The sequence below is a fragment of the Nothobranchius furzeri genome, chromosome 9 (genome assembly GCF_043380555.1).
Source record: "Nothobranchius furzeri strain GRZ-AD chromosome 9, NfurGRZ-RIMD1, whole genome shotgun sequence".
In the NCBI taxonomy this organism is placed as follows: Eukaryota; Metazoa; Chordata; class Actinopteri; order Cyprinodontiformes; family Nothobranchiidae; genus Nothobranchius; species Nothobranchius furzeri.
In genome coordinates this window covers 54,393,157-54,464,709 of record NC_091749.1, presented here as the reverse complement: position 1 = coordinate 54,464,709, position 71,553 = coordinate 54,393,157, and the positions used below count along the sequence as shown (strand labels likewise).

The 71,553-nt window shown below is 42.0% G+C and overlaps 3 protein-coding genes and 1 long non-coding RNA gene across 4 annotated transcripts; 1 reads left to right on the top strand and 3 right to left on the bottom strand.

Moving 5' to 3' along the window:
- The first annotated feature begins 24,062 nt into the window (after positions 1-24,062).
- On the top strand, positions 24,063-31,807 carry styx (serine/threonine/tyrosine interacting protein). Its single transcript, XM_015953832.3, has 11 exons — positions 24,063-24,348; positions 24,656-24,688; positions 24,771-24,824; positions 24,922-25,019; positions 25,111-25,171; positions 25,239-25,275; positions 25,354-25,393; positions 28,446-28,496; positions 28,591-28,663; positions 30,846-30,939; positions 31,211-31,807. The coding sequence occupies exons 1-11, from the start codon at positions 24,289-24,291 to the stop codon at positions 31,282-31,284; spliced, it is 675 nt and encodes a 224-aa protein (XP_015809318.1). The 5' UTR covers positions 24,063-24,288; the 3' UTR covers positions 31,285-31,807.
- Positions 31,808-32,069: 262 nt separating this feature from the next.
- Positions 32,070-42,803, bottom strand: gnpnat1 (glucosamine-phosphate N-acetyltransferase 1). The gene is made up of 6 exons (XM_015953833.3): positions 42,673-42,803; positions 36,884-37,070; positions 36,714-36,776; positions 35,706-35,833; positions 35,428-35,489; positions 32,070-32,944 (listed from the first exon to the last, which is right to left on the bottom strand). Exons 2-6 carry the CDS (start codon positions 37,035-37,037, stop codon positions 32,797-32,799), a joined length of 555 nt encoding a protein of 184 aa, XP_015809319.1. The 5' UTR covers positions 37,038-37,070; positions 42,673-42,803; the 3' UTR covers positions 32,070-32,796.
- A 2,243-nt stretch (positions 42,804-45,046) lies between these two features.
- Positions 45,047-70,170, bottom strand: amfra (autocrine motility factor receptor a). The gene is made up of 14 exons (XM_015953831.3): positions 70,031-70,170; positions 69,251-69,565; positions 69,066-69,158; positions 68,783-68,947; positions 64,204-64,356; positions 51,421-51,461; positions 48,411-48,543; positions 47,962-48,095; positions 47,749-47,859; positions 47,464-47,660; positions 47,288-47,391; positions 45,744-45,878; positions 45,471-45,661; positions 45,047-45,330 (listed from the first exon to the last, which is right to left on the bottom strand). Exons 2-14 carry the CDS (start codon positions 69,506-69,508, stop codon positions 45,174-45,176), a joined length of 1,872 nt encoding a protein of 623 aa, XP_015809317.3. The 5' UTR covers positions 69,509-69,565; positions 70,031-70,170; the 3' UTR covers positions 45,047-45,173.
- LOC139071682 (uncharacterized) lies at positions 59,831-60,891 on the bottom strand. The gene is made up of 3 exons (XR_011521522.1): positions 60,711-60,891; positions 60,124-60,213; positions 59,831-60,038 (listed from the first exon to the last, which is right to left on the bottom strand). It is a non-coding gene; the product is annotated as an uncharacterized lncRNA (long non-coding RNA).
- Positions 70,171-71,553: the final 1,383 nt, after the last annotated feature.

Here is a 71,553-nt window from a genome sequence, read left to right as displayed (position 1 = left end):
ACGTCACAGCAGCAATAACATTCATTACAGGAGCAACAAAGAAGAGTAAAAAATAAAGAATAAACAAGAAAGGAATAAAATATTTTTAAATGGAGACATAAGTAACGAATATCACTGATGTGTGCTTTATTTAAAATCGACTTGCTCGTGCGTAATTTGGTCATTCCACATTCAGGTGTTACTGCAAAAATAAGTTTGTTTCCAAATGAAAAGGTTCAACCGTTCATATCTGTAGATAAAGGAAAATGTGCCTATTTACCATCAGTTTTTAAAAATATTGAGTTTGGCCCGCGACTTCGTCCCAGTTTTTCATTTTTGGCCCATTGTGAATTTGAGTTAGACACCCCTTGATTAACGAGTGAAAAAGACAAAAGCCCATTTTGCTTTTGGTTGTAAAACGGACAGTGGGGGTGCTAAAAGCAAGCCAAAACTGCCATCTTCCTTTAAATATATTATATTTAAAAATTGTGTGTGTGTGTGTGTGTGTGTGTGTGTGTGTGTGTGTGTGTGTGTGTGTGTGTGTGTGTGTGTGTGTGTGTGTGTGTGTGTGTGTGTGTGTGTGAGTGTGTGTGTGTGTGTGAGTGTGTGTGTGTGTGTGTGTGTGTGTGTGTGTGTGTGTGTGTGTGTGTGTGTGTGGGTTTGTGCGTGTGTGCGTGTGTGCGTGCGTGCATGTGTGTGTGTAAAGTTTAAACGTTTTCTTGCATATTAAGAGGATTTTCTTTTGTTGTTTCCTCAAATCTAAAGTATCGAGCCCATGCTGCCATGACGGAAATATTACCTATATTTTGCAAAGACTTACGATATTTTATACTACCTGTCCAAAACATCATAATAAAAACGTCACCACCTGCATTTAAGGTGTATCATACGATGACATCATCAGGCTAGAGTCCAGACCTCAACAACATTGAGAATATTTAGGATGTGCTCCAATCAGCTTGATGAGAGCTTGGTTAAAAAATATTCAACTATGGAAGGAAATAAATGATGTGACAAGAATGAAACGTATCAAAACAATGACAAGGAGCCCGAGTTTAATCAACAGGCAGTGTTTTAGTCTCAAATATCATGATGCCACGTTAGTAATCCTATAACTAAGAAAACTTTTGCTCTAATAAATTCCTCAATGCAGTTTTACAATTTTCAGCTGAAACTAAGTCTCTGTCCACACGTAGCCGGGGATCTGCCAAAACGTAGAAATTTTTCTACGTTTTGGCCTGTCATCACACAAAAACTGAGTTTTTTCACACGAAAACGGATCTTTTTAAAAACTCCGGCCAAAGTGAAGATCTGGGTTTTCTCCGTTTTGGGTGTCTGCGTGTGGACAGACAAAACCGGAGTTTTCAGGTCGGCAACGTCACTTTCCGCGACAAAAAATGCTGACATCACGTGTGCGACCTGTGTTTACACTAGCCGTGCTCGCTTTATCAATTGTCCAAGCGCTTTTTGCTTGTTTGTTTTTGCAAGCGGAATTACTGCTCCTTGCAGAAGACCACAGACAAAGGACGAGGTTAAGAACGGGGGAAGTACTGCCGCCTACAGGTCTGGCATGTCCTTAACAACGTATTTATCCGGGTACGTGTGGAGGTGGTGTGGATGCAAGTTTTTGGAGGGGCGGATATTCGTTTCTTTAAAAAAACAGCTACGTGTGGACTAGGCCTAAGAAAGCTGCTCAGATGAGAAATGAAACATCTTCAGGGAAACTAAGAAGACCAGTGTCCATGTTTCTATAGGATTACCATGGATGGCTGAGAAGTTTCAACCTGATTAAGATTCAAATTATTAGGATACAAGTAGACGAATATTCTCACTCACTTATCTTCTAAACCATTTATTCCTCTGTGGGGTCAAAAGAAGCTGGTGTCTTTCTCCAGCAGTCATCAGGTGAGGAGTGGAGGAGAACCTGGACAGGTTACTATAGTCCATCACTGCGAATCGCAGAGACAAATCACTGGTGACACCCACACTCACACCTAGGAGCAGTTTAGAGTCTCCAGTTAAACTAACATGCAAGTTTTTGGTGAATAGGAGGAGACCCATGTGCAGCTGGGATTCAAACCTGCTACCAACTGCATCACCATCTTTTCTTTAATCAGAGTGGAAATTGTAAATTATAAGAAATCATCCGACCTCTCCTAAGAAACGAGTTCTGTGGTTCGGTCAAACGTCTGATAAAAACGCTCCGAGGTCGTGCTGTTGGAGGAACAGGAGAACGACTGATTGTCAATCACCGCCTTCAAAACACCGTGGGACATTCATTAATGCACACACACACACACACATGCAGGCACACCAGTAAGCATGAGAAAATAAAACACACTCGGGGATGTAAAGTAAATCATGACACAGAGCATCATCTCAGCGATCAGTGGTCAGGAAGGGAGGCTAAAGTAAAAATCCCATCCTCAGGCTCTGGAAATGTGTTGTTACTGAAATTAGTGTCTTTGATGAAGTGTGAGCTAATCCTAATCCGTACCCTAACCTGTGACCAAACCAGTTACACTCTGACCAGTTCTAATCTCTGATGACACAGAAACTCTCTGAGGTGTGTGTGTGTGTGTGTGTGTGTGTGTGTGTGTGTGTGTGTGTGTGTGTGTGTGTGTGTGTGTGTGTGTGTGTGTGTGTGTGTGTGTGTGTGTGTGTGTGTGTGTGTGTGTGTGTGTGTGTCCTTCATCCATGTAACTATAGGTTTCTAAGATGTGCAGGGTGAAGCGGATGCTCCTGTGACATGTGGGCACATCGCATGACTGACCTGACCAACGCTGTGAGGTAACAGTGGAACCGAAGCCCGTCTTCCATTTCTCATTTTCTCCTCCAGTCTAACTGCAATCAAGTAAATCTGGGGTGGCAGTGGACTGGTGGGCGCTTGTATATGTGGCACCTCTTCTAATTAAGTCTTCAGGTTCTCTGGCTTTATTGTGCTGTGCACGCAGTCTGTGCAGAGCCAGAAGTAATAATTAAAGCCAAGCCTTGGTCTGTGGAAGTGTTTTATTCCCTGATTTAATTACCTTTATTAATCAGGGGAAAAAACACACAGAAAAAGTCCTGATCTCCCGTGCAGGTTACTTAATCGTTTTTAAGTTCACAGCTGCAGCAATCCGTCATTGTGCCTTTACAGCATGTAAACAGGTGCAATGATAAAGAATAATGAGGGAATTATAAAAGATAACATTTTATCACAGCACTCAGTTAAGAACTTCCTTTTTGGTGACAAGAGATGGAGAAAAGACTATTTACTAAAGCTTGTTGGTGTTTGATAGGCGCTGGAGGAGCAGGGTTTCTCAGGGGCTTTTTACTGTCAATTACTTGTATTTCCTTCATGAAAAAAACCCAGCACATCAAGGAGAAGAAACAAGTCAACCGTACCTGCAGAAGTACAGATAAGCCATGATGGTGGACTGCGTTTGAACTGGGTGAATAAAATGACTGGAGAGGCTGAGTCCCAGGGAGTGTGTGTTTGAAGGAGTCTTGCAGCAAATTTCTTGTTTGCTTCTCTGCTCATGAGACAAACAAAGCCACACGGCTCCCGAGCAGCCACCAGGCAGTTTTAGGCTTTAGACCTTTGTGTGTCATATTTCAGTGCTGTTCCAACTTCCAGGCAATTTCAGGGAACAAGAACAATGAAGCCATGGAGACAAGAACGAGCGAAAAGACAACGCAGGTTTGACCCTAGTTCCTCACTTGTCAGTCAAACATCTGGAGTAAACCTCTGGAGAAAGCAGCCTGCTATATCTTGTTAATTATTCCCCACAGTTCTCCTTCTCTTTCTGACAGCCTGACAATTATCCAAAAAATGAATAAATAAATAAATAAAAAGAAAAAAATTAGAGAGAGAGAGAGAGAGAGAGAGAGAGAGATGATAGATAGATAGATGAGAGAGAGAGAGAGAGATGATAGATAGATAGATGAGAGAGAGAGAGAGAGATGATAGATAGATAGATAGATAGATAGATGATAGATAGATGATAGATAGATAGATAGATAGATAGATAGATATATAGATAGATAGATAGATAGATAGATAGATAGATAGATAGATAGATAGATAGATAGATAGATAGATAGATAGATAGATAGATAGATAGATAGATAGATTTAATTTAATTACATTATAATTATATTATTAGTGCTTAGAAAAGCATTGATTTAGTTGCTTATAATCAGCTTAAAACATCAGATGGTTTGCTGAAAAGACCAGTGCGAGGCTGAGACTATACTTGCTTTTTAACCTTACGTTGACGCAGGCAGAAGGCTGCATCTTGCTCGCATGCTTGCTGCCCCACTGCACATAGTACTGGAGGATTCCGCTAGGCAGCACGGTAAAGAACCCGGACCGGATAGAGTGCTGCATTTGCTGCGTACAAAACAAACATGGAGACAAGAGAAGAGATCAGCAGCCGGTTAATTTACAGCAGTTGTATCGTAGATGGTACGTAAGACCTCTAAACCAGTCGGTGGTGAGTATGTCTCACTCGTTTTGTCAGAGAGACAGTCCCCCTACTGGTTGCTCGCATATTATAGCTTGTGAATGTGTCAGTAATTTCAGAGGTTTTGAACGTGATCTGAATTATATCAAATATGTAAATATTATATGCTTATAAATTGTTGAAAACATGTAGTGGGATGAATCTATCCACATTTTCCTGTTCAAACACTTTGATTTGTCTTCTTGTTTTTTATTTGACTATTTTTCTGTCCTGTCCGTCTCTTATCTTCCTGCATCTCCTCTCAAAATCTGCTGCCTGGCTTCCTATATTTTCACCTCACGAGTTACATTTAAACTAAGCAGTTCACAGGGATCTACCAACTGCAAAAATAGCAGAGTGCACGCTGCCTGCCGGCTGTACCAGTGAGGTGAAGTCACTAGAGCACAAGACAGGTGATGCGCTCCGCTCACCAGCAGCGAAGCGCATCAGGCACAAATAAAAGGGAAGCACCAGAGGATTTGAGCCAGCATAAATGATCGATTATTATTTATCGATTAGAATGTTACTGTGACCGTGGGCAGGACGTATAGCTGCCTGGATCACATCAACAATCAGCACTCTGCGTCCTCTCCACTCAAAAGAATCCCTGAACATAAATAATGTAACATAAGTAGAATAGGATCTTTTTGGGGGCTTCCCTGGGTGTGTGAGCTGTCTTCCAGGGGAATTTGGCTCACTCAAAACTCTACCAACCATCAACCAAGCAATTGTGGAATTGTGTCTTATTTTACAATGTGCTTTAATTCATCCCGAAGTTAAAAAAAGACATGTAAAAGCAGTGGTGTCACAGACAATTAGCAACGAGCAGATAGACAGCAACATTTTCTGCATGAGGGAAGAGGGATGCTCTAAATGCTTCTTCATTCTGCAACAACCAGGCAACACAAACAACGTGGAGAAAGCATGTGTACACACTGCCCTAAACACAGAGAAGCTAATTAGTAGATGAGGAGCAGCTGTGCAGTCAAACGGCAGATAACAAGGGTAAAGAATGGAGTGAGCTCTCACTCCCATCGCTGTCGTTGACAAATGCGAGCATGCAGTGCTGAAACACAATCGGCAAAGTGTCTTATTTTGAAACTTTTGATAGACCTTTGATCTTTTCCTCTCTGGAGGTGCCAGTTCCGGGTCATGTTGTGTAACCACTATCGTTCTTTAGGAGGTTCACAAGGGCAACATAGTTAGACTACAGAGGCAAAGTTACAATTCTGGTGTAAATTTGCATAAAAAGGCTCCTGGGATGTCTGGAGGAAAAGGTGGAATGGTAACTAGGAATGTTTAAGTTCATGCCACTGCCTTCAGCATTGTTAAAAGGTTTATTTCTATAATTTTCCTCTTATAACTTTCACACCAACAAAAAAAGCATTCTTTATTTTACTTTATTTTACTTATTGACTTAAAAATATATATACACACACACACACACACACACACACACATATATATATATATATATATATATATATATATAATGTACAATAAAATTGTTACAAAATAAAAGATGAAGATTAATTTAAAAGAAAAAAGTTCAAATCCAGCTTCCATTAAATAAACACTAAAATACATCATTTTATACATATTTTATTTATCATGAAATAAAAATCCCAGGTACAAAGAGATAGTTTATGTCACAGGGGATCCGCACTCTCACCTGGAGTTGTTGTGGTTGTGGTCTTTCAGGTTGGAGCTGAGCCTGGACCACCAGGAGCTCACAGACAAGCTTCTCTCCAAGGGGCTTGCTCCACGGGCTTGCTTTGTGGGCACATCCCACAGGAAGGAGACCCCAGGGTAGACCAAGGACTTGCTGAAAGGTAATACAATTCCTCTCTGGCCTGAAGATGCCTTGAGATCCCTCAGGAGGAGCTGGAATAGTCTGAGAAATGGATGTTTGGACCAGTTACCTCTAACAACCATGAATAGTCACTGGTAAATAGATGGATGGACTGACACAAAAAATTAAATACCACTTATAGATTTATGTAATCTGTATTGCAGTAGCAGGACAACGTTTAATCACTTCCACCCACAGAATAAGTAACCTTCATTTGAACCCTAACAGCAAAGTGCTTGTTTCATCATTGTGTGACCTACAAATATGTAAAGTCAAAACCCCTAGAGAAGAAAATAAGGGCCTGAAAGAATGGAGCAGAAGTTGGAGAAATGTAGATGTGTAAGCCAGTGGTTTTCTGTCACAACTTCGCCTACAGGGACGTGAGGGACGTGTGACAGAGACTGAGAGGATAGTCGAATCCCCTACAGAGCTGAAAGACAGACTCAGCATGAAATACATCATGTAAGATCATTTGTGGAGACATGTCAGACACACGAGTCTCTTGTTTCTGTGTGCACACTCGATAATAAAGTCACCAAATGTCCACATATAAGTGTACTTGAACATGCTGTATTAAGGTGCGTTTAAAGACAAAAGAAAAAGAAAAAAACATGTAAAATCTGTTTCGAGACCTGAATCCTGCAAATGCAGGATGAGCCGATGGCTTATTAATGCACCGGGACCCAGATCCCAACATACTCAGATTGTGCGTTTAGCTTTTTGCCCCATTAGGAGCAATATTAAGCCTGAGGGTTCAGGGCCCATTTCCAAAGAGCCGTCCAGTAATGAGAGATCAGAGGCAAGGTTTATCATGGACAATAAAACATGAGAAATGCGTTTCTGCTAATAAGACCCCAAGAGGACTGGAGTGTTTCAGAAAAAGCATGGGATCCTTGGATCAAAGGAGAAGCCGAGAGATGGAGATAAAATCAGAAAGGAGAGAAATGGCAAAAACAGGACAGAAATAGTGGACAAAGCTGTGGAATGAAATTATACTAAAAGGGATAATTACAGGGGGAAAGTCTCAAAAAGCATTCTTAAGTTACAATTTTATTACATTATTTTTGTTTTTCCCTGAAGGCTGCATTGGTTTGTTTTTAATTAAAGGAGTAATATCTAGTACTTTCAACTTTAATACCGCAGAAAACAACTATTTATTACATGAAAGAGAGAAATGGCAGAGTAATGAAATGCTTGCCTTAGTGTGCAGCCTGTCTTGTGTTCTTCTTGTATTATGAAGCTGAGATGGCTGCTATACATGTTTGTGCATGCAGATTTCAGTCAGAACGAACAACGTTCCAGCTTTCCATTTGCTATTTCAATCTTTTACCCCAATTAGAAAAGCTTTAAATGCGGCTGCATTTAATCTGCTATATAAATACATATACAACGGTTTATTTTCAGTTTCGAATGTGTTTTAGTTTGAGTTGCTGTTTCTTAAAAGTGCATTATGTAAGAATGAATGACATCCTGTGGTCAAATGTGGGTACTGCAGCCCATTTTCTAAACACACTAACCCCGGGTTTCCACGGGAGCCGTCAGCAGCACGTTACTGCAGCAGCACGTCTTGCTCACGTAAGCTGCTGCTTGGCCCTTCCCACGAGACGCGAAGCAGCAGGGAAGCAGCTGTCACCGACCGAGCACGAAGTCACTGTGACTTCGTCAGTAAACACAACAACAAGCAGGAGAAAACTACAACATGGTTTGTGTTTTATGTTCTGTCCGTGTTATAATCGCCAATACGGACCTGAAAAACAAAGGAGACCGCTAGCTAGGTGATAACTTCTCATGGGGCCGCACAGTTAGTAACCTTTTTTAAAAGTAAAGCAACCGGAAGGCAGTATGTTCTTTATTCTGAAAATCTCAGGAGCTTCTCTCCATTTCCGCGTCCGATTTCCTGTCTTTCCTTCCCCAAAAATGTCGAACTTGACCCGTTTCAGAGGCGTCGCTCGTAGAAAATAGAACCGGCGCGTAAGGGCCGCGACATGCTGCTCCTGAGACGCGGCCGACTCGCGCTGCTGACGGCTGCTGACGGCTCCAGTGGAAAAGGTTCTGTTGACCACAGCGGTTCCTATCAGCAGCTATGATGTGCTGCTGCAGTAACGTGCTGCTGACGGCTCCTGTGGAAAGCCGGGGTAAGTTTCTACTTTCTCACTACCATTCCATGAGTTTCGTTGCCAGCTATGGCTCAGCAAGGCAAGGCAGCTTTATTAATATAGCACATTTCACACAGAGAGGCAATTCAATGTGCTTTCCATTAGCAAGAACATTAAAATCAATGTGACAGAAAATACTATTTAAAATTTCAAAAGAAACAAAGTACAAGTTGAAGGGTGAGCAAATACAGTGCAGAAGGTGCAGCTCAGGAACATGTATTCTAGGGCTGAAACGATTCCTCGAGTACCTCGAATAATTTGAGTACAAAAAAGCCTCGAGTCTAATTCTCTGCCTCAAGGCTTCGTTTAATTCATGTTTAATTAATTCATGGCTTTGCAATCGCCTGGGGTCATGTTTCACCCAGACCGAAATAAGTGACGCACATACACTCTGCACTGAATGCACACGCGAGTAGCGAATGTAACTTAACTTTCTCTTAAGCCATGGCGGACAACGTGGACCCCGGTGGAGTGCGAAAAAGACAGAAAATGTCAAAGGTGTGGGACCGTTTTTCACGTCGTAAGGCGTAAAACATAGTCCAGTGTAAATACTGTAAAATAGATTTAGCCTACCCAACATCCATATGTAAATGTCACTTCTGCAAGCGGACTTGGAGCCTCTACAACACGGGTCCTCAATTATAATGGTCCGAGGGCCACTCACAAAAAAGACCCAGAAGCAAGTGGGCCCGACTGGGGGGGGGGGGGGGGGGTTGCTGCTGCAGCTGCTGCTGCTGTTTGGATCGCTGGCTGTAATGCACATAACACACAAGCTTGCAATATAAAGACGAACAACACCTGTACCCCCCCAGCTCGGCTGTGTGACTGCACTGACCTGTCCTGTGGGACCCTCACCATGTAACCCTTGTGTCCATGATGCCTCTGGAGGAGAAGATAGGAAACAAGATCTCCTGTAACTTCAAATGAACCAAAGCTTCCTCCCAGTTTCTCTTTAGCTGAATTTAACATCAGTTTATCATCATGAAGCAAAAGAATAAAGTGGAACAAGAACTTCTATCTTCTATTTCTCTCTCCTTTTAACTTCTCCATGTCCCTAAATAAGAGACAGTTTACGCTGCAGCCACCGTCACTGACCCCGCTCCCTCCCCTAGACCGGATCTCCCGACATCTCAGCACTCGGTCTGACTGAGCGCTTCCAGGAGAAACAATAATGAACTTATGAAAATAATAACGTGTTTGGAGCAGCGTCCTCCGATCCTCTCTCTTGTGTGAGCACACAATCTCCCTCTCTCTCTCTCTCTCTCTCTCGGTCGCAGATCGATTGAGCGGAGCGCGCCGCACGGCAACCCGCTCAATTAACATAATTCACGGCCCAAATCCAACAGAACCGATCGGGCTGATTCGGTTCGGGTTCGGTCTCAGGTTACAACTCCAGCGCTCAGCCCTGCAGTACCACATAAAGGCAGACCAAAGTTTCGGTAAATGTGGAGAACATCGCTCTGACAGATTTGGATGCTGCGCTGGTGCTGCCGTTAAAATAACAAAACTACATTCCACCATAATTGATCATGGTACTCTTCTATGATGCAAAATCGTTTATGCCCGCATCTCATGCATTGATTATTTGATTATTTTCCTCAGCTCTATCTATCCTACATCTCCCGGTCGGCCGTCGGCGGTGGGGCTGGGGAGTGCGCGAGGGGTTTGGGGGCCACAAAGAGAGGGCTTGCGGGCCGGACGTGGCCCGCGGGCCATCATTTGCGGACCACTGTTCTACAAGATAATGCATTTTAGCCTGCATTTCTATATATTCTGTGGACACTGTGCAACTTTTCATTTGTAGCACTCAGTTTCAGCTCACACTGTGATTCTGGTAGCAACACTTCGACTTAAAATGTGCTAAAAATAGCAGTTTTTACACAACCCGTCAGACTTTTTATTGTGTTGTTATTGATGTCTGTTGTCCCTCGGGATTGCTGCAGGAGGATGCATGTATTTATGAGTGGCGGAGGAAAATGAAAGAAAGTAAATAAATGTTTTGTGATCAATATAATTTGACATAACCACGGCAAACATGCTTTCTAGACAAACCTTGTTATTGTGTGAGGAAAAAAAAGTGTAGAAATGAAAATGTACGTGTGTTAATAGGGAAACAGCTGGCAAGCCATGTTTGCGCATGCGCCGTGAGCGGTTCTGGTGCTGTTTGGGCCACAGCCGCTCGCATTTGTTTACTGTGAAGTAAAGTTGAAGTGCTGAAGTTTTGAAAACTAATTTTGAATAAAACTTGAAGAATAACTGGCAATTGCTCATTTTAAGAGGTCTTTCATATTTTGTAACATGCTATTTGATATAAAGGTTCACAAACACAAAAGAGTAATTTATTAGCGTACTCGATGAATCGATAAAAGATTCGATAGAGTACTCGATTACAAAAATATTCGATAGCTTCAGCCCTAATGTATTCAAAGGCTGATGAAAACATGAAGGTTTTCCATTTTGATTTTAAAGTTTCTAGAGTTGGGGCACGTTTGAGGTCATGAGGAAGCTGATTCCATATGTGTGCAGCATAGTAGCTAAAAACAGCTTCACCCTGTTTGGTTCTGACCCAAGGTTCTACCAGCTGACCGCTTCCTGAGGATCTCAGAGCCCTGTTGGGCATACATACCTGAAGGAGATCTGACATGTATTCTGGCCCCATGCCATTGAGTGATTTATAAACTCGTAGAAGTACTTTGAAATTGAGTCTGTAGTTTACTAGTAACCAGAGTAGAGATTTAAGGAGATGAGTGATGTGTTCGGTTCTCTCGGTTCTTGTTAGGACTCTAGCAGCAGCATTCTGAATAAGCTGCAGTTGCTTCACAGCTAGAAGATTCTAGATGACGGGCGAAGACAAGTCTTGCACAGCTTGTTGGTAAGTAGAAAATAAAATTCCCTGCAATATCGACTTGTTGGTAAATAAAAAGTAGCTTGAGATATTTTTAGAGCCAACTATTTGCTTCTAATTCATTGTTAGCATTGTTAGCTCAGCGTTAGCCTCTAACCTTCTTTACCCGATATTAGAGTAAAACAAATAGACGCCGTGGCTTCTTAGGGTTACAAGAAAAACCTTCTTAATTATAAATGCTGGCGCTGAAGCGTTAGCTGGGGCAGACTCTGCAACTCCATGGGCTCACAGATTTCAAACAAAGACTATGTCCCTCTTTGATCATTTTGAGAGGTGAAAAACAAAAACTATAAGGAGAAAAACTGACCCCGACCCCCCCCCCCCCCAAGCCCACTGAGTAGGTGTTTCAGTTTCAGTGTAACCTTCAGTTTTGCATGTGTTTTAGTTTGAGTTGCTCATCATAATGAGACAATAGACTGATTTGTGATTATTTCACTGTAGAAGTCTTAGCTATTGCACCATCAAACAGCACAAACATTTGCTTCCTGTGGTTATATAGTAAAAAGCCGTTTTTTGCTATCCTTTAGAACATAACGTTTTTATGATATTCAATGGTTAAATTCAACTTTACATATTTCGTTGTAACCATAAAACACAGGGTTATCTGATCGTTTGTGTTCTCAGACGGGTACTTTTGTCATTTTTCATCTGCATGAAAATAATCACATGCTGGACTTGGTCAATTTTAGGAAAAACACATCATGATGTGCCTTAAATACACACCGCAGAGTGGCAGATCTCAATATGTCTGCAAATGATACAAAATGTTCCATCACTTTGAAAGTTGCGAAGGATGAGAAAATCAGAAGTCACATCCATCTGCATGAAGCCCCCCTCCTTCTTCCACCCTTAACATCACACGGTGGGAGCAGAAAATGAATGAGTGAGTGCAAGGTCAGAAATGAAAACATGACTGTGGAGCAGCTGTACTTGATATAACAGCAGCCTTTCCAATTTACTCTGATTGGCCGTGCTTGATGCAAGGGCTCGGGTAAAATTCCCAGAGGTAAGCATGCATTCTCTTTAAGACTGGCAAATCCAAAAATGTCAGGCTCTCAAGCAGAAACTAGGAAACAACCAGATATCAGAATAGACATGTGCATTAGTTTGAGTCTGTCGAATATTCTCAAAGACTGACAGGGATGTGCTTTTGTTTGAGAAACTGATGATAAACACTTACCTTGTAATAGTCACCATGCATTCAATGTCACAAAGAAACATCCATGATAATCACCAACATGTTTCTTGTATGACCCCAAGCAGGTAGAACTTGGGTGTTCTTCGCACCATCATGGTGAGATCTTCAGGTGTGTGAGCTGCCCACAGTTAGAGATGGTGCATGATAGATCCATAACAATTTTGATCATGAGGAAACCTCTGTAACGAGGTCATGGTGGTTTATCGCAGGTCTGATCCATGATGGTTTTGTGGTAGTTTGGCATCAATCAGACATTGCATGTGCTTTCTAGAGCCAAAGAGCTGAAAGGGGGTGGAGCTAAAGGGATTTGAACCAACAACCACATCAATGTGTTTGGTGCAGTCATGTGATGACACAAGCCAAGTATAATGCCATTCTGACCTTGTCTTTAGAAGTTGATACAGTTTGAACCCATCTAGGGGGCACTGTGAACATTTACAACTAAATAACATAGAGGTCATCTTTGGTCATCAAAGATGGTTTTCTGTTAATTTGGCATCAATCAAATGTTGCATGGGTCATCTAGAGCCAAAAGGCTGTCAGTGGGCGGAGTTAAAGTGATTTGAACAAGTGAGCACACACATATTCATTGCAGTTGTGTGATGACTCCCACCATGTTTGATATAGTTTGGAGCTTTTTTGCAGACGTTACAAAGGTTTTATTGTATCTAGGGGGCACTAACACAAATTTAGGAAATATTCCATGAAGAAGTTTGTAGGTTGACAAAAATCATTTGTGTGCAGTTTGGTGTGAATTGTGTCATGCATGTGTTATTCAGGGTCTAATATCTGCCAGGGGGCAGAGCAAAAGCGATATAAACCAATGACCACAGGATTGTGTTGGGTGCCTTTGTATGATGACATATAGCAAGTTTGGTGCAGTTGTGACCTCGTCTGTACGATTTATTTCAGTTTTAAAGGTATGTAGGGGGCGCTGTGGTGATATTATACAACGTTCACCGACCGTTTGGGCCTCATTGGCTAAAGGGCATGATTGTTGATTGCCATGTTCAGTCTCGTGCAGATCGGAGGCTGTTTGCGGAAGTTACAGTCAAACGTAAGGTCACGGCGTCACGCCAGAATTCGCCATGGCATCAAAGCCCCTCCCTTTCTGGAAAGCTATCAGAACTGAATGGTCATTACAGCATCATGAAGTCAGTGCAAGACCTTGGTGTCATGTTGACTAAATTAGAGGGGACAAATATGGGCATTTCACCATAAAACAATCGACTTCCTGTTGTCAGGGGGCGGGACTTAGGTGATGTCAGCTGTCCACATTGTCACTGTCTTGAGATGTGGTCAGTGATCACACAAACAAAGTTTGATATGGATCTAATCATGCACATGGGAGTTATTACGTCAAGTAATGTAATGGCTAAAGGTCAAAGTTTGAGGCTTAGCCACACCCACGCCTTTCAACTTTTGAAAAATCCGACAGTTGAATGTTTTCCCCTATGTCTTAAGAGTATAAAGTAGAAGTGTGAAGGTGATTGGTGAAAAGAGCGATGGGGCATCACTTTCCAAACTACATGTGCGAAACCACTAAATTGAGTACTTGGACCAAAATGGCCGACCTCCTGTGCGACTTTGCGCTTGGCTCCAAGAGACTTTTTTGTAGGTCGTGAGACAATACATTAGTGTACCAAATTTTGTAATCCTCAGTCAAAGCATGGCTTGGGGCTGACAATTTTAATGGTGCTAGGGGGCGCTATTTAAGAAAATAGGCCACGCCCACCGGATTTTCACATCAGATTTTTTGGGGGGCGGACTAGAATCACTCACCAGAAGTTTCGTGGTGATATCTTTAGAAATGACGAAATCGGAGGCAAACGTATGGCCATGGCAGTACGCCTGACTTCGCCGTACCGCCACAGCCCCGCCCTCTTTTGAAAATTCCCATAAAGTGACACCAAGAAACAACCACTTGTTTTGAGTTACCAGTTACAAATTTGTGGTGATTAAGTGAAATGGGGCGATTTGGGACCTATCACAGTAAAACTTGACCTTTTTGGTCCTGAGGGGGCGGGGCTGGTGTGATGTCATCATCCGATCATTCAATTTAGTTTGTGGCTGGATGTCAAATGACCATAGAAATTTTTGTAACTCTATTCGAGTATGAAGTTATAGCCATTTATATTTTTTTGGCGAGGAGTCAAACTTCAAGGCCTGGCCACGTCCCCTCAGCATATACGAAAAGTCAGTTTTATTTTTCTATTTGATCGCCCATCCCTTCTGAGCAATTTCCCACAACTTTCGAGATGATCGTGCAAAAAATGATCGAGTAAATCAATCAGAAGCGGAGCCTGGAAACGGCTAAAACGGGGTCAGAATCACCACTTCAAACCAAAATGGCCGACTTCTTGTTTGATGTTGACCATGGTTGCAAGAGGCTTTTCTGTGCGGACTGTTGAGTACTACAAGTGTACAAAATTTCATAAGTGTACGACAAACTAAGGTTTATGGAGGGGGGTATTTTCCACATTCTAGGGGGCGCTGTGGAGCTAGTTTTATTGCGATTTTTTTTGGGACCTTTAAAATACAAAATTTCACACGACGCCTGACATGTGTGCAAAAATTACTGAGTTTTCAGGTATGTTAAGGCCTCCAAAAAGCCAATTTACTTGGCAGAAGAAAAATAAACAGAGCAGATACAATAGGCCTTCGCAGCGCTTTTGCTGCGAAGGCCTAATAATGAATGAAAGGGGAAAGCGAACATAGAGTGTGCAGTAGAGTGGGGGATGGGTGCAGGGAGGGTGCTGGATTAGAAGGTGCTCCCTGAAGAGCTAGGTCTTCAGGAGTTTCTTTAAAATTGACAAGGAAGCCCCTGTTCTAGTGGTTGGTAGGTCATTCCACATCTGTGGAATGACACATGAAAAGAGTCTGGATTGTCCTGAGTGTGGTGTAGGCACTGCTAGCCGATGATCCTTTGATGACCGGAGCAGCCGGGCCTTGACGTAAGCCTTTGCAAAAGGATTCAGGTAGATGGGAGCCATTCCAACCAGGACTTTATATGCTACTGTTAGCGTGCAGCTAGCGGTAGCCAGTGGAGCTCAATGAACAGAGTGGTGACATGCTCTTTTAGACTGATTGAAGGCCAGATGCGCCACTGCATTCTGGACCATTTGAAGAGGTCTCACAGTACAGGCTGGAAGACCAGTTAGAAAGGTTCCTGTAGGGATTACAGATGAGGTAAAGAACTGGTTCATAAGAAAGATGTTTAATGTGGAAACATGCCTGGCTGATTTATAAGCATCCCTGGCCATACTGGTCTTAGACTACAATCCCTTCATGCCATCAGTTTTGTCTCTATACTACGCTGCATTCCAACAAGAATTAAATATTTGCCAGGGTGGGGCCTACAGACGTGGTCTGATCATTGGGAATTTGTGGAAGGATTGTCAAGGGAATGTGCTTTTGATATAAAGAACACAGAGCATAATTGGTAAGTGGAAAATACAAGGGTACAAATTGCTTGGGAGAATAACAGAATCGTGATTCCCTTCCTGGCCCTAATTTAGCAGGTTGTAGATAGCGTAGCTGGGTGTTGCAGAGTCTTAATCCAGCAGGGAGGTGGTGTCAGGTAATGCCTTTTTCCAGCAGTTAAACAATGTTCATATAAAAAATAGTTGATAAAGTGCACTGAGAGGAGAAAGGTCTCTGGAAAGTCTTCGTCCAAGTCTTCAAACTATGTGGTTTGTTGAGTAGCGTGTTTTAGTACGATCCCCATCAGCAGCTCCAACGCACCCCTGCTGTTCTTATAAACCACCGCTGCTGGTGCGAGGAATCCACATATATAAGCACCCACCATCTGATTACAGTGAGCTTTACATTGATGTAGAGGAGTCATAAACTGACAGAATGATGGTTGCCCGGGCAACCAAATCATCTTTAAGTCGACAACATTGCCATGTAACTTAGGATTTCTCACCAGCGTCTTTGATTAAATATGAGACCGCAGATGCAGATGAGCAACTGATGTTGAATATTAAAAGAACATACAGCACTGAGCTGTCCGTTTCACAGAGAAAGTGTTGAATTTTTTAAAGGAGGTTTGCTGTGTATGAGAACAAATATGTGGGAAGAAAGCAACCAGAAAGGTCCAGGGTGGCTCAGTGATTAAAGGAAACAGAAGATGGCATGAGTCTGTCATTACCAAGGCCTGAACTTTTCTCTGTACCGAGGCTCAGAGGGCAAGAAATGTTCTTTCCACGACACGCAGATGGAAATAAGACACTCTTCCACCCACAGGAACCATGAATGCTTCATGCACATATAGTAAGGAACAATCGGGCGTAGCTGCATACAGTCAATCATAAAATATTTTTGGCACTCTATCATAAATACAAAACCAGATTCTTGGTGGTGAACTCAGGTATATTTTCACCATTTTAAAGTGTGTTTCTGTGCGAAAGGTATAAATAATTACCATCTTTTCTGACGTAGAAACCTTCCTGAGAAGCCTCTGTTCAGAGATGACCCAACACCAAAGTGTGTTGGTCTCCAGTCTCCCAAATAGCACAGTGGTTCAAATATAAATATTGTAAACCTTTACACCACCGTCAGTTATGCAGTTTCTTGTCATTTCTGCAGACATGTAAAAAAAACACGTGCTTGGACACTTTAAGGCGCCAGGAACCAGAAAATTCCACAATGTTAAACTTACACTAATGACATTATTTCTAGAAAGGTATTGCATAATGAAGATTGAGGCTGTTTAAAAAGTACTCTGAATGTGCTCAGACTAGCCATTAGCTCACCAGCCCTGCCCTGGTCCGTGTGCTGGTTCTCAGAACAGAGGCTGTTTGAAAAGCTCTCAGCAACAAGAAAAAAAGCAATTGTAGAAACCTTTTTCTAAATGACTGAAATCTCTTTAACTGAGTGCAGATACACAGCGCTAATGAGTCAGAGAGAATGAAATGAGCGGTTGATGAGACAGATGTCTAATAGACAGAAAAACATGTGAAAATACTGGATTGACTTTGATTTTCCCTCTGGTGGAAGATTAGAGATGCTGTAGACTGAACAAAAGAAAATCCCATCACATATAAGACTTTAATGCGTTGTGTTGTACAAATATACACAAAACAAAATGAAAATTGGCTGTTTAACTCAAATATCTCTCTGATTTCCTCATTTTACCCTAATTTTACTTCAAAAATCCTCAAATTTCAAGGGAAGTTCAGATCTTTTTTATACTTCCTTTCCTACATGGATTTTCTGTCAGCGGAAATTTAAAATTCATAAACACGGCTGACTCCTCTGCCCACGTCAGTCTGGAAGTCAATCTTTGCGCTGCTCTCACTTCCCATCCTGTGCGTCCCTAATGAAGCAGGATTGATGGCACGCCAGCGGAAACACAGCTCACCTCATCAGCGACCAGCCAGGGGAGGGACACCCTCCAATAAAAAGCCCCGTAAACACACAATTAAGGGCCCACATATCACTGCTCCGTTATTACATCCTACCAATTAAGCATCAGGGGCAACCTCCTCATTTGTATCGCTTTACGCCTGTAATCAGTAATTTAGTAATGATCTGCTGAGTCTCGGCTGCCGATTCAATAAAGCAGTGGAAGGGTGGAGAGGGGAGTCTGTCTTTGGCTTTTTTATATCATAAATAACATGTTTCTGGGTGTTTTGTAAGAGTCTGAACAGAATAAATGAAGGATATTTACTGTAACACTGAGAAGATTCCTACTCTAGAAATGCTTCATTAAATTACTTAATGGCTTAAAGGGAAAAGCCAAACTGAACATGCAAAACACAAAATCCACTCCTTCCAAGTTTCAGCTCATCTGTGCTCCGTGAGTGCTGGATTTTAATATTTGACTGCCATCTAGTGTAGCAGTTTGGGAAGTGGATGGCTGTTAACGGGTTGGCTTTCATGCAGGATTTATGGTTTCTGAAGTCAGAAAATCTCTCAATCAGGAATATCCCGTCGCCCCAAAAGGCTAAATGTGTGTGAACTTATCAGCAGGGTTTCAAACCCAGGACATTGGAGCTGTGAGCACTAATCACTGATTCAACAGGAGTCCCCATATGTGCTCCAATAACAAAAATAAAATGAGATTACAAAAATCAGTTTTGCTTTATAAAATCCTCTTCTTCCTCCCTTGTGCTCATTTTCTTTACACAAGTTTAAGCATTTAGTAACAGGTTTGCATATTTTCTCACTCTCCTGTGGTTAAGTTAGTAGCTCTTCTTTTATTTTTAGCTTTCCCTGCTGTCTGAATGCCCAACAGGTAAAATGTCACTTTGTCCTCTCGTTTTCCTCCTTCTGGCACTGCACTTGTCCTTCTTTCTTTCAGTAGCCTGGAGCTGTCACAGAGCTGCAGATAAAACCGACTCAGGGCAGGCCTTTTTCACCCTCCTGATACGGTTTCTTGAATACCTTGGAGTAAAACAGGATACTTGCTGCTAAATGGATCCTACACATGGACACCTTCAGCTCCTGCACAGAAGAATGCATGATGAGCTTTAACACGGAGACGCCACAGCTTCCCTAGAGACGGAAGTTTCACTTTACCGATGCTGACGGCATTTAATAATCAAAGGAGTAAAAGTTTTTCTGAGGAGGCCAGAGGATTTTTTTAAACTATTCTCGAGGGATTCGAGTTTGTCTTGCCTGAGCGAATTACAGATGAGTTATGAAGAAAACGGGCCCCTCTGGGCACACTCTCCAAACTTAAGACGGATATTTAGGTTACGCTCTACATTTGCTCCCTCTATCTGTTGCTGTGTTCTCAAGTAGTTACCGCAGATTTGCTGTCAAAAATTTGGGTTCTTGTAAAAGCAATAGTTATCATTATTACCTTTTGTGGCTTGTAGGTTTATTTTTTCCAATACCGGGAACATTTTTTCTTCCAAAGTTCTGTTTTTCACCAAGAACATTCCCTAAAAAGACGTGAAAAAATTTGGATCCTGCAGATGGGATTTTGGGGGATTGGAAGAGAATCAGGTGGTGTCCAAGTTCATGCATGCTGGAAGAACGCTGACTTCTAAATGCCTTCATTTAAATATTCCAAATGTTTAGTTTTAATATATTCTATTAATTTCAATACATAACTTTATTCCCCGCTCTGTTTTCTACAGACGCCCTGAAAAGCAAGCTGGAAAGGTTTTGGCTGTTTCATGAAAATGAGCAGATTTTTCCTTTTGTTTCTTTTTTCTTTCGCATATTACAGAGGAGACACAACAGTTGTTGAGTTTTGAAATCCAAAGGCAAGTTTTATTTTTCACTGTAGTCAGAAGCATGGATGTAGTTTTGACTTTAGAAGTGGGGAGTACCAACTAGCATGAGGACCGGGGTGGGATATTTACAGTAAATACAAAAATATGTATAAAACTACAGCCTAGAGGCTCTTTTATGCAATGTCAGGAATGCAGAACTGTCAAGTGCACAGGTGACAAGAACGGCCAATCACACGTTAGCAAGTATCAGCAGAGCCAACAGATGAGCTTGTGGATGGTTCTATGGGAAACAGGCTTCTGCTTGGTCATGTAGTGTTCAACCAGTGTCTATTTTATATAGTGTGATTTTGTTTTTGGACGGTAAAAAGTGCAGGGGACAAAAATTTACTTTTTGATTTCATGCAAAATATGATGGCTAGAAGTCCTTCACTGAGAAACCATTTTAACTTCTTGTTCTTGAAAATGATCAGCCACTATGAATTTATCATGCAGGCTGAATGTAAAAATTCTGTCTTCCACTTATCTCCTGCATTAGCTTCTGATAATAAATGGTAATATTCTGGGATTTGAAAATCCTGACAGCACTGTCACTTAACATTCATGGACTCACGCATCTTGGCTCACGACGGGGAAGGCTGTTGTTGGTTTTGCACATCGACATATATACTGGACAATTCATTTCCATAGGCTCCAATAACACGTTTCTGAGGCCAAATGGGAGGTGGCCACCACCGCCATTTTGACCGTGTCACAGGTTCCGTCAAGCCCAGACAATTCCATAAAAAGGAAGAGAGGTGGAGCTGAGGGTGGGGCTGTAAGGCTGGGATCAACTGACGACACCCGGTCGAACTAGCTACAAGCTAACCTAAAGCTAACCCAAAGCTAATGCGGAGAAGGGAGCTAAGCTAATGGAGGTAGCAACCTAGCTACAACCGGAGTTAATTGTGCACAACACCAGAGCTTCTGAGTCAGAGATACGCCAGGCTGACGGCTGGGTAAAACCAGGTGGAACACAGAGGTCTCCGAGACCTCCACAAGCCGGCAGCCGCACAGCAGACAAGCGCCGCTGCGATCTGAGATGCGCAGAGATGCCGCTGGGGAGAACCGGGTGGAAAGGTTTCCATCCCAGAGCTCCACAAGCCGACAGCCCGCACATCAAACAGAAGCCACGATCAGACAGAGTTGCGCCGAGCTGCGGGGAGAAACATGTGGAAAACAGAGGTCTCCAGAGAGCTCCACAAGCCGATAGTCGGAACCCAGCTCCACCAACATGTAATATTTTAGCCCATTTTCTAAAGTGCAGCATTATGTTAAATGCACTGGGATTTACCCTATTACATTTAAATTTCATGGTTAAACAGTACATGTTAAAATCTAAGCTCAGCTCGGCAGTGACCTAAAATACATAAATATAATTTTACTTACCGAAAATAATGAAGTGGAGACTCGTTGGACGCTCTATTAGTGCAATTAATGCCACAGCAAGTCATTTTGTCCAACAGTTGCACAAATAATATCCAAAAAAAGAATACACAAACCCAAAGCTAATGCGGAGAAGGGAGCTAAGCTAATGGAGGTAGCAACCTAGCTACAACCGGAGTTAACTGTGCACAACACCAGAGCTTCAAAATCCCTGAGCAGTTTCCAAGCCAGGCCGAGGCTCGACTGAGGCCTTTCCACGGAGCTAGCTCTGTGGTCACGTGGGTCTGATGCTCATTAATTATACAGAAATTTAGGCTTTTAATATACTTAAACAGAAGAGTGAGAAAAAATTCATTTTTCCTTCTTCTTGCCTTTCATGGCCTTTGTTTTAGGCTTTTGTTGTTTATTTTTTCTGCAGTGCCTTCAGTAAAATGTTTACTGTATTACTGCACAGAAAAGTGACATTTAATTAAATAAAAATGGATTTAACTAACTAACTAACGCTGCCATCATTCATTCATGCTGCAGCACACGGCCCCCGAGGGAATACAAACATTGACAGCGACTGTCATTTGGTCCATGCTTGAACAGTCTGAGAAGAATGAAAAAAACAGTAAAGTAAATGACAGCAACAGTAAATAATTAGCTGAGCAAATGGAAACTTCAGTAATGCTTGCATTTATGAATAATAAATCAGAGCCATCTTTTGATTCATTAAATGTTTATACTTATCAATATCCTCTGGTGGTGGTGTAATTGGACAGTGAGATAAAGACTGAATGTTCACAAGCCCGTTTCGGATCATTTTTATAAGAAAACTGGTGATTTTATTCATTCATATCCCTAATTTGTTGACATTAATTTTGTCTAAAGAACACTCTTATTGATTAATATTAAGATCAAGTTTTTAATGAAAGTGTATTTCTTTCCTTTATGCAAAAATGAATGTGGTAAATGGATGATTAAAAACTGCTTTCTTTTGGATGTTTGTGCCACAGGGAAGCGAGTTCACTGTGTTTTCTAAGCACTCTGATAAGGATTAAGGATAAAGGGTTGAATATGTTTCCTGTTACTGATATCCTTCAAAGAAACTTTATTTTTTCTGGTTAGTGTGACTGTGGAAAGGTGACAGCATTCTATGTCTCTGCATCTGATAAGAAGTAACTTTTTGTCACTTCTCTCTGCTGACCAGCACCGCTGCGGAGTTTTTAACTCACAAACACCTGCTCATCTCAACAAAGATGTATTTGTCAGATGAGGAGATCCATGATATGTAAAGAAGGAGCCTTTGCCCTCCACGATGACTCAGGCACAACACTGTGTTCAAATTATTGTTTGAAGATAAGAAGGAAAAAAAATGTGATAAGAGGAAAACAGAGAAGGTAACTTTTTTTAATAAAAAAACATATTTCAGTGACAAGAACTTGTAAATGAATTAGAAAATCTTTATATGATTTTAAATAAAAATGTATTTAACATAAACTTTAAAATACAATAGAAAATAACAGAAATAATCATAGGAATATAATGACAACTCAGTGCAAGAAAACAATGCAAAAGCAATAAAACGTGTTTTTTTATTTTTTTTTACTTACTGACAAGACAATAGTTCCAATAAATAGTTGAAAAGAAACATTTTAAAGGTTTGTACCCAGCTGTAATTAAAAATATAGGATCTGTTTCTTCCAGGTGGATCATCTGAACCATTGGTCCGCATAACTGTCAAACATTCTGGTGAGCCAGTCACATCAAGGCCGTCGTTGCACATGCTTGTTGCTGGGCAGTTTTCACTTCCTGCGCATCCGCAAAGCGAAGGTTGGGCTCCCCACAGACGCCTCGCTCACCTGCTCGACAGGTAAGCTAAAGTTCGGCATGCTATTTGGAGAAATTCATTTCATATAACTGCTAAAAGAAGTTAGCTGCAAGTCCAGCAGCTACTCGTGAACAAAGCGTGCACTGGGATAACTGGGCGTTCTCTCTCATGCGCATTTTTTCAAATTATGGAGAGGGCGGTTCTTTCCTGACATTCAGAAACATCCTCCACCATACATTTAAGATTATCATTTGCAGCAAACTCATACAGTGAGAGTTGTTTATCTGCAGAATATTTCTTCCTAACGGTATACTAAGCAATTTTACTTGCTTTCACCACCCCCTAGTGTCCGTTATTAACTATTAGTGGTCAAAGCAAAAGAGAGACTTATCTCCTTGCTGTGCATTTGTCCTAACGCACAACGTTAACCTACAGCTGCAATGTCTCCCCAGCCTGAACCTTTAAGGACCTGTGTATAAACTTTAAAATACAATATAAAATAACACACACACACACACACACACACACACATATATATATATATCACAACCGATTTTAACCGGTGGTGACACTGGTGTCACCACCGGTTTTAAACATCTGCAAAATTTCTTCTTGGGTCAAATATTCAAGTTTGAAAACCCAGAGTGAAAATCTATCCATACATATATTGGAAATTATTCAACTTCTTTATTTTATAACATTTTTTTCCTACATCTTGATGTATTTGTCCAATCTGTTTTGTAATTCAAAACGGTTTGGGTTAATTGGTTTCTAAAGGAGCGATTCATTACTAAATCTAACAAATTAGCTGTGTTCATTTTCTAAATGCAGGAAATGTGCTGGAAACAGAATGCAGTGCTAGGTATGTCAAATGCATTTTTTCTAAGTCTAACTGATGGTGGCCTGGCACTTTGAAGTTGCAAATTCTTGCCGCAGAGGGTGGTGGGGTCTGAGAGGCATTTCATTAAGCCTGTGAAAGGTCAGTTAGCACAAACTCAAGAATGTGATTTAAATACATGAAAGATTGTGCAGTATCTCTTTAACAGGTATGGGACGTTTGTCCTTCCGTACTTTTGGCCTTCCAACTTAAAGGATATATTGGCTTACCATAAATTCTGGCATGCTGTCTGCTCAGGAGTCACGTGACACATGTGTCTGGGAACAGTATGGCGGACATGCATGTGGAGCCTCCAAACAAGTTACACCGATTATCCAGCTAACCCCGTCGCTAGAACCATCTTTGCCGCGCGTGAAACCGGGCCAGCAGAGCCCGAACTCACAGCAGAATGGACGAGGAAATCAAACTCCAGTTCCCGGATCTTCCTTCCTCCAAGGAGGAGCTGCTGGTGAGGAGAAAACATGAAACTGGAGCCGACACGCTAATTTTAGCTAACATACTCTCCGGCATTATTGTGAAACGTTTAGATTACAAGGCATTCAGTGTGAGGATATATGAACTTAACACAAACTAGTCATGTGTAAAACTCATCTTCTCTTTATTTAATAAATATTAAAATATTTAATCATGTAGCTAAAACCAAGAAGATGCCTAGCGTTAGCCACGTATGTACACAAGTAAACTTACCTTAACATTTCCTTAAACTTTTGATTTGGTTTTTTGTTTTGTTTTGTTTTTTTTTTGTTTTTTCACAGGACTGGGCTTATCCAATGAGGCGAGAAATGCAGGTATGTTATTGTTGTCTAGTAGCATCCATTCCTCCTGTTGTTGTTGATGTTGTGCTATTTGTTTTTTTTTTAATCCATTTAGGAGATTTTACCAGGATTGTACTTAGGCCCCTATTCTGCTGCAATGAAAAGCAAGGTAACAACTAAAAATCGAATGTTTGCTTGAGCTGTGTTGAATATGAAACGGTCACAATTTACATGAATTAATTACTTTAAAATTCATCTGTTTCCAGCTGCCAATTCTTGAAAGACACGGCATAACACATGTTGTGTGTATCCGCCAAGACATTGAAGCCAATTTTATCAAACCTAATTTTCCTCATAGATTTAGGTAAGGTGTTATTTTTGTCCCTTGAACATTTACGTACTCAGAACGCTTATACTAAATGTGAAGTCTTGAGTTATGAAGCTTTTTCTTGCAGATACCTTGTTTTAGATATTGCAGACAATCCAGTGGAGAATATAATTCGGTTTTTTCCTACGGTGAGTTAAAGTTTTAGCTTTTAATTCTCCGTTCTAGTATGTTTTTTCTTACATTTCCTTCTTGCAGACTAAAGAATTTATTGGTAGCTGTTTAGCCACAGAGGGTAAGGACACATACAGTTCCTATTTGTCATCATTTCAATGTGAAATATTTGATCAGCAGTCTTGTTTTGCTCCTCCAGGAAAGGTATTGGTTCACGGTAATGCAGGGATATCGAGAAGGTGAGGAGTTTTCTGTTTTTGACATGTTTCCTTATATAAATTTCAGGAGACAAAAATCTCTAATATAGACTCCTATAGCAGTTGCGCCACAAGTTCACCATCGGAGCGGGTTTTCAGCCCTGCAGGGAAAGTTGTCAGTCCATAGCATGCAATGTTGAAGCTGGAAAAGTAAAAATTTAATTTTTTTCTGGTGGAAACCCTTTTTAATAAGCTGCGTTTTTTTTTAAATAAAAGGTGTTAATATTATGCACATTGTTTTTTTTTTTTGTTGTTGTTTTTTTTCTGTAATAGTGTTTCAGTTTCTGAACAGTGGAAGTAATGTCACTTGAGGCTTACGTCATATTTTTTTATTTGTAATCGTAATATCAATCAGTCAATCACTTCATTAAAGACACAAGAAGGTCCATAACAGATCGTAATACCGTAGGCCAGGGCTTTTCAAGTTAGGGCCTCGAGGGTCGGTATCCAGCACTTTTTAAGAATAAGAATACCTTTTTTTTTAGTCCCTCAGGGGGAATTGCAGTATTGCAACAGCACAAGTACAGTAAAGTTAAAATAGTAGTACAGAAAAGCTATCACACAAAAGGAATTCAGTAAGTAACGTGGAATAGAAAAAGTGTTGAATTGAGAGTTTGATAGTTGTTGAACATAATGATTGTTGCTGTAAACATTGCACATGTATTGAATGGTGATGACAGTTGTGGCATTGCTACAGATACATAAGTTGTCACAGATTTATGAGTTACATATTAGGAGTGTTCCTTATAGAGTCTAATCGCAGCAGGAATGAAAGACATGTGGTATCTCTCCTTCACACTCCTTTGTCATGAAGTGACGGTGGCACAGGAAGTGCTCGCCCCGTAATCGGAAGGTTGCAGGTTCGAGCCCCACTCAGTCTGTCGCTGTCGTTGTGTCCTTGGGCAACACACTTAACCCACATTGCCTGCTGGTGGTGGTTGGAGGAACTGGTGGCGCCGGTGCTCAGCAGCCTCGCCTCTGTCAGTGCGCCCCAGGCCAGCTGTGGCTACATCGTAGCTCATCCCCACCAGTGTGTGAATGTGTGTGTGAATGATTGTGTTGTAAAGTGCCTTGAGGGGTTCCATGACTCTAGAAGGCGCTATATCAAATACAGGCCATTTACCATTCACACAACGAAGGTGGATCTGTCCGTCACTGAAGCGGCTCTCCAGAGCAGAGTTCTGCAGGGGGTGAGACTCATGGCCCAGCATGGATCTCAGTTTTGCCAGGATCCTCCTGCACTGAGTCCAGATGACAGCCCAGGACAAAGCTGGACTTCCTGATCACCCTGTCCAGCTTCTTCCTCTCTCTCTCTCTGTGATGCTGCTACTCCCAACAGATCACACCATACAGGAAAGCTGGTGCCACCACAGAGTCATAAAAGGTCTTCACGAGTGTCCACTCCAAAAGACTGCAGCCTCCTCAGGAGGTCGAGCCTGCTCTGACCCTTCCTGAACAGTGCATCTGTGTTGTGAGACCAGTCCAGTTTATTGTTCAGGTGAACACCCAGGTATTCATAAGAGCCAATTCTCTCAATGTCCATTCCCTGGATGTTCACCTGTGAAGGAGTGGCAGGCTGGCGTCTTTGAAAATCCCCCACCATCTCCTTTGTTTTCCCCGCGTTGATCAGGAGGTGGTTTTGCTGACAACAGTTTTGTGTCAGTCCTCTGTACTCCACATCACCGTCCTCGGTGATCTGGCAGACAATCACAGGGTCATCGGAGAACTTCTGCAGAACACATCTGTCTGTGTTGTGTCTGAAGTCAGCAGTGTACAGGGTGAAAAGAAAGGGTGCCAAAACAGTCCCCTTAGTGGCGCCCACACTGTAGGTCACACACACAGTCCCATGGTTTTAGTGGTTTCTCTGGTCCAACTCACTAGATTCAGTGGTTGAGTCACCTGTGCAGCAGCTCATCGGGTTCTGCAGAAGCCTGTTAATCACCTGCTGATTAAAATCAGGTGTGTTGAAGCACAGTTAAAACTAAAACATGCTGGATACCGGCCCTCAAGGCCCAGAATTGAATAGCCCTGCTGTAGGCCGTGGTAAAATGTGTAGAAAGTTAAACAATATCAAAATTTGGATACAAACCTAATAAGGTGCCTAAGTCACGTCCATCTACTTCCAAACCATGGGTCCCCTGAAGAACGAAAAATCGAATGCATGTCAATGGGGCTTTAAACTGCTATTTTCTAATTCCGTTATGAGCCATGGATTTCATATATGATGTCCGTGAATGTCAAAGACACATTCTGATGCATAGAAAGTGTTTATTTAAATCGGGCAAAAGTTATTTTAGGTTTTGTGTGAAAATACAACCAGGACTACAAATGTGCATCACCAAAGTGATGTCACCGAACCAGACATGGAGAAAAGCAGAAGAAAAATGGCTGTAAGTTTTGCGAACTTCAAACCACCATAAATCTGGCCATGTGGTAAGTAGCAGCTATGCTAGGGGAGAGGAGATTCTGTTGTGACGTCATATATGCGACGTGCCGACATCTGATTTGTAGTCATGCTAATTACGAACTTTTACAAGCTGATAATCTCAAAGTATGTGACAGGCGTGGTCGAAACACATCATTACTTTTCGTTTAAATTGAAGTACAGCACGAGTGTGAATCAGGACGTAAGGCAAAGCGGATTCGAAAATAGCTCCATTGACTTGCATTCATTTATTTGTTCCTGCGGGGACCCATGAGCCGACCGGAAAGGAAGGAGACTTGGGCTCCCTTTTTACACGTCTGATAAAAAATAAACGAGGGTTGTTTTCTCAATAAATACCTATGGTAGCTGGTTTTATCATAAAGTGATGCCATAAAAATGCCAGGGCTGCACTTAATATATTTTCTACTTTTTTTGTAGTTATCTATTATAGATTTAGGTCAATAAGAGCATTTTTTCTTGATATGCTTTTTTATATATCGTCCAGCCATACTCAGATGTATAATATCAGTAGTTTTTGTTTTGATGCTAATACAAGACCAAATCCATCTAAATGTCATCGTAACCACCGGGGTATATCTGTACTTTCAGTGCTGCTTTGGTGATCGCCTACCTGATGGAAACATTTGGGATGAAATACAGGTGACTTTTTTTTTTTTTTTTTTTTTTGCTGTAGACAAAGATTAATTGGAGAAGTGTGTTCTGCTTCAGTTTCTCCCCACTTTAAACTCTGCAGGGATGCATTCAGTTATGTCCAGGAGAGGAGATTTTGCATCAACCCCAATGTGGGCTTTGTGCATCAACTACAGGTAAGACTGGGGCTGAGTCCCAATTCTGCTTGGATTTTAATCATTTGGTCCTTATTTCAAATTAACAAGGGGGAGTGGCTCAAGGGTATTAGTTTTTTTTTTTAACTTTTGCTGTTGTCATTAGTTACACATCCCAGAATTGTTGAGGGCAAATGGGATGAAGGTAAGATGCAAGCAGGTGGTGACATGAGGCTCGACAGCTACTTTATATGGAGTTAGAAACCAACATACAGGCCAGCAGGAAATCCAGTATGAACACCTGATCTAATATGTTTAGGTATACAAGTGCCTCTTGTTGGTCAATATTAGTGAACTGGCTGGTAAAACGGAGAAATACTTGGGGTAATCTTGCAGACATTAATATTTCTGCACAATCTGAAACACTACGCAGGTATACATTTTTCATAGTTACCATAGCACCGTTTCACGCCACCGTTGCCAGTGTGGATTGGGGATTAGTTAAGTAGGGCTGAACGATATTTGGAAAACCTGCGCTGACGATATGATTTAATAAATAAATAAACAAATACTTAAGAAAAAAAATAAATCAAAAACAAAAATTTAAAAATGACTAAAAAGTGGGAAGAGCAAAAAATGTGATCAGATAATGTGAGGAAAGGGAAAAAGGAAATGAACCAGAAAAGGCAATCAGTGGATCCTGGAAAAAGCTGAATCGGCAGAAAGAGCAGGATGAAGCTAACTCGGTTGTTTGCTAGCCATCTAAATTACGTGCCTAGGGGGCAGGAATCTAACCTATAAGAACCCACCCAATTGGCCAAATCGGTGAAGGGCTCTACTTGATTTGTCAAAAATGTCATGCTTCTCTTTGACAAATTTCATTATGTGTAGAAAACATTTGAGCTGACCATTTGTTGTGGTTTTATCTGCTCTTTGCGATATGTGTGTTGCACATGCTGATATCACAATGGCGATGCATTTGTAATGTATTGTGCAGCCCTACTGTTAAGCCAAAATAGTTTTTTCTTTCTACTTGTTTGGCATATTTTTGAGTTACTTTTAACTAGGGCTGGGCGATGCGGCTTAAAAATAAAATCTTCGATTTTATTTTTTATTCGATTTACGATTTTTTTCCGATTCTCTCTCCTCCTCAATTAAGATTAGCAATGAGTTAAGGCACCTTAAAGCCAGTTTAGTTTTTTTATTTAAACACAAGCAAGACAAATGTAATCCTAATTTCTGAGATGAATAATGAATAAATGAACACCCTCTTAGAAACTTTTTTTTTAAATCGCCCGCAACAAAAAATTTGAATTAATTCATTAAATCGATTATCGCCCAGGCCTACTTTGAACTAGGGCTGTCCTGTTCCAATAGATATTGGAAATAGGTCCGAAATTGGCCCACAAAACTGTATCAGATTCTATCAGACTGCATCAAACTCTCAGATATAAGCAGTCGGTCCCGCTTTACCTTCCATTCCAGCAATTCTATCCAGCAGCGCCTACGTCCACCATGCAAAGCCCATGTGATCAGATTAGTGCGTGTTAGCGAAGAAGCAAGTAACGAGCGATATTTTTAGTTTTCCTGTTGGAACAGAATTGGGGAAATGTAATATGTCCAACTTCATTGCGCATTTGATGCAGCATCACAAAACACTGCAGGAGGATTTTCAGTTTGTGAAATTGAAACTTTGGGAACTCAACTTTTCTTTTATGTCCCTGCCCTCAGCTGTTCCTACCATTTGCTGACAGTGAAACATAACTGAAGTGACCTTGAATTAGTATTTTGCACTTAAAAAATAAATCTTTTTGTTAGGGATGCACAATATATCGGCATTGGCCGATGTTGGTCTTTTTTTTTTTATTTATCGATATCAGTCCTATAAATAAAACTGGGCCAATATTAACAACCAATATTTTTCCCATCCTCCAACCAGTTTCGCTTTAAACAAGTTAATTCACTCCACCTTTATATTTTATTCATCCAGACAGTAATGTGACTTATCTTTTTTATCCATGACAAATTAAATTGACTTACTTGATACTTCTGAGATAAAATGATGGCTTATTGTTGAGGTCAGTGACTGGTGTGGAGAAGCTTTGAAGCCTAATGTATCTTACTTCCCAGGCAGGTGACCCAGAAAATCAGAGCGGTGTGGATGGTTTTCATGGTTAATTTATAACAAGTTTTATTGCAGTGGATGTTATCTTTGTTTGTTCAGGAGTATGAAGCAATCTACCTTGCCAAGCTGACCATTGAAATGATGTCACCAATGCAGCTGGGCCGCTCGTTCTCCCTCCAAGCTGGGATGCCAGGTTGGTTTTAGATGAATTTTCACTTTTTCACACAAAGATTTTATTTATTTTAAGAGATGGTGCAGAATGACCTTGGTTCATTTATATAGCATTTGGTAAAGTGTACGTGTTTGGGCGTTTCTGTTGAAAATGTCATAAATCCAAACATTAATCTTATGCCTTATCATCTAATTTCCTAATTGTAGTTAGCAGCTAATGATAAAACGTTATCTTTCTCAGCTGTTTAATAAACATGGAAGTTAAAACAAATCTTGTAATGCGTTTCTGATAGGAAGTCGCAAACGCAGCCTGGAGGAAGATGAGGATTTCGGGCCCACGCAGGTCACAGCAACACAGAACGGATGAACTTTGCCGATATTTAAGCTGCATGGCACCGTGCACTCTTTTTTTTTTTTTTTTTTACATTTTTAATGGGATTAAAAATGTAAATATTTGAACTTTTTCTAAGGGGATGGGATGAGGGTGGGAGGGCAGCGACTCATGTCTGAGACAAGGAGTGCTGGTTGGACTTTGGACAAATTAAATAATTCTGTTTTTTTCTGAGCTGTATGCACTGATGGGAGACTTTTGCAGTTTTATAGTATTTAAAGCATTTTGCATTTGCAGCGGGACAGTATTGCAATAATGCACTTTCAATACTTGAATTAGTTTAGTTGACCAGGTTGGGGGAGGGGAGTGTTGACTTAAGGAGACTTGGCCTGGACGTGTCCCAGTGGCGGACACGAGTCATGGTGATGTCTTTTAGTCATGAACCAACATCGAGGTGCGTGTGGGAAAGGCAGGAACAAAAAAATTGAACTCACTGCTTAAAAGAAGAAACATTTTGAGTGCTGTACTAAGGTGTCTATCATAAATGCATTTAACACGTGCTTGTTTTCTGATATTTATGCATTTTGTCAGAGTTGTTTCCCCATTTTAAACAGCTGTTCACGTTTTGTCTAAATATTTTACTGGTGTGTTCACGGGAAATCTGATAAACTAGTGTACTTGACTCGTAATTCAGTTTTGTCCTCTAAAGCTAAGTCAGGGCACTATTTACCACAACGCTACATTTCTGAGTTTTGGGAAGAAAATGCACTAATTACACTTTAAAGCAGAGGTGAGGTACATGTTTCAGAGAAAAACACTGATCATCATTAAACAGTTTATTAGATTGACATTTGGAAATAAGTTATATTAAATATGTTCCCTGTTCAGAATAAAACTATTACAAAAGCTTAAATAAAAGCTGATCTTTAAAAAATCAGCTTTGACTATTTCCCATTAGAAAATGCTTCAAACCTGATGCTGTTGACCAAATACAAAACTTAAAAACTGTTGCCTCTTTTTTGTTCACTGGAAATATTCTAACAGTCTTCATTATAATGCTTCCTGTTGTAGCGTTCAGGCCTTCATTTTCCAGCAACATGGCTGAGGCTTGATGAGAAAAATTAAACAAAATCTAAGTTAATCATAGTGCTCATCGTCTTTGGGGGCAGAATTTAAATATGTGAATAACTAAATTCTTGTTGCCTTGAGTTCATTTTGTGATTAAATTTGGTTTTGATCATAGTCACATCCCTTCTTTTTTTTCTCATACTTATTAAGACATTCAATTTACAGTAACCCATGTTGGTTTTCTTAAACAGATAGATGACTGCACACCTCCATCCAGATGAGGTAGCCATGGTTACCAAACATATGGACATTGGTGCACAGAGATGTATAGTTAACTGTTATGAAATCAGCTGTTTAAACTTGACAACTGCAAACAATAGGCCCCCTCCCCGGCCGACCCCCAAGGCTTAAAACCCGTCAAGAGCAAGTGCCGATGTCAGAGCTGGTCTGTGCCCCAAAAGGCTGAAGCTGCAGCCGTCCTCAGTCGCAGAATCTGCGCTGCATGTAGGTCTCGTCCGAGGCGCTGTAGCCAAATTTTTGGTAGAAAGCCACATTTTTGGGAGCGCATTCCAGAGTGATTTTATAGCAGTTCAGTTTTTTGCTAAGAAGAGTAAGTGTTGACACCAATCTGTGGAGAGAGGAGAAACGAGGGGGTTAAACAACTGGAAACAGATGTTTGAGCCTTTATAAAGCACTTAAAAATTTAGGGGGCTCAACATTAGAGGTCGACTGCCAAAGCCGATATGGGTCAGTCAATGTTTTCCACCTTATGTGCACACTAAAATGTCACCAGTAACAATTGATGCACGTTTCTGAAGCTGAATTTAACCAAATGTTGCATCTTAATTTTGTGCACTGCTCAATCTTAAAATCAGATCTCTAAAGTTAATCAAACATCAGACCTCTAAAGTTAATCAAACATGTAAATAATCAATACTTGTTCAGTTATTTGATATCTAGTATATAAAGATATTTTATATGAAAAATATTAGGGCCGGGATTTTAACGCGTTAATTATGTTTAATTAATTAGAAAAAAAGACACGTTCAAAAAAAATAACGCATTTAATCACAGCTTGAGCTAGGCGGAACCTTTGTTATTGCACGATTTTCTCGTAGACCGAATATCACTGAAGCACACAATACACAGTGCTAATGGCTACTAAAATGGAATAAAAACAGAAAGAAGTTGCCTTGCTTGGACTGATGCAGAATTTAGGAAACTCATCCGCCTCTTTTCTTAACTTGGGGAAAAAAAACTTCCAGACAACAACGGAGTCCGTGTCGCAGACATTGTTCAGAGATAGTCTCTGCTGCAGCTGCCCGGTGGCACCGGAAACTTTACAAAAGTTGCGGTAAGCTATTTTTAACATTTACGTAACATATGTGCAGCGCTAAAAACACCAGACAGAATAATTCTTTGCCCTAACAGTAGTTTATGAAAGTAGTCAGACAAACAAGAGGCACCTGGCTGCCGCTGGGAGAACGCTTCGTGTTCTCACTACTCCGTAAACAATCACAAGCAACGTGTCAAAGTTGAAAACAGAAGTTTAAGTTAAAACAGAAACACTCTAAAAATGTGATTAATTTAGATTAATTACAAAGCCTCTAATTAATTAGATTCAATTTTTTTAATCGAATCACGGCCCTAAATAATATTTTGAGAGATAATTATACAGCTGTTATTCAGGAACATTAATATACATTTAAACCAAATCCTGCAGCTGGTTTGCCACGCCCACTCAGGCAGGACATAAATATTAAATTAACTGTGTGCTGATTGGCTGGTTTACTTTGATGGCTTTATGATGCGTAAAGCTAGAAACTGTACTTGTGTTTAGTATCCAGATAACTCAGTAGCCAAATTTTATGGATCTAGGCTAGCGATCTGGCATTAATTCAAAGTCTGGACATTCAATACACCCTGGAATGTTACACGCATGCTCCGCCAATCAGAAAAATTACGAATTCATAGAGAAGGGAAATTGTGGCACCAACAAGTCATCTCCATGTCATGTTTTTGTTCAGTTCAGCAACTGAACCAGGTGATTTCAATCAGCACGTTGAATGAACCTGGTTCAGTTGCAGAGCAGAACAAAAACATGGAGATGACTCGTTGATGCCACAATTCCCATCTCTGCTGATTACAGCTGTGACCCTGAGTAGGATGAAAAATAAAACAATATATTTTTTAAGTCTGATGCTTTTGTTCTAAAAATGGTTTTGTGGTAGAACAAAGAAAATATAGAAATGAAATTTAGCTAATTTGTGTTAAAGTGTAAACGCTGATGTGATAGAATGCTTTTACAAAAATGAAATAAAAGGCAGAGATGGGAACTGTGGCATCAACATGTCATCTCCATGTGGTGTTTTTGTTCTGCTCATTCACTGTGCTGATTGAAATCGCCTGGTTTAGTTGCTGAGCTGAAGAAAAACACGATATGGAGATGACTTGTTGATGCCACAATTTCCCATCTCTGCTAATTTACATAGGAAAGCAGGTCAGAAACGACGGACGTTTTGTTGCATTACAATCAGACATCCCAAGCTTCCTTCAACAAGCTAAATGTAGTTTTTAAATCTAGGACTGTTTTAATAAGCAGAAACATTATTTCTATTTCAAAGCTCTGAGTCTTTTGGGGAATTAAAAGGAGACTAGGCAGTTTTGGCTTGCTTTAACACCCCCTAGTGACAGTTTAATAGAACCAAAAGCAAAACCTATCCTTGCTGTGCGTTAGTCTTTTTAACACCTTAATCTATCCACTGAAATGTCTCACCAGCCTCTTTAGAGTCTGCAGGAGTGATTCATCATTAAATTAAACAAATCAGCTGTGTTCATGATCTTTAAAACATGCAGGAAACAAGTTGGAAGCAGACTGCAGCGCCAGGTATGTCAGCTCCATTTTTTCTAAGTTCAACAGTCCAGACTGGCACTCTGAAGTTGCAAATGCACTATTCTGGCCACAGGGGGTGATGAAGGTCTGGGTGACCTTTCATTAATCCTTTAGAGAGTCATTTTAGCATATACTGGCTCAAGAAAATGATGTTAAAATATAAAAAGTTGTGAAGTATCCCTTTAAATACTTTGTCAGGTTGACACGGGTCTACTCACAGTTTCCCCAGCTGCTTCCCTCTGCACACGTCACTGACGACAACCTCCTCCACACGACCCCTCTGCAAACAAAAACTGATTTTTATCATGTTCAAGATCAATTAATCTTTGAAACTTTTTGTTTCAGGAGAACAATTTGAAAGTAACTGGATTAAAAAAACTTGGTAAATATTAAACTAATAATTACTACATCAATGTTTAACTATTTATGGTGTTGGAGATAAAGAAAAACTAGATAACAGCTGGCATCCATAGTTAATAAACAAAATGTTATGTACCTTTGCACATGAGTGGATGAATTTATGTTCAGTGATCAGAGTTGCCGTGGCAACAATTTGTCCCAGATTTGTATCCTCCACCACAACAACATAGTAGTCTCCTGTTGTCTTCATATGCTTGAACTTATCTGGGGGTGAAAGAGAAAACGTGGCAGGGTTCTCGTGATATTGTTTTGGTCTGTTCGAGTGTATTTATTAGAGTTTATCAATCAATCAATCAATCAAAGCTTTATTTATAAAGCGCCTTCCGCAACCCTGTCAGGAAGCCCAAAGCGCTGAACATGGTACAGTTGTAAGTAATTATACTGAATAAATCAACAATAAAAGAAATTCAAATTACAAAATACAAATTACAAAATACAAAATGGAAATAACAAGATAGATGAAACATTCCGGTAAAATACAAATGTGTGAAACACAATTGGATTGAGTGGATGGATTGAGTGTACCAATGAAAACTGTGGAATGGATTCAACATAATAGAGGGCCATAATCAAACATGTTCTGGAAACGCCAAGCGGAGGAGGTGTGTTTTTAGGTGGTTCTTAAAGACTGGCAGAGAAGGGGACAGCCTGAATGAGGGTGGCAACTGGTTCCAGAGTAACGGTGCTAGGACTGAGAAAGCCCGGTCCCCACGGGTACGACGCCTAGACCGAGGGACAGCGAGCAGGCCTTGGTCAGAGGAGCGCAGAGCGCGTGATGGGGAATGTCTGTTCAGGAGTGTGGCCAGATAGGGGGGAGCACCACCCTGGAAGCCTCATTATTATTATTATTATGAAAGCCTCAAGGCTTTTCCCAGCCAGATGTCTGGAGGAAGCTTAAGATGTTTTCAGTGATGTTTGTTTTGTCTGAGAAGTTTTTTCCCCTCTACAAACTGTTTCAATGTCATTCTTTTTTTCCCCTCAGATTAAAACCTAAACTTTGCAAATAGTGAGATGCACAAAGAATTAAAATGAGGATGTCTTTAGTGTAATAATAGCTTATATAGCAGCTTTAAGTGTGACTTACTGACAAACAGCTCTGGTGTGATGTCTCCTGTTTTAGTAAGTTGAGATAAAACTTTGAAGAAGCCTGTAGAAAGAAAGAAAAAAATAATGACCACATTTTAAACGAGTTTATTACATACAAATTTGTATGATTCTAATGCCAGAGCAGGTCTGGGGCACGTCCATATTTACCTCTGTTAAAGTCTGCTGTGCACAGGGGCCGGAGCACCAGGCCATCTCCTGGACTGGATGGTGAGATGGGAGGAGAAAAGCATGCGGCATTGCCACTCCAGTCCAACTCCTGAAGCAGAGAAGGCTCAAAAAGAGGAGTCTCGTCCAGCAGCATTCCACAATCAGACTAGGACACACACACACACACCTGCCCAGAAGATTCAACACATGCAAAATGTTAAAAAAAAAAAAACAGAGCTTTTTCTTTAAATGCAAAGTAGGCTTATTCAGACTGCACAAACAGGAAATGGGTGGGACTTTGACCCGACAAATAAAACCTGCACTTGGTAAAAGGTTTTCAGGCTCCAGAGGCTGACAAACCAGTTGGAAAATACAGTACACGTCACGGGCACACCCACATGTAAATATGATACTCATTCCTTGTGAATGCACTTTCGGCACCCATTGATGAGATCTTTCCAGGATAGAGCTAGACTCAGTCCAGGATGTGTGATGGGAAAGTGGAGGGGCCTTTTCACAGAAGTCATGTGACAGTGGCTCTAAAACTGGTTCCCAACTTTATTTTCCCTGGCGGACCCCCCTGCCTGTATCGAAGTAACGTCAGGACCTTCAACTCTAACTCCTACGACCATACACAAAACAAAAGTGATTGATAAAAATTTTATACAGACATACAGAATTACAACTTTATTCTGAGTGATGATTGGGTGACAGAGAAGATACTTGTCATGTATAATAAAAGCAAAATATGCCCGCTTGGGAAATGCAAAATCAAACTGCAGAACCCGAGAACTAATAAACTGTACAGGCTTGAGTTTCAGGTGTTGGATCAGGAAGATGGGGTCCCCATATTGGTCAGAAGGGCAAGCGAAGCCATGAAACTGATCAAGGTGCAGTATGAAAATATACTGGCAATGGACAGTATAGTGACTACGCATAACACAGACAAAGTCCCAGAAAAAGAGCAACTAACAAACATGGACTAAATAAAAGAGTTCCATGATGTTTTCAAAGGTGTTGGCTGCCTGGAAGAGTGCCGCATAGAAATAGATGAAACTGTAACACCTGTAAAACTGCCCAAACGTAGGGTGCCAGTTGTTATGATGGCCCCACTCAAAGAGGAGTTGAAAAGTCTGGAAGACATAGAAATAGCACCTGTGGAGTGCAATACAGACTGGATAAGCATTATGGTGTCAGTGACAAAACCCAATGGAAAGACAAGGATCTGCATAGACCGCAAACCACTGAACAGAGCCCTCAAAAGGAGCCATTTTCCACTCCCAACCATTGAAGATATTCTGCTGGCACTCTCCAAAGCAAAGATCTTCACTGTGTGTGATCTGAAGCAGGGATTTGGGCATGTTAAACTGGATGAGGAGTCTAGTTATCTCACCACATTTGCTACCCCTTTTGGACGGTAGGGGTGGCTCAGGATGCCAGTGGGTATTAGTCCAGCTCCAGAGTATTCCAAAGAAAACTGATGCAAGCACTAGAGGGCTTAGAAGGGGTGTACATTATTGCTGATGGCATACTGATTACAGGTGAGGGAGACACACAACAGGAAGCAGAGTTGAACCATGATGAAAACCTTAGATGTTTTCTACTCAGGTGCAGACAAAGAGACATAAAACTCAATGCGGAATAGGTTAAGCTGAGAAAAGATTCAGTACCTTATATTGGTCACTTACTGACAGCAGACGGCCTACACATTGACCCAGAGAAGGTATGCACAGTGCGTGAGCTGCCAAGACCTACAGATGTAAAAGGGGCGCAGAGACTGGTGGGCATGTTAAATACCTTTCAAAGTTTTGTGATCACCTCTCAGATGACTGAAGTTTTGAGACGGCTCACATATAAGGACAACGTGTGGGAATGGACAGAGATGCACGAGACAGCACTAGACAGACTAAAAGAAAAGATAACGAATGCCCCAGTGCCCTACGATATGATGCTCCGAGATGGGGTTAGGTGCGGCTCTGACACAGAAAGGGAAACCTGTAGCGTTTGCAAGTAGAGAGCTGACTCCCACAGAACAGGGCTATGCCCAGATTGAAAAGGAGTGTTTGGCCATAGTATTTGGACTGGAAAAGTTTCACCAGCATACCTATGGAAGGCAGGTGAGGGTGCAAAGTGACCATAAGCCACTTGAAAATATCGTGAAGAAACCACTACTTAGTGCGCCAAAGAAATTACAGAGAATGTTACTGAGATTACAGAAATATGACATCAATGTGACCTATGTGCCAGGACGAGACATGCTGTTAGCAGACACACTAAGCAGGGCTTACTTGCTGGACAGCAGTCAGGGTGAAACTGAAACATATCTACCCATCTCAGCGGTGAAACTGGCTGCAATTAGAGGCGACAAAACAAGATGCGGGGTTGCAGGAAGTAATCAAACTGATTCAGGGAGGCTGGCCGGGGAACAAAAAAGAATTATCCCAAAGCATTCAGCACTATTTTGAATTCCAGGATGAGATGAGTTATCAGGATGGCGTTGTTTTCAGGGGAGAACGAGCTGTGATACCCGATGCACTGAGAACAGACCTCATCCGCCGGATTCATTCATCACATCTGGGGATGGAATGCCTCAGGCGAGCTCGTGAGTGTGTTTACTGGCATGGAATGAGTGAGCAGATAAAAACGGCTGTTGCCAAATGCCACACCTGCAGGTCAGTAGACCCCAAACAACAAAAGGAGACGTTGCAACCACATGATGTGGCCTACAGACCTTGGGCCAAGGTGGGGACTGATCTGTTTTCATGGCACAACAAGGACTATTTGATAACTGTGGACTATTATTCTAACTTTTGGGAAGTTGACCATCTTCCCAACACAAAAAGTACCACAGTGATCCACAAGCTGAAAGCCCATTTTGCTTGTCAAGGTATTCCGGATGTGCTCGTTTCGGATAATGGGTCTCAATTCTCTTCACAGGAGTTTAGAGAGTTCAGCCGAAAGTGGGAGTTTGAACACAGGACTTCTTCACCTGGTTACCCGCAAAGCCACGGGAAGGCAGAATCAGCGGTCAAGATGGCAAAACGACTCATACAGAAGGCTGCTGCAGCTGGACAGGATCCATACCTGGCCCTACTGGATCATTGCAACACTCCAAGCCAGGGTCTGAATTCCAGTCCTGCACAAAGGCTTCTCAGCAGGAGGACCAGAACTCTTCGGCCTACAAAAACAACTTTACTGGAACCAGGAGTGTGCAACAGCACAAGGGCTGCTTGACAACATGCACAGGTAGGAGTGGTACTACAACCACACAGCAAAGGACTTGGATGGTCTTACACCTGGGGATCCAGTTGAGTCCAACCCTTGGTGCCTGGAAAGACATGGGAAAGAGCCACGGTGATTACTCCTGTGGCTTCAAGATCTAACAAGGTAGAGCTGGAGTCTGGTGCGGTATTGAGGGGAAATCGCAGACACCTCAGGCGTGATGTTGGCCCACCCTTAATTCCGCCTCAGGCTGCTTGTGACACGCTTCAAGCAGTGTCTGACAACTGGAAGCTGGGTGGCACTGTTACTACAAGGTCGGGTCGTCCGGTTAAGAGGCCTGCCTATTTGAAAGACTATACTGTTTAAGATGTTGATTTTGTTTGTTCTCAGGGGTGGGGGGTGTTCTATGGGAAAAAAAAGTGAGAAGAATACATTTGTGAGGTTCTATGTATTGTTATGTTATGAAAATGTTATGGAAAGTTTGCTAGAGATTTGTTGAATCAGTTTGGATTGGAAAGAGCGGCACAATACTGATCTTTTGTTATTGGATCTCACAGCTTTGACAGAAAAAAATCGTGCTGGTGAAATATGGTCCACATGAAAATGTAAAGAAAAGGGAAAAAAATGAGAAAGGATGTAACAAGAGGAATGTTATATAATTGTTATGTGTTTCTAGGGGGAACGGTTTTAGAGGGGACACGAAAGCCGGAAACAGGCTGGGCTTAAGTTTTGTATCTGGAGTAGGCACGTATGTTAAAGTTTCAGGAGTAAGCAGTGATACTGCTTTAACCGTCCATTCTGTAAAGTTGAGCAACAGAACAGAATGAAACAAAATTATTGGGTGTGTTATTGGACTTATGGGGAGCCCCTGCAATCTCTAGTGACCTCCACCCAGTTGACCATCACCTGCTACTGGAGAGGCTGAGAGACTGGGTAGGCCTATCAGGATCTGCTCTGGAGTGGTTCTCCTCTTATCTTTCTGAGCGCTCCTTTTCTGTGGTTGTCTCCAAGTTTAGGTCCTCCACCACCTCTCTTACCCATGGTGTCCCACAAGGTTCTGTGCTGGGGCCTCTGCTCTTCCTCTTCAGCACATCCTGAGTGCCTTCAAAGGAATCTCCTACTATCTTTATGCAGATGACATCCAACTGTACATCTCCTTTAAGCCCCATGAGATGTCTAAGCTGCAGCTGTTACACACCTGCTTAGACTCTATCAAAACCTAGATGGCTGGGAGCTTTCCACAGCTGAAGATAAGACTGAGATTCTCATCTGTGTCCCAGACAAGCTGGTTCCCAAAGTCAGAGACTCTCTTGGTCAGCTTGCTTCTCACACCAAACATTCCGTCAGGAATCTTGGCGTGACCTTTGACCCAGCTCTCACCCTGGATTCTCATGTCAGTTCTCTTGTTCGATCTTCCTTCTTCCATCTCAGGAGCATTGCAAAGCTGAGTCCCATTCTGTCCCGCTCTGAACTTGAGACTGTTATCCACACCTTCATCTCCTCACGCTTAGACTACTGTAGCTCTCTTTTCACGTGTCTGAGCAGAACCTCCCTGAACCGTCTGCAGGTGGTTCAGAATGCCTGTGCTCGGCTTCTGACCAAGTCCTCCAAACACACCCACATCACCCCGCTTCTCCTCCAGCTTCACTGGCTGCCAGTCAACTTCAGGGTTCATTTCAAGATCCTGGTTCTGGTCTATAGGGCCTTACATGGACAAGCACCATCTTACATTGGTGATCTTAGTCCCTACACCCCCAGCAGGTCCCTGAGGTCCAGTGATCAAAGCCTACTGGTTGTGAAGCACACCAGGCTTAAGACCAAAGGTGACAGATCATTTGCTGCTGTGGCCCCTAGACTCAACTCTCACCACCTGAGCCTGAGATCAGTGGACTCCATTAAAAAGCAGCTGAAAACTCACTTGTTCAAAGTGGCTTTTGTATGACCTTCACTACTCTTTATTCTGCTCTCCCCACCTATTCCACCTTCCTCTGGATCCACTGATTTCCCTCTTTCCTATTCACTCTCTCTTTCTTAACATTTTTTAATCACAATTGTCTATTTTTTTGCTCATTTTAAATATATTTCTTAACCATTTTCTAAATTCTTTTTTATATTTTTACATTTTTTTGTGTGTGTAAAGTGCCTCGTTATTTTTATCTCGAGAGGCGCTATAGAAATGATATTTTCTTCTTCTTGAGGAGTCGCAGACACTAAGTTGGGAACCACGTCTCTAAAGCACCTCAAATCTCGTGGCTGCTATTCTTCATCAACCGTGTCAAACAGCTGAGTTTGTTGAGACGGTGCTGTTATTGCCCTTGTAATCTGAATTAAATAGTTCATGTTGAATGCGAGTGCATTTAAATGAGCCAAAATAACGTCATTCGCTGGCACAAATGCTTGAAGTTACTGGTAAACTCTTTATGGACCGTGTACGTTTTAAGGGTCCAGACGAACATGAGGCCACCTTTCCAAAGTAAACATCTAACAAAGCTAAAAATGTCGGAGCTAATTTTATACCACATAAGAAATAATGATTTACCCGAGCAGACAAGCTAGCAGGTACTCACCAAAGAACGCCAGCAAGAGACGATCCAGCGGGATAACCACACTGACTGAGATAAAGCAGCACTTCTGAATGAGGCCGGGCTACATTATTGCGCTCAACACCGGGGTGTTTTCAGACGCTTCCGCCTGACGAGCCCTTTCGTATGACGTGGCAGAGATTACTCGCGCTACGCAGTGACGTAAAAATAAATAATGGGTTCATTCCTTTGCAGTCAGCCGGGTGTTGACCCGGATGACGGGCGGGAAAGAGTGTAATTTTTAGGTGTGGTGTCAAGGCCGACGGTCCTGCTGAAAATTACACACAGATATGCAATAGAGACACAATAAATGAATCTATTGGCTAACACAACATTTGTTATTTGTCATTTTCAGCTGACTTGCTTAATTTATTCTTTGATTTTAAACATGGTAAGCACAGCATTTTATCCTTACTGTTTAGCACAAGACAATTAAAACTGTATTTATTCAACAGAGTAAAACATGAAGTACTTAACTCAGCTAGCTACAGCACTATAAACTCAGTTTATACTTTACTTTTTATGAGAGGGTTTTTAATGCCCCTGTGTGTGTGTGTGTGTGTGTGTGTGTGTGCATAAACTACACTTTTTTACCTTCTAGAACTGCTTTTGTCTAGCCTGGCATCCATCCTATGTGATTGTATAACCTCCAGATTGGTCTTGATTACTAGGCCACCTTTTGTCAACTAAAGGGGCGTAATCTATATAAATCAAATCACTCACACAAAGGTTTCTTAAAAAGCCAGAGAAGCTCTTTTTTTATTGAGTCTTTCATATTAACATATTTTACAAAAAGCTAGATTTATAGACATTACTAACCGAACCACCCTTGATTTAGGCACAACATATGGGAAAGCTCAGTCCAAAACAATTCATTTTTGATTAAATAGGTAATAGTTATGAAAGGTAAACCATGAGCAGGAAAATATACCAGATTTTTCAAGTTGCCAAGTAAAACAATAAACTAAAAGGAACTGTGCATTTATTTTACATTTCTTAAATTAAAATTGAAAACCTAAATCTTTTAACTTAAAATATCACCTCAGAGTTTGAGTATTAAAATAAACACAATAAAAGTCACAACACTTCAGCTTTCAGTGGATTTGTTAGATGATCTTTGGGATAAGTATGTACACAAAGTCACCGGTCACACCTCTCACCCAGACGAATGTTCGTAATGTAATTAGAGAAACTAAATAATCGGATGACACAATCTCCACTTGGCGTCCATTGATATGTCTCAGTCAGCAATAAATTCTGTGAAATTTGATGAATTCCTATGTTTCAGAAAGTCAGGCTGTGCTGTCCAGTACTGCACTTTACCTAAATAATGAGCAGCTGGTGTTCACCGCTGTTTTAGTGGATTTGTTTAATCAGCATGTTGCAGAATGATCAGACAAAAAAAAAGACTTAAATCCAAATATCCTCAGATTCTTAATCTTGCTGTACAGAAGCAGCAAGTCCAGGGTAATCACATTTAACTGGCTTTAAACGAGTTTGGAAACAAGAGGGCTCATCCTTTCCAGTCAAAGCAAAAGAAGCTTCAGCCATAAAACTGAAGGTGTTATGAATGAATGAATGAATGAATGAATGAATGAAATCAACTTAAAACATTTGATTTGTAACTCTTCTGCCTCTTTTTAAACTATTTTAACCTGACATGGATCCCCAATTAACATTACATATGTTTGCTGTTCAGTGGAGGGTAACAAAGAGAAGACAAATCTCCCATTCCTTGCCTATGTATCTCAGGGTAAAAATGTTAGAAAACAAATAAATGTACATCCCAACTTCCCCCTCTTGTAAATAAAAACAAACCTGACAGAAAACAACCCAAGCGGGTCAAAAACACTTAAGTCTGCAGCATCATTATTATACAGAAACATTCATGTGTGACTGAAAGGCTGACCAACATTAAAGTGACATTCTCTTACTCCGAGGTAAGAAATTAAAACATGTTGCTACTAAATTCACAGTTGAAACTCTTAAAAGAAACACGCAGATACACCAGATGATCATCTGGACTACAGAGCTTTCAGCCATGAGCTAAACAAGTGACCAAAATATGAAATGGGAAGAAAAGACTCGTAGCTTCGTCTACAAATGACAACTTCTAACCTTTCTGGTAAAATATATCTTACTTTTTGTAAAGTAAATCGTGCTTTATTCTGACAGCACATCCAAATCATGGAAGATACTGTCTAAGCTGCTGGTTGCAATGTGTGGCACATGAACGATGGGCAACGCAATCTGCAAGTCCTGACCTGCATCTACCCATCAGTCTAGATGATGCTCCAAATACTCAGAGGAAACAGTCTCACCTTGATTAGGCAGCATAAAACAGTCCACAGCTCATCTCTGCTATGCATTTTAATGACAGTTTTGAACAGCTGATGACCACTGACTACAAACACCGAATGGGGGGAGGTTGTAACTGATCTCTTGTTGCCTGTCCGGGTGATGTGGAGGTTCAGTCTCCTGCTGTGTCAGGGTGCGGGTTCTTGTTGGTTCTGCATGCGTCGCTCTGCAGCTTCTGCCATGGTTCTGCGTCTCAGCACAGTCAAGTCCAGGTCTGGGAACGAGTCCTCTTCCAGGATGGGAAAATCCTCCTCCTGGTCCTCCTCGTTCTTATTCAGATACCTCCTACAAGCAAATCGTTTTAACGGTTTAATTTTGTTACGGAATCGGATCTGGTTGCACCTCTGACCATAAACCGTGGATCGTGGAGGTGATGTCAGCAATCTCAACCTATTCTAGTAAAGTCAAATGTGAAGAGTTCCGACCTGCGAGCATGCTGAAGCATCTCCTCTTTCCTCTGCTTCAGCATCTTCTGCCTCTCCTCAGCAGACTTGGAGAAGCGACCACCTCTGACCTCCATGTTGTCCGACTCAGCGAGGCTCTGCTCAGCTGCCCCGCCGGGGCCCGCGGACTCATCTGGTGCCGGGTTCTCTTGTAGAGGAGCGTGTTCTATAGCCTGACAAAAACAGTGCATAGATGTCAAAACTGAAGATCAGGACAGTGAGGTGAACTCCTGCAGAACCCTCTAGCTGGCTGACCTGGACAGGAAAGGGCACCTGGATTCGTCCCTCGAGAATGTTGTCAGTGGTGACCTCTACAGAACGGGTCAGCTGCAGGTCCTGCATGACCAGGTAGGAGGGCACCTGAGGAAACATCTCCTGAATCTGATGGGCCTGAGAACAAACGTTTAAAAAACGTTACTTGAGATGGAAGTACAGACCTGCCTGCAGGAAGTTGAATGAAAAAGTTGTCCTCATGAAAATGACTCATTTCTGCTATTGAGCGTGCAAAGCATGTGGCTGAGCATAACAATTGTTCACTTGTTGATGTAAAATACTTCAGAGTCATGATTCGTTTGTTTGATTGTTTAAAATTGTCACAAAAACTTTCCTACCGAGACAAAACCAGAACTAAATATCTGTCAAACTTAGGGACGTTCCGATCATGTGATTTTAAAAGGATCGGAATTGGGAGGAAAAGATTTTAAACAACAATTATGATATTTTAAATTCATCTCAAAATAGAGATTTTCTATTGGAATAACAATGACTTGGTTTTAATTTCAACAAGTTCATCTGTATCAACATTATTTGTTTCTTGTATGAAAACAACACCATAAAGTCACAAGATTTTACGGCAGGCAGGGATTCAGACACCGAGGTGCAGCTGTTAGCAAGCAGGCTACTGCTTATTGTCCGTAATATGGTGGTATTTTAATCCAAACAGTGAAGGCAGTGTAACAGCCACTTGTAATGTCTGCATACTGGGCATTCACAGCCTTCAAACCTTTACTTTTGCATTTGGGTTTCCCTTCAGGCGTCAACAAAGCGACCTGTTTCCTTCCCAGTTCACAACAAACTCAGACAGCACAGAGCCAGCCCACAGGGAAATAAACAGGCTGCTGAATGTTGGGGTTTCTAAGTCTCCTGCAGGACCAAGCTGCTCGGTAGCTACAGGTGTTGTGCAGGAAAAGTTAGCCAGACGGCCAAGGCACCGCATGCCTGCCCCATCACGGGAACAAACATCTCTCAACACAGCTGCATATTGAGGGAGTAAACAACTTGAAATATGAGCAACGCTGCCACTTTTAAATATATTCATAATATAAACTCGCTTTTTAATCAATGCACTTCTTAAAAAAGTGAAAGTTAAAGGAAAACTCAGATGTTTTCTTTATTTCTTCTTATTTTAATGCTTTCCTGAGAAGTATCGGATCAGGACTCGGTATCGGCAGACACTCAAAATTAAATGACTCGGACTCAGGTCGGGACCAAAACAGCGTGATCGGAACATCCCTAATGATTAAATAAATACTTGTGGGTTTTATTCAATCCCAGATTACAGCAGATTCCTAACTTGAAAGTGTCTAACGTGGGGTTTAATGAACTTCATCAGGTGTATTTGATGGAGGCTTTGATGCTGACACTTCTTTTATTACAAAAATACAATCCATTTATTGTAAAAATATTCTAAAAAACAAATGACTTATTAACTAAAAAAGGACTAAGAAAAGAACACAACTTCAGTCAGGATCTCTGTGTGATCTCACATGAAACCACAGAGGGAGTAAACGTGGTCCTACCATAGCTGTGAGCTGAGAGTTGTTGGCCTGCGTGATGCCCAAAATATTAGTGGTGTGCATCACTTCCACTGAAAAACTGGGCAGCCAGCTGGCAATACGGGATCCTGTAAGAATAAATAAACATCACAACCCATCAGAGACGTGTCGGGTCGCGGTTAGGGGTTTGGGTGACTTACCATCGAAGTGGAAGAAGTGATTGTGATGGTTGATGTGTGGTCTCCCCTCCAGAGCAGCACCAGCAGGACCGACGTTATCCTCCATAGCACCACCCTGCGGCTGACCTCTCACCTGAACCCCGTCCCCATTGATGTTTAGCGAAGTTCGACATGTGGGACACGACGTATCTTGCTCAAGCCAGGAGCGCAAGCAAGAGCTACAAAATCACATGGATGCATACCGTTTCTAATAGGCAGCTTTTACTTTGTTTTACAGAAGCTACCAAAAAGGAAGCGCTTGTTTACTTGTGAAAGAGATGACCGCATGGAAGTTTTCGTGCCGTAAGCATGGCGTCCCAGCAGATGGCGCAGTCATCGTTATTGGCTGCCAGCTCGTCTGGAGTAGCAGCAGCAAACCTGCACACATTTAGAACAAGAATCAATGGCACCCACAAGGACTCAAAAGCACACATAATAACAATGGTATTACTACATTTTTGTACACGTATGTATTATTACCTGGCCTCCATGTTGTTAATGACTCGTAGGTAGTTCTTGTGTCTGCGGATGCGGCGCTGGACCTCATAGAATAGGTAGCGCAGCTGCATAAAGATGACCAAGCTCGCCATGGAAAGCCAGATGTTTCCAAAAAGCTGAAAGTAACATATTTGGAGAGGAAAATAAACTGTGTAAATATTCTAAATAAAGACGTAGATCTCAGATACTCTGGCTAAGCTCACTGAGCCGAGTCTCCTCTCTTCTACTCCCAAATGCCTCTTCAAATAATCCTTCACATTTGATCAAAACACTGACAAGTGCACATGTAAACCATTCAATTTTTTTTCTAATAATTCTATGTGTGTGTGTGTGTGTGTATACAGATAATCTGAGTTCTATAACAAAACGCTTTAAAAAAAACATGAATGTAAAAAGATGTCCCAGAATAAGGAAACAGCTTTAGATCTTACAAGCATGTGGATGTGGTGCATAAGATCCAGAAACAGCATAGACAGCTCCATGATGAAGTCTGTGTAATACACATATGTGCCTTTGCTTTCCCAAGTTCCTGGATGGTTCAGATCCCACAGATGGATGGAGTACCTGAGGAGTAACACACATACAAAGAAGCATGCATGCAAGCACCTTTATCTTGTGAATACAAGTGATACACAGTTTGGTGTGTGAGGATGCTGGCATTTAAAGATTGAAGTCCCATTAGTCATCACACACCGGCAAAATTTGTTTTCCGCATTGGACCTATCCCTTGGGGGAGTCGTGAGCTGCAGGCATGGCCGTGCTCAGAAATATTTTGTGGTTTAACCTCCAAATTGATCCCCTTAAAGTATCTTTCCGGAGTTTTACCCTTTCAGAAATCATGTATGCTTTTTCAGAACTCCGTAAAAGTGATCATCTTATCATGTACTGTGATTAGGGCTGCAACAACGAATCGATAAAAATCGATTATTAAAAGTGTTGGCAACGAATTGCGTCATCGATTCGTTGTGTCGGACAACTCTTCCAAGTCTTCAATTTTTTTTGTTTTATTTGGTATTTTTTAGTCATTTTTGGAAATAGTGATTAATTTTGATGAATTCACAGCCTATGTTTAATTACATTTAAAAATTAGTCATTTGACATCCCCAATTATAATAAATGTCTACAGATGAGATCAAATAAGACAGATGAGAATTGCCCTTAAGCTGTTTAACTTGGACGAAGCATTTTAGGTCACAGAATGTAGCTTAGGGTCTCTGTCTATACACCTTAAGGGCTCGACACACGGGAGGCGGCATCGCCTCTCCTCCATTCATTTTCAGTGAGACATGCGCGACTAAGCGATAATCGCGGGTCTCCCTCCTACTCAGCGAAACGCGAAAGACGTGCAAGTGAAATTTTGCGCTCGTGCACGTGTCGTGCACAGGCGACCCAGCGACGCAATCCCAGAAAGTTGAAACATTTTCAACTTTTCATTGCTGTCGCTCGGACGAGGACCAATCAACGGAGGTTTCATTCACTGACCAATGAGCGGACAGGATGCTCCGTACATCTCCGAGCAAACATGACGGAGAAGTTGATTATTATTATGTTTTATATAGTAAAATCAGCAGTAAGATTTCACATAACTCTAGCAGCACCTTGTGAAACATCATATCTACCACTTTATTAACTCTGAACCGCTTAAATAACCTTAATTCCCTCCAACCTGACACAGCCAAATAAAACAACGGAAGTTTCAATTTCGCCATGGAACAGAACGCGTAGACGGCTTTACTGCTGCCGCAGGTCGCCTCCCGTGTGTCAGGTAATAAAAGCAACAGCGATGAATTTCGCTGATCGCGGTCGTTTGTCGCCTCCCGTGTGTCAAGCCCCTTATCCTCCCTTGCTCATCCCCTTCCAAAGTATTCTGAAGGCTTCATTTCTGGTTTGTCATTTTTTTGAAAAATGAGGCAGAAAGAGGTGTTGTCTGGCGAACCGCATGGTACACATGGAAGGGCTGGGTGGAGTCAACACTTCCTTACTTGCTATGCATGTTGATATGCTTACATTTTTGCATTGCAATGCAACTTATCTGAAGCTGTAAGACATTTTAGGTGATAGCATGTTGTTTTTCTACCACTGAACTGTTTTCTAATAACGTTGTGTTTAATAAAGTGAAGGAAGGAGAGAAAAAACGTTTCCCTAGCAGTTTAAAAAAATTTCCCCATGTAATCCGATTAATCGATTAAACATGTCAAGACCCCAAACGAATCATCGATTATCCAAATAATCATTTGTTGCAGCCCTAAGTCTGTGATATACTGTAATCAATGTGTTTTTTTTTTGTTTTTTTTTTTGCTAAGCACGCCCTATGCCCCGCAGAGCTCCATGCAATAGGAAGCTGAGCGCCGACCGGAACTAACCAATAGCGTTAGACTACCACTTACTTCCTTCAAATTTAAGGAATACCTCAGCTTATGCAGAGTTGATGAACTTTTCACAGACAAGTAAGGCTACGTTCACACTGCAGGCCTTTATGCTCAATTCCGATTTTTTGAATAAATCTGATTTTTTTGTGTGGCCATTCACACTATGACTGAAATGCAACATCAAACTCTCTCCAGTGTGAACACTCCGCGGCACCAAGGCAAGAAGTCAGTTGTGATGTAATCCTAAACCTGTGGATAAACTGTCAGTGAAAACTTTCAGTTTGGGGCTGGAAACTGTTTTTAAAACTGCAAACTAATTTACTCCTTGTTTCCGCCGCCTCCCTGAATTATTATTCACAGAAAATGTTCCGGTACAAATTCATTCACAGAGAATCCCCCTCTCATGGAGACCCCTGACTCAGTGACGTAGCGACTGATTTAATGCGACATGGCCGTTCAGACTGCAGTCGCTTTCAAAAGCATCAGATATGTGTTGGAATCGGTGCTACATATTCAAGTAACACGGATCACATTAAAAATAAAACGGATCTGTGCGTTCAGACTGTCATTAAAAAAATATCAGATATGGCTTGCATGTGGGGGAAAAAAAAAGCAGATTTAATGCGCTTTTGCCTGCAGTGTGAATGTGGCCTAAGTCTCTAAAATATAAATATATGAGAACACAACATGACATGAATACTTGTAAAACAACGTGTTTTAGCTCTGTCTGTCAGCTACAGAAGGACATAAATAAACAAGAAACGTTATTTGTGTGATATGCTTGTCAGCCACTAGATGGTGCCACCAGACAAGAGAAATACTCTGGAAAGAGACTAACATTGTGTCAGGCAGGGAGGTATTGGGTCCTTGGTATAACTCGACTGTGGATTTGAACCCACAACCTCCCAGTCTCAGGGTGGACACTCATAATAGGCCACTGAGCTGATAGCCTAATTCCCACAGGAAACAACTGTGATTCATACAACGTAGTAGAATTGAGTAAAATAAAGCTTAAATATAATCAAAATGATCAGGATTCTTCTTGTATGCCAGGTTTAGAGACCACACTTACCTCATAATAACATGTCCAGTGCGCACAGTCACCAACAAACACTGAGGGGAAGAAAAAAAGTTCAGATTAGGAATCAAACTAGTGGAACTGGTGTAAACGAATTCCCATCCCAACCAATATAAGCTCTTTTGGACAAAGCAGTTCTAGGAACTGAGTTATTAGAACCATCTTCTTAGAATTCAGATCCTATAACTACCCTTTCCAGGGGAACCTTTTCAGATTGCATTCGCATAGCGGTCAGGGGACTTTTAAGAGACAGACACGAAACCACCTGCAACAGTCACGTTATTGAAGCGCCGACGACCAATGAGGAAATAAAGCAACACCGCCATGCCAACATGGAGAGTGAGGAAGCTACTGTGCTCATGACCTGCTTGAAGGGAATACTTGTACAGTGTACACAGATTGCAGTGTACAGTGGGAAATACAGTCAGTAAAGACACTTCTCCCTGTCCCTGCCTCCCACATGCATCCATCTAAAAGGCTAGGTTATCCGGAGTCATATCTGTAGTTATGCTGCTATAGGCTTAGACTGCTAGAAGACATACTGACTACTTTCCACACACTACTACTTTTTTATACCACTAATCATTAATTGCATTATTTCCTCTTACTTCAGCTACAGTGGTATTCTGCTGAGGTGTAGTGGCCTCATGGAGGGGGCCATCGGCTTGAACACTACACTTGATTCACGAAAGATAGACAATAAAGATCTTTTACTAGATAAAATGTCTACAAGGAAATCACAATGTAGCCATAGAAAGACACGGTATATATGTATTGTGTGTGTGCGTGTTCTTGTACTTACTACGACCATTTTCACTACAATGTGAGGACATTTTTTTGGTCCTCACTTTTTAGAGGTATGGTGTGAATTAAGTTTTAGTTAAGGTTAGGAATAGATCAGCATTGGTTATGGTATGGGTGAGGTATACTACAATGGATGGTCCTCACTATGATAGACAGACGTGTGTATGTGTGTGTTTTCTGTCTTCTTGTTCCCCAGTGAGTCGTGGTGGATGGCTGCTTATACTGAGCCAGGATCCTCTGGAGGTTCCTTCCTGTTAAAAGGGAGTTTTTCTCTCCACTGTCGCTACATGCTTGCTTAGTATGAAGATTGCTGTAAAGACTCTGACACTAGTCAGTGACTCAATGCAGTTTGCTGAGTTCTTTATACAGGTCAGTCTAAAAAAATTAGCATATTGTGATAAAGTTCATTATTTTCTGTAATGTACTGATAAACATTAGACTTTCATCAATATTAGATTCAGTACACACAACTGAAGTAGTTCAAGCCTTTTATTGTTTCTAATATTGATGACTTTGGCATACAGCTCATGAAAATCCAAACATCTTATCTAAAAAAATTGGCATATCATGAAAAGGTTCTCTAAACGAGCTATTAACCTAATCATCTGAATCAACTAATTAACTCTAAACACCTGCAAGCTTCCTGAGGCTTTTAAAAACTCCCAGCCTGGTTCATTACTCAAAACCGCAATCATGGGTAAGACTGCAAACCTGACTGCTGTCCAGAAGGCCATCATTGACACCCTCAAGCAAGAGGGTAAGACACAGAAAGACATTTCTGAATGAATAGACTGTTCCCAGAGTGCTGTATCTAGGCACCTCAGTGGGAAGTCTGTGGGAAGGAAAAAGTGTGGCAGAAAACGCTGCACAACGAGAAGAGGTGACCGGTCCCTGAGGAAGATTGTGGATAAGGACCGATTACAGACCTTGGGGGACCTGCGGAAGCAGTTGACGGAGTCTGGAGTAGGGCTGCAGCTATCGAATATTTTTGTAATCGAGTACTCTATCGAACCTTTTATCGATTAATCGAGTACTCTAATAAATTAACCTTTTGTGTTTGTAAACCATTATATCAAATAGCATATGAGCGAGCAATTGCCAGTTATTCTTCAAGTTTTATTCAAAATTAGTTTTCAAAACTTCAGCACTTCAACTCCTCCTTGAACCGTCACCTTATCGTGGTGGAGGAGTTTGAGTGCCCTAATGATCCTAGGAGCTATGTTGTAAGTGCCCCTGGTAGGGTCTCCCATGACAAATTGGTCTTAGGTGAAGGGTGAGACAAAGAACAGTTCACAGGATCTTTCATGGATGTAAATTCAAAGAGTCAGAGTACCCGGCCCGGAGGGTTACCGGGGTCCCACCTTGGAGCCAGGCCTGGGGTTGGGGTCCGTGAGCGAGCGCCTGGTGGCCGGGCTTTTGCCCATGGGGCCCGGCCGGGCCCAGCCCGAACCGGATACATGGGCTAATCCAACTGTGGAACCACCACCCGCAGGAGGAACATGAAGGGTCCGGTGCAATGTGGATCGGGTGGCAGACCAAGGCCGGAGCCTTGGCGGTCCGATCCCCGGACAAGAAAACTGGTTTTTGGGACATGGAACATCACCTCGCCGGCGGGGAAGGAGCAGGAGCTTGTGGCAGAGGTTGAGCAGTACCGGCTAGATATAGTCGGACTCACCTCGACACATAGCATTGGCTCTGGAACCCAAGTCCTTGCGAGGGGCTGAACACTCTCCTTTGCTGGAGTTGCTCCGGGTGAGAGGCGGAGGGCTGGGGTTGGCTTTTTGTTAGCCCCAAGACTCTCTGCCTGTGTGTTGGGGTTTACCCCGGGGGACGAGAGGGTAGCTTCCCTCCGCCTTCGGGTCGGGGAACGGGTCCTGAAGGGTGTTTGTGCTTATGGGCCAAACATCAGTTCAGAGTACCCACCCTTTTTGGAGTCCCTGGGACGAGTGCTAGATAGTGCTCCATCAGGGGACTCCATTGTCCTGCTGGGGGACTTCAATGCTCATGTGGGCAATGGCAGCTTGACCTGGAGGGGTGTGATTGGGAGGAACGGCCCGCCTGATCTGAACTCGAGTGGTGTTTCGTTATTGGACTTCTGTGCAAGCCGCAGTTTGGCCATAACGAACACCATGTTCGAACATAAGGATGCCCATCGGTACACTTGGTACCAGGGCAGCCTAGGTCGCAGGTCGATGATAGACTTTGTAGTCATATCATCTGACCTGCGGCCATATGTTTTGGACACCCGAGTGAAGAGAGGAGCGGAGCTGTCAACTGATCACCACCTGGTGGTGAGTTGGATCAGATGGCAGGGGAAGATGTCGCGTAGACCTGGCAGACCCAAACGCATAGTGAGGGTCTGCTGGGAACGCCTGGCAGAAGAACCTGTTAAGACGGTCTTTAACTCCCACCTCCGGCAGAGCTTTGGCCGCGTCCCGAGAGCAGTGGGGGACATTGAATCCGAGTGGGCCTTGTTCCATTCTGCAATTGTTGAGGCGTCTGTTGCTAGCTGTGGTCGCCAGGTGGCCGGTGCCAGTCGTGGTGGCAACCCCCGTACCCGCTGGTGGACATCAGAGGTTCGGGGAGCCGTCAGGCTGAAGAAGGAGGCCTACAGGGCGTGGCTGGTCTGTGGGTCTCCGGAGGCAGCAGACAGGTACCTGATAGCCAAGAGGGGTGCAGCAGTGGCAGTTGCTGAGGCAAAATCTCGGGCGTGGGAGGAGTTTGGTGAGGCCATGGAGAAAGACTATCGATCGGCTCCAAAGAGGTTCTGGCAAACTGTCCGGCGCCTCAGGAGAGGAAGGCAGCAACTCGCTCACACCGTTTACAGTGGGGATGGGGAGCTGCTGACGTCAACTGGGACAATAGTCGGACGGTGGAAGGAATACTTTAAGGAGCTCCTCAAACCCACCTATGCGCATTCCGAGGAGGAACCAGAGCCGGGAGACCTGGGGATGGACTGTCCAGTCTCGGGGCAGAAGTTGCTGAGGTAGTCAAACAACTACACAGCGGCGGAGCCCCGGGGGTGGATGAGGTTTGTCCTGGGTATCTCAAGGCTATGGATGTTGTGGAGCTGTCATGGTTGACATGTCTCTGCAACATTGCGTGGTCATCGGGGGCAGTTCCTGTGGAGTGGCAGATCGGGGTGGTGGTCCCCATCTTTAAGAAGGGTGACCTGAGGGTGTGTTCCAACTATAGGGGGATCACACTCCTCAGCCTCCCTGGAAAGGTCTACTCCAAGGTACTGGAGAGGAGGGTCCGATCGATAGTTGAATCTCAGATTGAGGAGGGGCAATGTGGTTTTCGTCCTGGCCGTGGAACTGTGGACCAGCTCTATACCTTTGCAAGGGCGATGGAGGGGGCATGGGAGTTTGCCCAACCAATCCACATGTGTTTTGTGGATTTGGAGAAGGCTTATGACCGTGTCCCCAGGGGCACCCTGTGGGGGATGCTCCAGGAGTATGGGGTGGGTGGCTTTCTGTTGAGGGCCATTCAGTCCCTTTACCAGAGGAGCGTGAGTTTGGTCCGCATAGCCGGTAGTAAGTCGGACCTGTTCCCGGTGAGGGTTGGACTCCGTCAGGGCTGCCCTTTGTCACCGGTTCTGTTCATTACCTTTATGGACAGAATTTCTAGGCGCAGCCGTGGTGTGGAGTGTGTCGAGTTTGGTGGCAGTATAATCTCGTCTCTGCTTTTTGCGGATGATGTGGTCCTCCTAGCTTCACCCAGCTCTGACCTTCAGCTCTTGCTGGGTAGGTTCGTGGCCGAGTGTGAAGTGGCTGGGATGAGGATCAGCACCTCCAAATCTGAGACCATGGTTCTCGACCGGAAAAGGGTGGCTTGCCAACTCTGGGTCGGGGGAGAGGTCCTACCTCAAGTGGAGAAGTTTAAATATCTCGGGGTCTTGTTCACGAGTGAGGGTAGGAGGGATAGGGAGATCAACAGGCGGATTGGTTCAGCGTCTGCAGTGATGCGGACGCTGAGCCGATCTGTTGTGGTGAAGAGGGAGCTGACCCAGAAAGCCAGACTCTCGATTTACCAGTCGATCTATGCCCCAATCCTCACCTATGGTCATGAGCTTTGGGTAATGACCGAAAGAACGAGATCGCGGATACAAGCGGCCGAAATGAGTTTCCTCCGTAGGGTGGCCGGGCTCAGCCTTAGAGATAGGGTGAGGAGCTTGGATATTCGGGAGGGACTCTGAGTAGAACCGTTGCTCCTCCGGATGGAAAGGAGCCAGTTGAGGTGGTTTGGGCATCTGGTCAGGATGCCTCCTGGACGCCTCCCCGGGGAGGTGTTTCGGGCATGTCCTGCCGGCAGGAGGCCCCCCGGGTCGACCCAGGACACGTTGGAGAGGTTACGTCTCCAATCTGGTCCGGGAACGCCTTGGGGTCCTGCCGGAGGAGCTGGTGGAGAAGGCCGGGTAGAGGACAGTCTGGAGCTCCCTAGTTGGGATGCTGCCCTCGTGACCCAGACCCGGGTAAGCGGATGAAGACGACGACGACAGCACTTCAACTTTACTTCACAGTAAACAAATGCCTGTGCAAAAAATACATATACAACCTGAGCTGATTTTCCCCTCATGCGAGAAGTAGCGCTGCGAGCGGCTGCGGCCCAAACAGCTCCAGAACCGCTCACGGCGCATGCGCAAACATGGCTCGCCAGCTGTTTCCCTATTAACACACGTCCGTTTTCATTTCTACACTTTTTTTTCCTCTCACACAATAACAAGGATTGTCGAGAAAGCATGTTTGCCGTGGTTATGTCAAATTATACTGATCACAAAACATTTATTTACTTTATTTCGTTTTCCTCTCATAAATACCGGTGTCGGTACAGGATCTGCTAGGGTGCAGGATCGGCTCAGGGTCCTTCGACTGCCGATGACGTCACATTACTGCAAATCTACTCCGCTTTCACACATACGTTTTGGAAAGACATCTGCAGTTTTGTTAATAAATTCTTGTTTGTTAACACCTAAATGTTTTCTTTATTTCATTTTGTTAATTAAACACCATATTATCTTTGTTTTGTAAAGAATGTGAAACTGCATAAAACCAACATCGGACTGACAAAAAAATATAACAGTTCTTATATGTGAAGCCATATCTGTTTGTATTAATGTGGAGTTCGTCTGTATATTTCCCTAGTTGTTATCTAAATAAATTATTTGACTCAAAATATTGCTTGGTGTCTTTCAATAAAGTTCTTATATTTTATTTTTGCCCCATTTCATCAACATCAAGAGCTTTTGAGGGTCACCGTTTATCATTTGCTTATATTTGACATTTCCTTTAGAAATTCAAACATATTTTCTCCAAAAAGTGTTGATTTTTGGACTACAGGACTACAACCGCTAAGACTACGACTGCAAATTTGTTCTGACCAATCAAAATCATAATGTGATAACGTAACTTCCGTAAGCTTCATGTTCAGCCAATCAACAACTTTGACGTCATCGGCAGTCGAAGGACCCCAAGCCGATCCTGCACCCGAGCAGATCCTGTACCGACACCGGTGTACTGTACTCCTGCAGCAATCCCGAGGGACAACAGACATCAATAACAACACAATAAAAATTCCAACGTGTTGTGTAAAAACTGCTATTTTAGCACATTTTTAGGTCCGACGTATTCCTACCAGAAGCACAATGTAAGCTAAAACTAAGTGCTACAAATTAAAAAGTCACACAGTATCCGCAGAATATATAGCGGACCTCCGAGTCCGCTTGCAGAAGTGACATTTACATGTGTAAACGCCTTACGAAGTGAAAAATGGTCCCACAACTTTGACATTTTCTGTCTTTTTCGCACTCAACCAGGGTCCACGTTGTCCGCCATGGCTTAAAGAGAAAGTTAAGTTACATTCGCTACTCGCATGTGTATGTGCGTCACTAATTTTGGTCTGGGTGAAACATGACTACGGGGGACTGCAAAGCCATGAATTAATTAAACATGAATTAAACAAAGCCTCGAGGCAGAGAATTTGACTCAAGACTTTTTTGTATTTGAATTATTCGAGGTACTCGAGGAATCGTTTCAGCCCTAGTCTGGAGTAGAATCATCCAGAGCCACCGTGTACAGGCGTGTGCCCATTCCCCAGGTCAAGCCACTTTTGAACCAGAAACAGCGTGAGAAGCACCTGACCTGGGCTACAGAGAAGCAGCACTGGACTGTTGCTCAGTGGTCCAAAGTACTTTTTTCGGATGAAAGCAAATTTTGCATGTCATTCGAAAAACAAGGTGCCAGAGTCTGGAGGAAGCCTGGGCAGAGGGAAATGCCAAAATGCCTGAAGTTAAGTGTCAAGTACCCACAGTCAGCGATGGTCTGGGGTGCCATGTCAGCTGCTGTTGTTGGTCCACTGTGTTTTATCAAGAGCAAGGTCAATGCAGCTAGCTATCAGGAGATTTTGGAGCACTTCATGCTTCCATCTGCTGAAAAACTTTATGGAGTTGAAGAATTCATTTTTTCAGCACGACCTGGCACCTGCTCACAGTGCAAAAACCACTGGTAAATGGTTTACTGACCATGGTATTACTGTGCTCAATTGGCCTGCCAACTCTGCTGACCTGAACCCCATAGAGAATCTGTGGGATATTGTGAAGAGAAAGTTGAGAGACGCAAGACCCAACACTCTGGATGAGCTTAAGGCCGCTATCGAAGCATCCTGGGCCTCCATAACACCTCAGCAGTGCCACAGGCTGATGGCCTCCATGCCGCGCCGCACTGAAGCAGTCATTGATGCAAAAGGATTCCCGACCAAGTATTGAGTGCATAACTGAACATAATTATTTGAAGGTTAACTTTTTTTGTATTAAAAACACTTTTCTTTTATTGGTCGGATGAAATATGCTAATTTTTTTGAAATAGGAATTTTGGGTTTTCATGAGCTGTATGCAAAAATCATCAATATTAGAAACAATAAAAGGCTTGAACTACTTCAGTTGTGTGTAATGAATCTAATATATATGAAAGTCTAATGTTTATCAGTACATCACAGAAAATAATGAACTTTATCACAATATGCTAACTTTTTGAGAAGGACCTGTACAGAAACTTTTTACTGATTGGCTTAATGAACTGACCTGTTTTGGAATGTTTACTGTGTGAAGTGCCTTGAGACGACTATTGTCGTGATTTGGCGCTAAAAAAACGAACTTGAATTGAATTATAAAGTTGAGTAACTGAAGTAGATTCCACACATAAGGATAAGAAAGTGAGCAAATAGTTAATATTTTGTGTGACCAAACTACATCAACTTGAACTCACCAACAGAGACAAAGAACACATCTAACTCTTAAAAAGTAATTTATTAAAAACGTGCAAAAAAGCAATAAGTGTTTCAGTGAAAAAAACTATTCACATGTGTTATCATATACTTTGTGAATCTGAAGTCACGAGTTCATGTCTTATTATTTTTGTCTGCCAATTTGTTAACTTCAGAGAGGAGACCCTCGATTAAATGCCTCTGCTGGCGGTTGGCTTCTGCCAGTTCCTCCTGCAGAGCTAAGCGTGCATCAGCCTCCCTCTCACTCTGCTCTCGGAGGAACTGCATCATCACATTGAAACGTTCATCACTCTGCCTCTCCTGTTCTGCATCTGAACAGAGTATCTCTTGCACAGTGGCCAGAAGTGTGTCGCCCCTTTTCCTGTTTTCTGGGGGGAAAAAATGTGGAGGGTGGAGATATAATTAACACACAAGTGCCATATTATACATTGGACTGTACTTCTCCGGAATTAAATGTTTGTATCAGGACTGGGGCAGCAGTGGGTGCTGGCTGCTGGTAGGTGCTGGCTGTAGGTGTGTTGTAGATGCTGAAGGAATAAATATTTTAGAATTAAACCAATGTGTTGACCACATAGATTGTGCATTTGTATATGTAAGAAGACTGTTCTTTACATGGTGTAGGGTGGCAGAGGGTGCTGGCAGCTGGCCCATGCTGGCTGCAAGACATTGATGCCACTGCAGATGTTGGCTCTGGGGTTGCTGCTGGATGGATAAACATTTCAGAATAAAACACAAGTTATAAAAGCATCTCTATCAGAAGCATGCAGTGTCCAAAACTAACTTGTTGACTCTGTGAGTTATAAGTATACTATGGTTTACTATAGTATAATGATGTACAACTAAGTATACTATACGTTAGTCATAGTTATAAGACTCTGTGATAAGTTATAAAACTACACATACTAATCAAACAAGCCCACCATGAAAATTGTATTACTGATAATAACTCTGTGCTGCTTATACTATGAAATGAATGGAAACAAAATATATTATAAAGACTATTAAGCGTGTGTGTGTGTGTGTGTGTGTGTGTGTGTGTGTGTGTGTGTGTGTGTGTGTGTGTGTGTGTGTGTGTATACATGTGGCTCACATCTGCTAACATTAAAGAACAGTGGGGAAATCGGCCCAACGGAGAAGTAAAATGACTACATAACTACTGTGGTCCAAACATTTGCTTGCTATCAGCAAATTTTCTTTACCTGTTCGACTGGGGCAAGGTGAGCTGGTGGCAGCAGGATTGTCTGGGATGCGGTCCAGGTCTGTTTCTGAATTAAACAAACATGATTCGGAACAGAAAGTTAAAAAAGAAAACAGGCCAAACTGGTACAGTATTTTAAATGAGTTATTTAGGTGGAAATGAAGAACGTTTACTGACCTTCGTGCTCTTCTGGGGCTGTGTTTACACTGCAAACAATGGACTCCAAAAGCTTTGTGCAGGAGTCCTTGGTTCCAGCGTTACCAGCGTAAAGCTTGGTTTATGCTTGACGCATTCACTTTCCGCTTGGTGATGCGGCTCGCGGCTGGAACGCGCTTCACAACTCGCAGCGTTTATGGTTCATGCGGCTCGTCTCTGCGGTGAGCCAATATTCTCCCAAACTGAACGGGGCAGCATGGAGCTCTACGGCACGCATCCAACACTACACCATGGTAGAAGTAGAAATTACTGTTTACAACACGGCATTTCAGCATTTTTAACAGCGTCCTCATCTTTTCTGACAGTGCGAGCTATTTCTCTCCAAGAATTATTTACAACGTGTTGATCACGGTGATCTTTGAGAGCTGAATCATACAAATGTCTGTATTTACGAACATCTGCCATACTAGTTCTTGCCGGTCCGCCATGTTTTTCCGCGTCCGACCGTCCGCGTGGTTAGAAAATTTCCTAGGTGCACGTTGCGGAAATTTTGGGCCGTATGGAGGCGCAGTGGAGGGGCGTGATCGTTAAAATGACGCAAAATGACGCAACTTTTCCGCGCTGAGCCGTGCGGACCTCGCGGACGCGTCAAACATAAACCAACCTTTAGCAGGACGATGGTCTAAGATTACATCCAGTGTGTTGTACCACTTGCTACTTTTGTGATTCGCCCCACTCTGGTTGTTGTGATCTTTGATTCTTTTATAATAATAAAAATAATTAAAAAAAAAAAATAATAATAATGCATTGAACTTATATAGCGCTTTTCTAGACACCCAAAGACGCTTTCACACACTCTCACATTCACACACTGCTAGTGATGGTAAGCTACTTGTAGCCACAGCCGCCCTGGGGAGGTCTGACAGAGGCGAGGCTGCCATTTGGCGCCGTCGGCCCCTCTGACCACCACTAACACAGTCCTGTTATAGTCCTGTTCAGTTTCTTTATTTGTTCTCTGCATTGCTTTGCAGAGTGGTAATACCCGGCTTCTTCTAGTTGTGCATTTATGGTAGAAAACTTTGTAATATTACGCTGCCAGCCTTCAAAACCTCTCTGGACATTTTCATTAGAAAAGATAGCCAAAAGTAGCCTGGCAAGCCAGACTAAATAAATGTATTATTTAGTCTGGCAACTCTCCATTGACGGCTCTCGGTTGTGGGGCGGGTTCTACCGTTGTCTTTCAAATGATCTCCACATTCCACTGGACAATGAATGTGACATACTCTTGTTTCACTCTGTTGCATCATCCCACCCACCAGGTATATAGAGGGCCCTGATTGACCCACAAAGCGGATAAAGCACTATGATTGGCCCACCATTATGGACCAGTCACAGCTCTTCATGTGTTTGAAACCCCTCTAGAGAGCTGTGATTGGCCAGCCAGAATGCTGTTGGGCCTGCAGAGGTTCCAGTGGAGCATGCCTAGACCAAACTTTGCAAAGCAAGAATTTGGTCTAGTTCACTAGGCTAAGCCAAAAGAGCTTTCACTTCCTCGTCCGTCCACTTATCCATCTTGCTGTTGTGCTGTAACCAGCAACTGTAGTTTTGTAAAAAAGGCAGTGCCTTAAGAAGCAGAAACCTAGAAAGGGGCGTAGCTAATAAACACCTACGTCATATTAGTTCCTCAGGAACCATGACAAACCCCTGCCTCAGAGTAGGAGCTAAAATGGTTTTAGGAACTGAGGGTCAAAGTTTCTAGTTCCTATCTATCCAAATGGCTGAAAAAATGGGCTGGTTCCTGAAAAGTTTACAAGAACTACAAAAGGTCCCTACAGTCCAAAAGAGCCTAATGAGTCACAAGTTTGTAACTTTGGTCATGAAAGTTAAGAGAGAAACTGAACTAAACGTGTTTCCTCTCCAGCTATCACCTTGTAAACCAGGTGTCACCAACTCCAGTCCTCGAGGGCTACCATCCAGCTAGGTTTCTGTGTTTACTGCTCTACCACACCTGAATGGAGGAATTTCATCCTCTCCTTTACTCTGCACAGGCCAGTTAATCACTCACTCATTTCAATCAGTGTGTAGGTGCAAAGAAACAGCTAACATGTGCAGGATGGTAGCCCTCGAGGACGAGAGTTGGTGACCCCTGTTGTAAACTGTTAAAACTGCATCCAACAAAAGGCTGAAACTGGTCCTCAAGGTTCATTAATCTGCTGCACAGCATCAAGATTATTGTAATTAATAAATGAAACCATCAGATCCAAGCTGTTTCACTGACCTGTCAAAAGTACTCTTCCAAACTTCTAAAGCTTTGTCATACATATTTAAAATGACGCCGACATGAGAATAAAGTTTTGGTTTTGTAATAAATGTTCAAGAATAACAGAAATTATATTTTCCATTCCAGAGAACATGAATTATGCTGTAATTTGTGCAGGATTTACATTCTTTTTACTCAACATTTACCTCTGAAACTATTTATTCACTCTGATAGAAAATTTGTTTTAATTGGGCACCGTGAGTAGGATTGGGCATCGCTTGAATGGAAACTGAAACTTAAATGTAACTGCTGTCAGTAACCCTTTAGATTTAAACAAAAAAAAAACTCAGCAAACTAAATACTTCAAAAAAGCAAAAAAATTACCTCACAATTTTGCGTATTGTGAGATTTTTATTATTATATTTGTCATCCCTATCGGCTCCTAGTGGCCAGAACCCGGTGTGGTCCACCACAGAGAAAGGCTAATCTAGCATGATGATATTATTTATTTTACAGGTTGTTTACTCAGCCTTCTGATGCTCACGCAGACGAGTGTTGGTGAGGGGCTGCGTTTGACTGTTGACTTATTTCTGCAGTGGGCCAGACTCACCTCACTCCACCCGGAGTTTGTTCTTCAAACTTGTATTATTAAATCAACTGTGCTGACGCACTTTAACGAGCTTCCTCCGCACCGTATTTTTTGCTGCAGGATGCAAAGTTTACATCACAGAGAAAGTTCGGCAGCCGCGTTTGCCGCTGTGTGCCTGCGCAGTGTGAGGGAAGGGAGTGGGCATGAAATACTGCTCTCAGGGTCTCTGCAGACAGCTGGTGTGATCAGCTCAAAAAGGCGTTGATCAGAATTTGCAGATCACAGGGTTTTTTTTTCACTGAGATTGGCCACGAATTCTTCATTCAGTCGGCAGCCTGGGAATCGAAATCAGGAATCAATTTTTTTTTTTTTTTTTTTGCGATTCCAGGAAAAAGTGGGACCACGAGACAGTCTGGTCATTCAAGAAAATGGCCAAATTACAGAAATTGGTGGGGTTTTTTTTTTATTGATAGGACTAAAGCTACTTACCTCTGCACCCATAAAAGAGAGTGTGTGCATGCCATGAGAAGCTCCAAGCAGACCACACACCACAGCCAGGCCACAGCAGTCCAGGAGCAGGGAGACCAGCAGACAGAGCACCCTCACATGGCTGTTCATAGAAGTGGACGGGGAGAAAGACAGCTGGAAGGACAACAAGAAGAGGGATAAGTATGCTGTGTTTCACACAGTTCCTTTCCTTAAAAGTGCAAAATGTAACAATGAGGTAAAAATCCCATCCTGTGGTCAGATTTAGTTACTCTAGCCCACTTTCTAAACAAAATCGGCACCAGAAGATTCTAGATGACAAGCAAAGACGAGCCATACAGAGTAAGTTGATAAGTAGATAAATACATAGTTTTATCTGGTGTTAGCACTCTTGGGTGTTTTACGGTAAGGAGCACTTACTACACTTATTACAGAAGTATGCCTCCAGCATTACAGGAGTTTGCTGTTAGCTTGCTGTTATAGTTCTGAACGACTCATCAAAAGAAGTAAAACACCACAGTTGACTCATAATTTACTTCACAGATATTAATGTACAGGTGCTGGCCAGTAAATTAGAATATCATCAAAAGGTTGAAAATATTTCAGTAATTCCATTCAAAACGTGAAACTTGTACATTATATTCATGCAATGCACACAGACCAATGTATTTCCAATGTTCATTACATTTAAATTAGATATTCATAAGTGACAACTAATGAAAACTCCAAATTTGGTATCTCAAAAAATTAGAATATTCTGAAAAGGCTGAATATAGAAGACACCTGCTGCCACTCTAATCAGCTGATTTACTCAAAACACCTGCAAAGGCCTTTAAAAGGTCCCTCAGTCTTGTTTTGAAGGCACCACAATCATGGGGAAGACTTCTGACTTAACAGCTGTCCAAAAGACAATCATTGACACCTTGCACAAGGAGGGCAAGACACAAAAGGTGATTGCTAAAGAAGCTGGCTGTTTGCAGAGCTCTGTGTCCAAGCCACTTTAACAGACAGGCGAAGGGACGGAAAAAATGTGGTAGAAAAAAGTGTACAAGCTCTAGGGATAACCGCACCCTGCAGAGAATTGTGACGACAAACCCATTCAAAAATGTGGGGGAGATCCACAAAGAGTGGACTGCAGCTGGAGTCAGCGCTTCAAGAACCACCACGAGGAGACTCATGAAAGACATGGGATTCAGGTGTCGCATTCCGTGTGTCAAGCCACTCTTGAACAAGAAACAGCGCAAGAAGCGTCTCGCCTGGGCCAAGGACAAAAAGGACTGGACTGATGCTGAGTGGTCCAAAGTTATGTTTTCTGATGAAAGCAAGTTCTGCATTTCCTTTGGAAATCAAGGACCCAGAGTCTGGAGGAAGAGCGGAGAAGCACAGAATCCACGTTGCATGAGGTCCAGTGTAAAGTTTCCACCGTCAGTGATGGTGTGGGGTGCCATGTCATCTGCCGGTGTTGGCCCACTCTGTTTCCTGAGGTCCAGGGTCAATGCAGCCGTCTACCAGGAAGTTTTAGAGCACTTCATGCTTCCTGCTGCTGACCAACTTTATGGGGATGCAGACTTCACCTTTCAACAGGACTTGGCACCTGCACACAGTGCCAAAACCACCAGCACCTGGTTCAAGGACCATGGTATCCCTGTCCTTGATTGGCCAGCAAACTCGCCTGACCTTAACCCCATAGAAAATCTATGGGGTATTGTGAAGCGGAGGATGCAATACGCTAGACCCAACAATGCAGAGGATCTGAAGACGACTATCAGAGCAACCTGGGCTCTCATAACACCTGAGCAGTGCCACAGACTGATCGAGTCCATGCCACACCGCATTACTGCAGTTATTGAGGCAAAAGGAGCCCCGACTAAGTATTGAGTGCTATACATGCACATTCTTTTCATGTTCATTCTTTTCAGTTGGCCAACATTAGAGAAACAAACATTTTTTCATTGGCCTTTAGAATATTCTAATTTTCTGAGATACCAGATTTGATGTTTTCATTGGTTGTCACCTATAAATATCAAAATTAAACGTAATAAACATCGGAAATACATTGGTCTGTGTGCATTGCATGAATATAATGTACAAGTTTCACGTTTTGAATGGAATTACTGAAATATTTTCAACCTTTTGATGATATTCTAATTTACTGGCCAGCACCTGTAATATGGAGTTGATGGTAATTGAAAAAGTAGCTTGAGATATTTTTAGACCCAACTACCGTATTTGTTTCTAATTCACCATTAGCATTGTTAGCTCACCATTAGCCTCTAGCCTGATTCATCTGATGTTGGGAGTAAAACAAAAAGATGCCATGACTTCTTAGGGGTACAAGAAAGAACTTCTGGGTTGCTGCTGTTTACTGGCTTTAGTTTTATAAATAACTCTGGTGCCAAATTACAAATGTGAATGCTACAGGGTTAGACTGGCACAGACTTGGAAACCTCACAGGTTCTGCTTCAATGGAAACCTTCCTTCCAACAAGAGTGAGGCATAAGACTGTTTTGTTATTTCTTTGCAGAATTCTTACATATTGCTCCTTTAATTCCTGACTTTTTTTTTTGAACAGATGAACTTATTAATCTAACTTTTGGTTAAACCAAACCACACATGCATAGCAAGTCTGTATCTTCATGATTGTTTTCTACTCATGATCCAGTTTGGTTTTCTAGAATGTTCTGTAGGTCTCTTTGTAATGAAGCATTGTGGGAAAGATGATGTCAGCACATTAAGAAATGGGCCTATAAGATCAGGATTTCTGGGGAAACCTGAAAAGTCTCACAGGATTCAACATAAAATGTGTGGATAAATCACAAATAAAAACTCTAGTATATGTTCCACCTCATGTGTGCTGTCAAAGCACTTTGTTAAAGATAAACATTAAAAATAAAGCATTGGCTTAGATAAAAGCTGAAGGTTTGACAATATGTATATATTGTATGTATGTTGATGGGTTTGACAGAAAACAGAAACAAATAGAATCAAGAAGCACCTGAAAGTCTGAAGCTTCTGTTTTCAGTATAAATGACTGACTTCCCTCTTTTGCTTTTTGTTGTGCATTTTGAAACATGCTGTAAAACTCAACCTTGTTTGCAAAACAATTAAAAATACACAATATGCACTATATAAGCACATTGTAAATGTTTTTTACTCAGACACGTCTGTAGAAACATTCCAGGGTGACATACACCAATGTCCTTTGCACTCCTGACAAATGACACTTTGCTGCACCTCCTCCTTCGTGCTTCATGCTGTAAACGCATCCCTCCAGCAGAAAACCTCCCACTGTGACATATGTGTGTAAACAGCACATGTGGGGGAAAGTCTGCACACCCTTCTGAACACCTCTGGTGTTCAACTGTACAAGAAAAAACAATGTTTTTTTCCACAGAGTTGGGGACAACTTTCAACTCTAGGTTCAAAGCAGTTAACTGTCCTATTAAAAACAGGAGAAAACTAAAGGTGGTTCAGTTGCTAAAAGTAAGAAAAGCAAGTTGTACGACATGCATACGATCCAAAAACTCAAATATAATAATAATCCTTCAAAGGTTTCCCCTAATATCATGTACAGCCCACAAAATAAATTATTTAGGAACTACTTATGATAATTACAACAGCTGAGCTACAAGACATGACATGGGTGTCATATGTACCACACAATCTCACCAAATTACCCAAAACACACGCCAAATCTTTTATCTAGAGCTGCTGAATGTGCCATATACCCCCAAAGGCACAAACCTGCAGACGGATGGAAACAGGAAAACAGCTGGGTTGAACATAACCGACGTGCTTGAGTTTATAAAGACAAAGACCATCTCATTGTTTTATATGAAGAGAAAGTGTGTGTAATATAAAATATTTACACAAAACAGGTAGAAAAAAATAACTAGTCACTGTTACATTATAGCTACATTATGTTTAGGAGTTTTTCTTAAATGTCACAGCTTGCATGATGGTAATTCAATTTGATATTTTGTTTTTCTCATCTTGTGAGACAGGAGAGTGTTAATGTAGCAACTGAAACTCTACCAGCAGGCAAACATGTCAGAATATGGAGCTATTTATAGAGCTGGAGCTGGAATAAGTACATCTGCACTCAGACTTCTGAAGGACTTTCAGGGTGCAAAGAGGTTTGTTAGTTGGATTTACTCAAAAATCATGTATTTTTACTTTTTTACAATTTAAATCTTAATGAAACAAGACATATCCTGTGTGCAAAACAAAGGAGAAGGTTTTAAATTGCGGTATTTAGGTATTTTATTGAATAGACTGAACTCCTTCTGCTAGAAAATATTTAAAAACACATTTAGATTTTTGATTTTTAATTTTCTATACATTTAAAGTGATAACAAGCTGCATGTGGTGGTGTGTAAATGATTGAAAACCACTGAAACATACAAAAACAATGCAGTCCCATGCAACCAAAATGTTGGTATTCTCAAATTAACCAGTTTTACTTAATTCTCAATTGGAGCTAATAACTTGCAAACCTGTATAATTCAGCCCTTGATGACCCTGAAACATGTATGGGGAGGTGGATGCAGTGAAAAGAGATGGTGTGATAAAACATACTTACATATTCAAAACGATCTTTGCAGAGCTGTACCATGAGATGTAGAAAAACGAGGGCAGAGAACCACAAGCACCACATGACCACCTCCTCCACAGTTTGCACGTTCAATACTCCAAATATGAAAATGAACTTGTAAAAGATGAAATTCCAGAATTTATCCTTGAGATGCTGGGAGAAAAATAAAAAGCAAAATAAGATGCTTTTTTCTGACAATAAGCACTAAGTAAGTTGTACATTTTAGAAAATATATTTATTCCAGATATTTGAGCAAAACAAACAGATTCACCTGCTTTTCAATGACTCTGAGTGGCCCAAACACCACATACTGGATCATTTTAGCAATTAACATTAAAGAACAGCAGAATGTGTTGACCAAGACCTGCAAGAATGTGGAGAGTGGCATGATTATTAGTTTATTGCATGAGGAATATTATATCACCTGTGAAAACTCGTAATGGGAAGGATGCTCACCCATACAAAGAGACTGTCAGTAACAAGATACCACAGGACAGTTCTTGCCAAGTCTGTGTTGCTAACTGCACTACTTAGATGATGTTCAAGGTTAAATTCGGATGGAGCTGGTGTATCCTCGGTCTCCAAGGCCCCAAAGCCCGGGTCAGTGACAGTAGTGTAGGCACTGAAGATGCTTCCAGCCAGCAAAGCCACACTCAGGGCTGTGTAGGTCTGCAAGCTGGGCCATGGAAACCTCTCCATAAACAGCAGAGGCATTGCAGTGCTTGCGGTCCACTTCCTGACTTGTAAAAACTATGTCACTCCACCACCTGCCTGGGAGGGAGTTAGCAAAGGTTAGCCAAACTTTAATGAGCAAGGTGTGAGCACTATATAATCACCCTTGTGCTGGCGATCGCAGTTACTTAATTAGGGATAAACACATGCAACAAGCGGCCATTTCGAGGGTGTTATACTATCTTTACCTTTTTAAAACTAAAAGAAAGGCTAAAATGAGAAAATGGCTAGGCTAACCTCCAGATGAGGATCGACAATCCCATTGCTAGTGAAGTAAAACCGCAGCTTAATTAAAAATAATGTAATAAAATGTATAACTGGGTGGCTGAAATTGCAAACAGTATCAAAGGAGAATAAAAAATAAACAATAGTATTTCACGCCCAAAAGTGTTAAGTTATTTCCCTAGTGTTGCCTAATGCTAGCTTTCAAGCTAGCTGACGTTAGCTACGTACTTACGCGTTGTTGATAAACTCCTAATAGGCCTGTGTTGGGTTGCCACTTACAGATAGCCACAAAGGTAAACACGAGATCCAGGGTGGTGTGCTCTGAGCTGGGCTGGACTTTACGGGTTCTACACGAAAAACACAGCAGTCGTCAACATTGTTGTTGTTTATCTCACCGACAGTTAGCAGGCAACTAGCCGAGATATGACGTCATCGGGACAAATTTAAAGTCACAGTAATGGAAAATAACCCGACCTTACCAGCTCCGTCATTCATTCATTCATTCATTCATTCATTCACCGCTACAATTTGCAACATATCGTAATGTTTTAACTGCTGTGGTTTTTTTCTCGAGGAAAATTGAAATAGGTACGGAATCTTCACTTAGTGTTTAAGACAGTTTATGGTTAATCATTTATTTTGCATTAAGTTTTTTTTTATGTCAGCTGGTTTAAAAGGAAAAAACTAATGTTGAGACTCTGCATTTCTGCAAAATCAAAAAAGTTTCCTGGCAAGCCCTATTTATGTGAATATATATGCAGAGATGCAGTGCAACATCGTTTTGCTTCGGCTACACTCTGTCTAGACTTCTAGGCTAATCCATGCTTGCTGTTATTGAATTTTTATTAATTTCATTGCTATTTTAATTTTTAATTCAAGCAAAATGATATGTGGAGAAATATATTTCACTTCTGTCTATGCTGAAACTGTATCATGGAGGTGATTAAAAACAACTGACTTGAACTAATACAAACCCACTGCCCATTTTATAGAAGCGCCTTGCTTGTACCAGGTTGGTCTCTATTTTGCCTTCGAAGGGCCTTTATTCTTCTTGCCATAGGTTCATCAAGGTGGAAATATTCCTCAGAGGTTCTAGTTCATGACATTATAGCAGCACAGACGCGAATTTACAGGGAGTGCTGAATTATTAGGCAAATGAGTATTTTGTCCACATCATCCTCTTCATGCATGTTGTCTTACTCCAAGCTGTATAGGCCCGAAAGCCTAATACCAATTTAGCATATTAGGTGATGTGCATCTCTGTAATGAGAAGGGGTGTGGTCTAATGATATCAACACCCTATATCAGGTGTGCGTAATTATTAGGCTACTTCCTTTCCTTTGGCAAAATGGGTCAAAAGAAGGACTTGGCAGGCTCAGAAAAGTAAAAAATGGTGAGATATCTTGCAGAGGGATGCAGCAGTCTTAAAATTGCAATGCTTCTGAAGCGTGATCATCGAACAATCAAGCGTTTCATTCTAAATAGTCAACAGGGTCGCAAGAAGCGTGTGGACAAACCAAGGCGCAAAATAACTGCCCGTGAACTGAGAAAAGTCAAGCGTGCAGCTGCCAAGATGACACTTGCCACCAGTTTGGCCATATTTCAGAGCTGCAACATCACTGGAGTGCCCAAAAGCACAAGGTGTGCGAAACTCAGAGACATGGCCAAGGTAAGAAAGGCTGAAAGACGACCACCACTGAACAAGACACACAAGCTGAAACGTCAAGACTGGGCCAAGAAATATCTCCAGACTGATTGTTCTAAGTTTTATGGACTGATGAAATGAGAGTGAGTCTTGATGG

Bases quoted from the DNA above. Each gene is read 5' to 3' on its own strand.
- styx (XM_015953832.3), top strand. From the start codon at position 24,289: ATGGACGAGGAAATCAAACTCCAGTTCCCGGATCTTCCTTCCTCCAAG. The intron at 24,825-24,921 runs GTAACAACTAAA...ATCTGTTTCCAG, and splicing joins CTGCTGCAATGAAAAGCAAG to CTGCCAATTCTTGAAAGACA. The intron at 28,497-28,590 runs GTGACTTTTTTT...TAAACTCTGCAG, and splicing joins ACATTTGGGATGAAATACAG to GGATGCATTCAGTTATGTCC.
- gnpnat1 (XM_015953833.3), bottom strand. From the start codon at position 37,037: ATGCTGCTGGACGAGACTCCTCTTTTTGAGCCTTCTCTGCTTCAGGAG. The intron at 36,777-36,883 runs GTAAATATGGAC...TTCTTTCTACAG, and splicing joins CACAGCAGACTTTAACAGAG to GCTTCTTCAAAGTTTTATCT. The intron at 35,834-36,713 runs GTAAGTCACACT...TTTCACCCCCAG, and splicing joins CACACCAGAGCTGTTTGTCA to ATAAGTTCAAGCATATGAAG.
- amfra (XM_015953831.3), bottom strand. From the start codon at position 69,508: ATGCCTCTGCTGTTTATGGAGAGGTTTCCATGGCCCAGCTTGCAGACC. The intron at 64,357-68,782 runs GTAAGTATGTTT...TTGTCCTTCCAG, and splicing joins GCAAAGATCGTTTTGAATAT to CTGTCTTTCTCCCCGTCCAC. The intron at 47,661-47,748 runs GTAAACAAGCGC...GTGATTTTGTAG, and splicing joins TGCGGTCATCTCTTTCACAA to CTCTTGCTTGCGCTCCTGGC.